This window comes from Nicotiana tabacum, chromosome 13 (genome assembly GCF_000715075.1).
Source record: "Nicotiana tabacum cultivar K326 chromosome 13, ASM71507v2, whole genome shotgun sequence".
Lineage (NCBI taxonomy): Eukaryota > Viridiplantae > Streptophyta > Magnoliopsida > Solanales > Solanaceae > Nicotiana > Nicotiana tabacum.
The window spans coordinates 105238919-105311007 of NC_134092.1; the positions used below are offsets into that span (position 1 = coordinate 105238919).

At 37.5% G+C, this 72089-nt stretch overlaps 3 protein-coding genes across 3 annotated transcripts; 1 reads left to right on the plus strand and 2 right to left on the minus strand.

Annotated features, from left to right (window-relative positions):
- Positions 1-2701: 2701 nt before the first annotated feature.
- On the plus strand, positions 2702-15877 carry LOC107800596 (low affinity sulfate transporter 3). The gene is made up of 12 exons (XM_016623788.2): positions 2702-3271; positions 3363-3411; positions 3514-3721; positions 3810-3981; positions 4089-4157; positions 4851-5081; positions 5208-5334; positions 9131-9417; positions 14625-14818; positions 14908-14996; positions 15288-15364; positions 15496-15877. Exons 1-12 carry the CDS (start codon positions 2798-2800, stop codon positions 15637-15639), a joined length of 2121 nt encoding a protein of 706 aa, XP_016479274.1. The 5' UTR covers positions 2702-2797; the 3' UTR covers positions 15640-15877.
- A 393-nt stretch (positions 15878-16270) lies between these two features.
- LOC107800595 (protein NEN4-like) lies at positions 16271-18228 on the minus strand. The gene is made up of 6 exons (XM_016623787.2): positions 17551-18228; positions 17413-17459; positions 17266-17329; positions 17085-17162; positions 16813-16986; positions 16271-16714 (listed from the first exon to the last, which is right to left on the minus strand). Exons 1-6 carry the CDS (start codon positions 18001-18003, stop codon positions 16625-16627), a joined length of 906 nt encoding a protein of 301 aa, XP_016479273.1. The 5' UTR covers positions 18004-18228; the 3' UTR covers positions 16271-16624.
- A 1176-nt stretch (positions 18229-19404) lies between these two features.
- LOC107800597 (bifunctional aspartate aminotransferase and glutamate/aspartate-prephenate aminotransferase) lies at positions 19405-27451 on the minus strand. Its single transcript, XM_075228267.1, has 10 exons — positions 27109-27451; positions 23233-23467; positions 23040-23133; positions 22858-22961; positions 22001-22249; positions 21778-21891; positions 21551-21634; positions 20461-20631; positions 20232-20345; positions 19405-19777 (listed from the first exon to the last, which is right to left on the minus strand). Exons 1-10 carry the CDS (start codon positions 27237-27239, stop codon positions 19637-19639), a joined length of 1437 nt encoding a protein of 478 aa, XP_075084368.1. The 5' UTR covers positions 27240-27451; the 3' UTR covers positions 19405-19636.
- Between the last annotated feature and the right edge of the window lie 44638 nt (positions 27452-72089).

Genomic DNA, 72089 nt, shown 5'->3' on the forward strand with positions numbered 1-72089 from the left:
TAATAAATTAGAATACAATTTAAATAAATGACGATAAAGTGAAAGCAAATCACACAAATTGGATAATTTCAACCTAGGGAGGTTGGCTGTCTTTGAGCTGAAACGTGCTTAGATTGGTATTGCGACACCAAAGAATAAGAATTTCAAGAATCAATAGTAATGTATTGCTTATGAGTGTATGTTACAATTTCCTTCATGAGTTGTGAGGCCCCCTTTATATATTAGAGTAACCTTTTTTTAAGGTATTATTCTATTATTCTGTAAAAAGTAAAAAGTCCTTGATTTGCTAACCGTTGGTCCCTTTTTTAGTATGTCCCGTGATTTTTGCCATAATATCCGGCCGGTCCTAAGAATTTCGGACCCCCGTCGGATAAGCTGGTCAATGTTTCCTCGAGGTCGTTTTAGCCGGGACCGATTCCGGAAGTTGCGGCCTCGGTGTTCTCGAAGACAAATGTTTTGGTACCGGTTATTAATTCGATGAGGCTCGGGATCGACCCTTGGTCCTTTACTGCCATATCTCGAGCCTGGCTTATCGTGTCGGATGTTGGGGTACACTGTGAGATCGATTTTACCCGTATACAACTAGTTAAAAATAGTACATATAGGATCTACAACCATATTAGACATGTGAGACCGAAATATTTGACTTGTGTGAGCAGGAGGTCACGAGTTTGAGCCGTGGAAATAATATCTTGCAGAAATACAGGGTAAGGCTGCATACAATAGACCCTTGTAGTCCGACCAGACCTCGCGCATAGTAAAAATTTAGTGCATTGGGCTACCCTTTAAATACTGAACAAGAAGCTGAATTTTGTAATTTCAAGATAAGTCAAAAATTATGCTCATATAATATAAATAGATAAAATCTAACTTTTTAAAAGGTGACTTGGATCAAGTCTCACTCGTGATATCACGCCAGAAATTACACTGGACGGACCTTTCTAAACCACCATTTATATTTTAACTCTGTTAAAAACAAAATTGAAAAAATAGCTAAGTGCCAGAATTTTAAGCATGCTCCTGACGATCGCCAGAATTTTGAAGAATTAGGAATCCTGATGATCACCAGATTTTTCAGCCACAATGTTGAAAAATTTGGGTGATCCATCAGGGTTTGTACCAAAAATTCTGCTCATCGTGCTTTAAAATGCTGGCATTGGGCCTTTATATAACTTTTGTTATCATGGTCAAAAAATTAACGAAAAAGGGCAAACAATACCCCTAAAGTATTGAAAATGGCTCAAAAATATCCCATGTTAACCTTTTGGTCTGCAAATGCCCATAACATTTGATTTTGGGCTCAAACTTATCCCTATATCTAACAGAACTAACTTGATCAATATTTTGACTTTAACTTCATCATGTGGCATTTTCTTAACCCGCCACGTGTATTATTTGTATTAAATAAATCCACCTGTATCTTTTAAAATACCCAACGACCCTGACCCGCTACTATATATTTGGACGGTCGGCTAAAAATAATTACATTCGCTAGTTAAATATAAAAAAAAATATATACATTGATTATAAATAAAAATATGAATATTATACATTAATATTTTAATATATATTTTACATGATATAATTAAAGGTTTTAAATAATTTTTTTTTCATATGTTTCTTTGCTTCTCCTTTAGAATTGTATAAATAGAAATTATACTGTGTAGTTTTGCCTTCAAATTTTGCAGATCTTAACAAGTTTAACAAATATAAATTTTAATTTGCAAACATAAAAATGATAGTGTTCTATTTATATGATTATAAAGGAGAAGCAAAGAAACAAATGGAAAGAAAATTATTTAAAACCTTTAATTATATACATATCCAACTTCTTAGCACATTAGTGGACTTCACATGATATTTTCAATGGGAACTAATAGTGTTTTAATATATAATGATAGAGCTAAAATATTAGCAAAAATTGTCGTTCCATTGTCAGATTTGCTTAATAAATTCGAGTTATAGATCATAATTAATAGGGAGAACTACACCATATAATTTCTCCTAAAAATAATATCATGTAAATATATATTAAAATATTAATTTATAATAATACATATTTTTATATATAATCGATATATATTTTTTTATATATTTAGCTGGCGAATATAATTATTTTTAGCCGACCATCCAAATATATAGGAGCGGGTCAGGGTCGTTGGATATTTTAAAAGATACAGGTGAGTTTTATTTAATACAAATAATACACGTGGTGGGTTAAGAAAATGCCACATGGCGAAGGTAAAGTCAAAAATTTGACCAGGTTAGTTCTGTTAGATATAGGGGTAAGTTTGAGCCCAAAAACAAATGTTAGGGGCATTTGCGGACCAAAAGGTTAATAAAGGTATTTTTGAACCATTTTCAATATGTTAGGGATATTGTGGCCCTTTCCAAAATATTAATAGTGGCACAGAATTCTCTTTTTTGTGCAAATAGCCCGATATCACGTGCATAAGGGAAGAGCAAAGGGATCTTTACACAAATAAGGGAACTATTTGGGTTAATTCTTCAAGAGCCAAATCCACCACTTTTGTCTTTTGGACCAGTTTTCATGTGCGCAAGCCCAATCTTTTTAACCAGTGAGGGACGACTTTCCCTTTTGAAATACTATTCAGTTTCTTTCCAACAACTTTTTTATTTATTTAAAAAAAATTGATTTTCCAAGTTAAAAAAGTTAATCATAAAGCCTTTTAAATAGTTGAAGATGTGCTTTTGAACTTCAGGTCTGTCAAGGGCTTTCAATTCACTTTGAGGCCTTAACTCCTAAACTTCACCTTCAAAATATTCCTTCAAGAAAATGGCTGTATCAAGAGAAGGTGAAACAGAGTCCTCACACGTTGCCCCTGAGGCATCAAACAACAAAGTTCTCCCCCAAACAGTTGAAGAAACAACTCTTCCAACTTTGGTTGAGAGTCAGAATAATACTTGTCATCAGTTCTCCCAAACACTTCAAGTAGAGAAACAACTTTCTTTGTTCTCCCAAACACTTCAAACACCTATGGCTTCTGAGAATGAGCGAACGCGTAATTGGGTACTAAATGTGCCGGAACCACCAGGCCTGTTTTCCAACCTGAAGAGTTCATTCAAGAAAACAATATTCTCTCCTCTTGAAAACAAGCTTCACTGCCTCGGAAAGCAGCCCGTTCCTGCACTCGTTTCGATTCTCAAAACCATATTTCCTCCACTTACTTGGTGTAAAGAATACAATGTGACAAAATTCAAAAGTGATATCTTGGCTGGTTTAACTCTTGCAAGCCTTTGCATCCCTCAGGTAAATTAACACCTAAGTCTAACCTGTCTCAACATTGATCTTTTCATCGTTAGAGGACATCGTTCATTCACTCCTATTATTACTTATGTAGAGCATTGGCTACGCGACTCTTGCTAAACTTGATCCTCAGTATGGCCTGTGTAAGTGATCAAAGCCTTTTACTACAAGATTGTGATTTTATTTTCCATTTTATGAAATTTAAGAAAACATACTAACAATTCTCTGTTAATTATTTCCACTAGACACAAGTGTTATCCCACCGCTAATTTACTCTATGATGGGGAGTTCAAGAGATATAGCAATTGGACCAGTTGCTGTTGTTTCACTACTCTTGTCCTCAATGATTCAGAAATTTGAAGATCCTACTGCTAATCCAGCTGCATATACAAAACTCGTGCTTACTGTAACCTTCTTCGCGGGTACTTTTCAAGCTGCCTTTGGATTACTTAGGTAAGTTAATTATTCTTAAAAGTTAACTAACATCAGTTAATTTTAATGAATGGATGTGCTGATTGTGTAGTGATATTATAAATTACAGGTTGGGATTTCTGGTTGATTTTCTATCACATGCTGCTATTGTTGGTTTCATGGCTGGTGCTGCCTGTGTGATTGGTCTACAACAGCTCAAATCATTGCTTGGGCTTTCAAAGTTTACAAACAATACTGATATCATCTCTGTCTTAAGTTCTATCTACAAATCAATGCATACAGTAAAATCTGCTCTTTTTGTTTTCTCCATCCCCTCTCAATTAATATATACAGCTTAATATTGGATACTCAATTAGACAGCTAATTATTCCAGTGTTTGTTTTGGCAGTGGAATCCTTTTAGCTTTATGATTGGGAGTTCATTCTTGATCTTCATCCTTTTTACCAAGTACTATCTGGTAAGTAGCTATATCCTTTATAAGTCTAGATTCACTGACTATACTTAACAAGATCGATCGAGGACAAAAAAACCTTGTGATATATTGTCACATACTCCCTCCGTTTCAATTTAGATGAGGTAGTAAAAAAAAAAAAACTTTTGAAGCTTGTTGTCTTAAAAGCTTAAGGGATAAAAGCTTTGTGGGGCCATGACATTTGTGTGGTTATAAAAGATTCTCATTAAGGGTAAAATAGTTAAAATGAAGATTTTAAAGTTGAATTATTTCCAAATTTAGAAATGTGTAATTTATTTTGGAACAAATTAAGGAGTAAAATACCTCATCTAATTTGAAACGGAGTAGTATAAGCTAAACCTGTAGAAAGGGATAACAAAAAATTATAATATCAGAGAGGAAATACTATTAAATGCACTTTCTTAGTTGAACAAGATTATTTTCTCCTATTTCTGCACTTTCTTAGGCACAAATTAAAAGACTATATTCTCATATTCTTAAATTATGATACAGCTTGTTTAAACTTTTATGATACTCCATAACTACTCCCTTTTTAACATGGTTTCTGTAATATGAGAGAGAGAGAGGGGGGGGAAAACGCAACAATAATTAGATTAGTCATAATGAATTAATTTGATGTTGGTTTGAAATAATCAAACTTGTAACAGCATTGTGCCAATATATACCATGATTTTTCAGGCAAGAAAGCACAAGAAACTCTTCTTGTTATCTGCAATGGCGCCATTGCTGTCTGTAATTCTGTCAACATTAATTGTTTTCTTGACAAGAGCTGATAAACATGGTGTTAAGATAGTGAAGCACATCACTGGAGGTTTGAATCCGACTTCCATCCATGACTTGCAGTTCAATAGTCCTCATACTGCTGAAGCTGCCAAAATTGGGCTCATAGTTGCACTTATCGCTCTCACAGTACGTCAATATATTCTTTATTTAGTTAGACAATCTATGGATGTTATTTTTCGTTTGCTTTAAAAAGCTTTTTATTAGATCTATCTATCAGTATATTTTAACGTGTTATAGTATTTAATTTACCAGGAAGCCATTGCTGTAGGCCGATCGTTTGCTACAATGAAAGGATACCGACTTGATGGAAACAAGGAAATGCTGGCTATGGGTGTTATGAACATTACTGGATCTTTAACTTCTTGTTATGTTGCAACTGGTTAGTCTTTTAATTACTTATTACTACTATTTCCAAATACGAAGGTTTTAATGCAAACTAATTCTCTCCTTGGATACTTTTTACTTGTTGAAGTTTTTTTTTACTAGAGTCGCTCAACGTGTTAATTATACCTTATAAAAGTTTGGCCCATGGCCAGCCAAACACAAGGAAACTATCAGTTATGTCCGTTTATAAGTAACTTATTATAAATATTAGTCAAATATTACCGATATTAATCAATTAGCTATTTGTAGCTAAAAAAAGGTCAAATTTTTACTTTCGTTTGAGTGAGTATTATTAAAATAGATTGGGTACATCTTAAGGGGCTTGAATCTCAGTTTTGGGGGTGATTTGATCTTGGTGGTGGTTTGATGTGGTTTGAATTGAAAATTCGAAGTAGAAGATGAACATAAAAAAAAAATTATGTGTATCACATATGTATCATATATGTCTCAAATGTGTATCACATGTATATCCATGTATACTTGTGTGTGAGATATATGCATGATACATGTGTTGCAGAAGAATTTTTTGAACTCGATTTAACTAAGAATTTTGATACCAAATCCCTCCAATCTTCCTCAAATTCATCACCTTATTTGCTACCACATCCATGAAATTTCCTTTCCATCTTGCATCTACTGTTGCTAATCACTCTTTAAAATATGGAAGAAGATTTTTGCGTGTGATTCTTGGAGAGAAAGAACCTTATTTATTTGAGTTTTTAATTTTTATATGTGTTTTGTTAGTTTTGATAAGTTTATGATTAATGGCTAGAGGTTGGTAAGTTGGACTCTAGACATTTTTATAAGATTCCCAATATAAAATTGAAAAACTGAAAGGAAGCCAGAAACAAAATAATGAGTAAATAGTTCTTTTAACCCTTCAATTACTATTTTCTCTCACTTAAGGAGTCAACGTTTAATTCGTCTCTACCGAGTGTCGGAACAAAAGCGGGAATAGGTGATTTCATCCATCGGCTTTAATTTTAGGACCGTTTGGATATAAATTTTTAAATATTTTTTGAAAAAACTTATTTATGTGAAGTTTGATGTGAAATTGAAAATGTGTTTGGACAAGAATTTTGGGGGAAGTTTGACATGTTAAAAAAAAAAAATCGGCTAAAAAGTCCCAAATGATCATGATTTTGCCCAAAAAGAGGTCTTAAGCCATATTTGGATTTGAAGTTTTGGTTTTCAAAATCTCCCAAAAAACTAAATTAATATTATAAACAAACACATTTGAATTGTTTTTTTTAAAAAGAACTTCCAAAACTTATGGCCAAACACGTACTTGGTGTGCTGAAAATTACTCGATATCTACATAGGCGGATCCAGGATTTAAACCCTATGAGTTCAACTTTTAAGGTTTTTAGCATTGAAGTCTTTATATTTTTAAAGTTATGGGTTCATATATATTATTTTTGTAATTTTTAATGAATATTTACATATAAATATTTACTCTGAGTCATAAGTTATGGGTTCAGTTGAACTCGTCATTAAAACACTACATCCGCCCCAGGTAGGGCTGCTTATCGGGCGGATTGAGCGGTTATTTGCTCTTAACGGTTTGGCTTATCGGTTATCGGCTTTTAAATGTATTAATTCGCTAGCCACCCGATAAGATATCGGGCGGATTGGTATCGGTTTAGCTCTTATCAGGCGGTTTATCGGATTGTTTGCTAACTGCTGTGACTCAAAATAAAATTTCTATTCTCAGCAGACTACATTCCAGTCTATAGAATATGGCACCTAAGAAGAGAGCTAAATAGAAGAAATATAGAGCTACATTCCAGCTTATTTCCCAGTAGAATCATCTCTGGGGATGAGCCTATTAACAACTTATAACTATTAGAAGAAATAGAAGAGAACACCGGGTATAACACATGACATCAAAATTATCTAATAGTAACTAACTGGAATAGTAAATTATAACTAAATGTCTAATAGTAAATTAGTAATAGATAGAGTACTAGAAGTGGAAGAAGGATTTTTGATTATATATATATATATATATATATATATATATATATATATTCTTAACGGGTTAACGGATTATCCGTTAAGAAAATTGAATAATCCGCCCCCAAACCGATAAGCCGTTAATAAAAAAATTTCAATCCGTTCCCCTTCCGTTAAACCGTTAAATCGATATCAATAAGCCATTAAGCTTCAATTTCGGTTCGGTTTTTCGGTTTTGGTTCGGTTTTGAACACCCCTAGCCCCAGGATATCTATAGTGATGAAAGTAAGAGATAAAATAAAAAATGTGTACAAGTTGATCTCAACAACATTGCTAGTATATAAATAAAAATTAAAGTAAGTTATTTTTCACAGTTATCCACCCCTCTTCACAGGGGCGGCCCAAGAAGATTGGGGACCTAAAGTCAATTTTTAATTTGGGGTCTTTCAGAAGGAAATTTTTTTATCATAAAATCGATTATTCATTCCGATGTTCCTACACATAGAACAACACAATTTAGCGCAATTGTCGTACAATAACTCACTTAAACCAACAAAATATAGGGCGAGTAATGTGCTAAAAGTATAAAATTTTGGCCTAACATCAGTTGTTAATAGTTTCTTTTATAAGTAATTTAGTCTCTCCTAAGATATTGTTGATCTTAGATAATAGAACCAAATTCATATAGATACCTCACTAATGATGTCACTCGTAAAATTTAAATAATAAAAAGTTTTATATTCGCGACAAGGGTTTAGGGGGAGTGATTCTCTTTCTGTATTTTTTGCTCAAACGGTTACATCACTACTAAATTAAAAGTTATCTTGAATTTTTATAAAATATTTTATTTTTTATTTTAACATACCCAATATATTTAGACCCTGCCTCTAAAGATTGTTGTGAGATGTATTTGATCCAACTTACCTTAATTAAATATATTGGGTTCGAGTCCTGTGGTTAAAACAAATCCTGTTAAAACGTGTTCTCTCTTTTACTAGGTCTTACGCAGTACGAATCTAGATTAATCGGGATCTTAATACAAATACAAGTAGAAAAACAAAAGAAAAATTTGGAGGCCTAAAGCCTTTTTGCTTTAGTGACTTTGACCCTTGGGCCGCCCTTCAACAAGCCAACCCATACTTCAAAATGTTTTATGAAGAAATTGAACATAAAAGAACTGCAAATCATGGCCCTCTGAGGTACAAATCGGAACTTTTACCTTGTGTTTTAGTATATATAGTTGGGATCAGTGCCGAAGCTACACAATTGTAATGACGATCAGATGATCTTTCACCAAAAAATTATAGGTTAAATATTATAAGAAATTTACGTAGAATACAACTTATTTTAAACTTATTTAAATATTTTACAATTGTTTTTAGAAAATGACATAAGGTACAATTTATTTTAAATTCTATAACTTTTAATATTACTTGTATATCTTTCTTGAGATTCTCAATATTTGAACTCTAATTAAATAGTAGTATTATTAATTCTTATCTTTTTTTCACTTTTATTTAACTGATCAGGTTTTTTTTTTACAATTAACTTTGGGGTATGATTTTATGTTATGTAGTTATTCTTCTAATCAAAGTACCTTACAATATAATGTTTTTACTAGTAGAATTTTTTATATATATTAGTTTTGATTTATACAATTGTTAGTTCTATTATTAGTGTTTCTATAATTTAGCTAAATACTATTATGTTTGGTGCGCCTATTTATTGAATTTCTTTTAAATCTTATTAAAGTTTGAACACCCTTAACTAGATTTCTAGCTACGCCGCTGCTTGGGATGCCATGAATCATATGCTTGAAAACTCACTGGATGCAGGTTCATTCTCAAGAACTGCAGTCAACTTCAGTGCTGGTTGTGAAACTACAGTGTCCAACATAGTGATGGCTGTAACAGTGCTAATATCACTAGAATTTTTCACAAGGCTATTGTACTTCACTCCAATAGCCATTCTTGCTTCCATTATACTTTCTGCTTTACCTGGACTTATCAACCTAAGTGAAGCTAAATACATTTGGAAAGTTGATAAAATGGACTTCCTTACTTGCATTGCTGCATTTCTTGGTGTCCTTTTTGTATCTGTGGAGATTGGCCTGCTACTCGCGGTAACTTCTTCCTTTTCTTTTCCAGCTTTATTTTACTTATAATATTATCTACTAGTAGTAATTTTTGTTGCGGAAGCCGAATATATAGAGAGAGATTAAATCACAACTACTATATCTAAATGTAGTTAATAAATAGTAAATGAGACAATAATAAAAAGAACACCAGAAATTAACGAGATTCGGCAAAATTTGATTTTTGCCTAGTCCTCGGACACAATCAACTCAAACTTTATTTCATTCCAAAAATATACAAGTGAAATACTACAAGAGAGAAAGAAGATTCAAATGCCTTAGGAGATAAGAAGGCAAGTGAGAGATGTTTACAAATGAACAAAACCCTTGCTATTTATAGAAGAGAAATGACCTTAATAATGTCATGCATGACATCATATTAAGTGTGATCATACAATGTAAATGCATGAAAAATGCATCTACCAATTTCTTCCAAAAAAAGAGGCTTCAAATGTTCACACTATTTCACATTAATCTTGTCAAATTCAACAAATCTCCACCTTGGCAAGATTCGACTTTTTCAATTTTCTCTCACTGTTAAATTTTGATTGTGTCTTCAACTTCAATCTTCAAAGTTCAACAATGTTGATCAAGTTCAAACAATGTTGAAACTTGATCGCAGTCACTACTTTTGTTAGCATATCGGCAGGGTTGTCTGTAGTCCTAATTTTCTGCACTATGACTCCACCTTCTTCTATAATATCTCGTACAAAGTGATATCGACCATCAATGTGCTTCGTCCTTGCATGATAAACTTGGTTCTTTGCTAATTGGATAGCACTCTGACTATCACAAAATAGTGTGATGCTTTCTTGACCAATACCAAGCTCTCTAAGCAACCCTTGAAACCAAATTGCCTCCTTTACAGCCTCCATAATTTTCATGTACTCTGCCTCAGTAGTAGACAAAGCAATCGTTGACTGCAAAGTAGACTTCCAACTAACTGGTATATTTGCAAAAGTAAAAACATAACCAGTAGTTGATCTACGTTTGTCCAAATCACCTGCATAATCTGAGTCACAATATCTAACCAGATACTGACTATCTTCCTGCTCCAAAACCAATCCAACATATACAGTATTACGAATATACCGTAGAATCCATTTCACAGCTTGCCAATGCTCATTTCCTGGATCATGCATATACCTGCTTACAACTCTGATAGCATGTAAAATATCAGGTCTTGTGCAAACCATTGTATACATCAAGCTACCAACGGTATTCGCATATGGCACTATTGACATATACTCTCGTTCAACTTCATTCTTCGGCGACATAGCAGCACTAAGCTTAAAGTGAGGAGCAAGAGGAGTGTTAACCGACTTCATATTCTCATTCATGCCAAATCGATCTATTACTCTCTTCAAGTATTCTTTCTGAGATTGATAGAGTTTCTTTGAATGTCTATCTCTTTTTATCTCCATGCCAAGAATTTTCTTCGCCCACCCAAATCCTTCACCTCAAACTCCTTTCTTAGTTGAATCTTCAACTTCTCAATTTCCTCTTGGCTTTTGGAATCTATCAACATATTATCAACGTATAGGAGAATATATATGAAGGATCCGTCTTCAAGCTTATGTAAATATACACAATGATCGTATTTGCGTCTTCTATACTTCTGCCGCAACATAAACTTGTCAAATTATTTGTACTATTGTCTAGAAGATTGTTTCAATCCGTACAATGATTTTTCAAGTTTGCACACCATATTTTCCTTTTCAACAACTTTGAATCCTTCTGGCTGACTCATATAGATTTTCTCTTCCAAGTCTCCATGTAAAAATGCAGTTTTTACATCTAACTGAACTAGTTCCAAATTCAACTGTGCTATCAAAGCCAATAAAACTCTAATGGATGAGTGTTTTACGACCAGAGAAAACACCTCATTGTAATCAATTCCCTCCTTTTGAGCGTACCCTTTGGCCACCAATCTTGCTTTGTAGCGAACATCTTCTTGGTTAGGAAATCCTTCTTTATTTGCAAATACCCATTTGCACCCAATTTCTTTCTTGCCCTTCGGGAGATTAGCCAATTTTCATGTGCAATTCTGATGAAGGGACTTCATTTCTTCATTCATGGAAATCCTCCACTTATCTTCTTCTAAACTTTGGACTGCGATAAGTGGTAGGAACACCATCAACTACAATTGAGGTTGCACAAGCCACCGTCTCTATGAGACGAATAAGTTTCTTTATTGTTCTTTTTGGCTTGCTGGTTGCTATTGATTCAAGTTGTTGTTGGCGTTCCTGAGTTGGAATCTCCCCTTCCACCGACTCTTCTTCCAGGAAAAATCTTCTATCGTTTCTTCGTTTTCTCCCTGTGTTGGAAAAATTAATTTTCCCTCAAACTCCACCTGCTTTGAAGCATCATCGGTTTGTTTAACATCTTCAACTGTCACCTTATTTATTATGGCAGATTCATCAAAGGTAACATCTCTACTGAACATAACTTTTCTTGTCTTTGGACACCATAATCGGTATTCTTTGACTCCAGAAGTAATCCCCATAAATATAGCTTTCTTTGCCCTCAGATCCAATTTTGACTCTTTCACATGATAGTATGTAATTGAGCCAAACACATGCAAAAAATTATAATCTTCAGCAGGTTTTCCATACCATTTTTCAAATGGTGTCTTGCCTCCAATAGTGGCAGATGGTATACGATTAATGAGGTGGCATGCATATGTTATTGCCTCAGTCCAAAATTCTTTGCCCAAGCCAGTATTGGACAACATACACCGAACCTTTTCCAGCAAAGTCCGGTTCATGCGTTCTGGCACTCCATTCTATTGTGGTGTATTTTTGACAGTGAAATATCTCAAAATGCCATCATCTTCACAAATCTTATTGTAAAGATAATTTTTGTATTCTCCACAGTTATCTGTGTGAAGACACTTTATCTTTCTGCATGTTTGAGTCTCTATCATCGCCTTCTATTTGAGAAAAATTCTCAGTACCTCATCTTTGATTTTCATAGTATACACCCACACTCTTTGGGAAAAGTCATCAATAAAGGTTACAAAATAGTATTTCCCACCTAATGAAGGTGTTTTGGAAGCACACCAAACATCAGAGTGAACATAATCCAAAATACTTTTAGTATTATGGATAGGTGTTCCAAATTTAACCCTTGTCTGTTTTTCCTTGACACAATGCTCACAAAACTCCAAATCGCAAGTCTTTACTCCTTTTAACAATCCTTGATTTGATAAACCTTTCAAGGATTTTCTCCAACATGTCCCAAGCGCATGTGCCATAGCTTGGTTGCTTCTGCCTTTTTGTCATCACTGGATGTCACTGTTGTTGTCCCAATAACTGTACTACCGCGATAGTGGTACATATTATTTCGCCGAATTCCCTTCATTACCACTAGTGCACCAGAGCATATTCTCATTACCCCATTTTCTGCAATGACTTTGAGCCCCTTTGACTCTAGGGCTCCTACAGAAATGAGATTTTTCTTCAATTCCGGTACGTATCGAATATTTGTTAATGTTTTGATCAATCCATCATGGTTCTTTAATCGGATTAAACCAATATCATATGCGGTAAGAGGATTGTTATTTGCGGTGTGAATAACTCCATATTCTCCTTCTTGAAAATCAATGAACCAGTCCCTGCTAGGACACATATGATAGCTACAAGCTAAATCCATCAGCCATATGTTAGATGGTTTGAATGGCTCAGTTGTAACTAGTGAAAAATCAGAGTCGTCACAATCAGCTACATTTGAATCCATGACAGCCTTCCCATTGTTAGGTTTGGCCTTGTTTTTTAACTTTGGACAGTCTTTCTTCCAGTGCCCTTTTTCTCGGCAAAAGGCGCATTCATCTTTACTAGGTCTGGATCTTGACTTGGATCTTCCTTTCTTCATTTTCATATGATTTTGAGAACGGCCTCTCAAGACTAGTGCTTCTCCTTCTCCACTCTTTTGTTTTTCTCTCTTTCTTTGTTCATAGTTATACAAGGCAGAACAAACTTCTTTGAGAGACACTTCATCATTCCCATGAAGTAGAGTAGTTTCGCGGTGCTCGTACTCATCGGGAAGTGAACTTAATAACATTAAGGCCATATCTCCATCACTAAAAGTCACATCCATATTCTGTAAATCTGTCGCCAACTTATTAAAGCTGGTGATATGATCATTCATTGTAGTACCAGGAACATAAATGAAGCGTAACAGTCTTTTTTTCATGTAAAGTTTCTTTTGAATGTTTTTCTTCAAGAATTTATCCTCCAACGCATTCCACAATTTACTTGCAGAAGTTTCTTTTGTGTATGGATACTTTTGTTCTCTTACGAGGTAAGATCGAATGGTACCACAAGCAACGTGGTTGATAATCTTCCAATCTCCTTCTCTGATATTGTCTGGTTTCTTTTCTTCTATGGCAATATCTAGCCCTTGTTGAAAAAGGACATCAAAAACCTCAGCTTTCCACATCCCGAAATATCCTGATCCGTCAAAAATTTCAACTGCAAATTTCGCATTTGACATAATTCTTGTTATAAGCGAAGTTGCCAACGACATATTACTGATACCCGATGTGGACTCTTCATTTTTATTATCTCCCATTTTGCTACATATACTATTGATTTGCTGACAGTACAGAACACCAAAGTAATTTTTTTCTGATGTGGAAGTTCAGACTATGCTGCAGCCACAGAGCATACTAAGATAAAATCTTGGCTCTGATACCAATTGTTGCGGAAGACGAATATATAGAGAGAGATTAAATCACAACTACTATATCTAAATGTAGTTAATAAATAGTAAATGAGACAATAATAAAAAGAACACCAGAAATTAACGAGATTCGGCAAAATTTGATTTTTGCCTAGTCCTCGGACACAATCAACTCAAACTTTATTTCATTCCAAAAATATACAAGTGAAATACTACAAGAGAGAAAGAAGATTCAAATGCCTTAGGAGATAAGAAGGCAAGTGAGAGATGTTTACAAATGAACAAAACCCTTGCTATTTATAGAAGAGAAATGACCTTAATAATGTCATGCATGACATCATATTAAGTGTGAACATGCAATGTAAATGCATGAAAAATGCATCTACCAATTTTTTTCAAAAAAGAGGTTTCAAATGTTCACACTATTTCACATTAATCTTGTCAAATTCAACATGACATCTCCAATGTTATTAACTTGCTAGGGGATATTCTATTAATGTACATGATTTCAGGTTGGTATATCATTTGCAAAGGTCATTCTAAACTCAATTCAACCCGGGACAGAAAAACTAGGAAGGCTTCCGGGAAGTGATTTGTTTGGAGATGTGAACCAATATCCCATGGCAATGAAGATACCTGGGGCTCTCATTGTCAGAGTCAAGTCTGCTTTGCTTTGTTTTGCAAATGCCAACTTCATTAGAGCAAAGTATGTCCTCAAACTACATACAAACTAAATCTGTTTTTCTTTGTTTCCTATTGATCTTAATGTCTTTTAATTTGTTCTTTATTATCCAGGATTTTGGACTTGGCACTGGAAGAACAAAATGAGGATGCCATAGAAAGTGCCGAAGATAGAGTGCAACTAGTTATTCTTGACATGTCAAGTAAGTGTCCAAGTTAAAGTTCAGTTTGTTATAGACCAAACAAACGGAGAACTCGACCAAAAAGAATAGTCTATTAAGTGCGACAACCTATTTAGCTATAAAATCATTAGGTGGGAGGGCCATTTAGCTATAAACTCATTAGCATTTCATTTTTTAATGAACGAGGGACAATTGGCACATAAATTTTGCTTGTTTAATTTAGTTTTATTTATCACGGCACATTTAGCTATATATAGTTTTTCGAAAAAACTATGACACTGTTATTAATTTATATTGAATTGATGGATGTAGATTTGCTCAACATTGACACAACCAGTATAGCTTCTCTAGAGGAACTGCACAGTGAGCTGGAATCAAATGGAATGAAGGTGAGTAATCCGCTTCAATTATGTCTAATTCTTAAAAAACAAACGACAAATAACAAATTATTTAGGACTCTCTTATTGAACCTAGTTGTTGAATGTACACATGAATCACTGTTTATGTTTGGTTTTTGCAGTTGGCACTAGCGAACCCAAGGTGGCATGTGATCCACAAATTGAGGTTAACCAAATTTGTGAAGAAAATTGAAGGGAGGGTCTTTTTGACCATTGGAGAAGCCATTGAAGCATGTTTTACTAGCAAGAACATGCTTCATCTTTGAATGTGGTTTAATGCTTGTTAATTTAATATAGTCCTAAACTTCTTCAGTATGTATATATTCAAGGGAACAATAATAAAAGGAGCTAATACTAGTATTGTTGCTCCCTATCACTGAAGCTTTAGGGGAAAAAACTTGAAGATGTGGCTTTCAATCTGGCTTGAATTAAACGTTATTACTATGTTGTAACATATATGTATGTTGCAGTATGAATGTAATATATGTGAGTAATTTTCGCATACATTGCCGGCTTTGGAGAAAGCAAATATAGACTTGGCGGAGCTACAACATTAGCTACGGGTTCGAACGAACCCAATAGATTTTTCTTAGATCTTGTATTTATATTAGAAAATTCATTAAATATGTATAAATATTAAATTACAAACTCAATAACTAAAACGCGCTATGGGTTCTGGCTCCAATCCGCCAATAAGACAGCCTTACCTCCTCTCGTTGGAGAGATTGGTTCCAAGATCCAAACTGATCGAAAGCTTTTATATATAACTACGTGCAACATGTTATAGAATTAACAATCTAGAAGAGGGACTATATTCTATGAATGATATCTTCCAGAAAAATGTAACTGAACTATTTCCATAACTGAGAAAAATAAAGGAAGAAACTATTAAGTGCATAGAATCAAAGAACATCAGCTGGAATTTATTTATTGGGATGTATAAATATTTACACAAGTCCACAACTGAAAGAATGAAAGAATCAGTAACTAAAGAATACAAATTGGTTAGATGATAAGGTCAGCAGCCTTGCAACTTAGAACTTGAACAAGAAACTGGAAATAAGCATCTGGACTTTAATTTGATGTAATCTTCTTAGCTTCCAAACTATTAATCAACTTCACAGAAACAGGCACATATGCTTGAATTTTGTGACTTGAATATTTTCAAACTTATCCAAAACAATTGAACATTTGATGATGTTGCTCCAATTATCAAAGCTCTTAAAAGTGAGCAGGATCTGTTCTTCTTGTTCATCGGAAAAGTGTCTGTGAATGCTTTAATAAATTGTTTAGAGGCTTGTTTTGAGCTTTACATAAGAAATTTCTCACACCTGCAGTCATCTAATAAATTCCAATTCCAATTCCAAATATTCCAAATGTCAGAAATGGATACAAATCATGCACATAAGTATTTAAATAAGAGTTAATTCAAGTTCAACCTTTCCCAAGCTTTGCCTAGCATAAGGAACAGCTCTTTGATATCCAAAAGTTGTCGATGGAGGAGATTTCCGGCTTGTTTCTTCTCTGCAGGGTAATTTCCCTCTGCTACTACTCCTAGTTGTAATTGAAGAAGAATTTTGCCACCTATCAATCGAAGAACTTGGAATATTTTGCTGAAAATAAAATATGATCAATAAACTGTAGTTCAAGAATTAGTCAAAATTGATCCAACATAAACTAGCTTATCTTATCAAAACACATGCATATATACCACTTGGCTTCTACTTCTTGTAGTAATGCTGGATGTGCCTTGCCAATTACCATTAGACAAATATGGTATACTTGATTCCTAACAGTAGAAAAGAATCACATTAAACCATAATATATAATCAAATAACTTGGAAGATCAAATTGCAAAGTTCTGCTAAAGATAATATAAGCTATGAACTTACAAGAAATAAAACTGTTGCACAATGTTTTAGGACTTCCAAATTCATCCGAACATCGTCTAAGCTCCTGCCATTCATGAGATACAATTCAAATTATTTCGATCCAATTTCATGAAAATAATAGTAGAATTTTAACCGTTTTAATCTAACCTGTGCTTTTGCTCCCCAAGACCAAAGTAAGTTGCCAGTGATGCCATCTACAAAAAAGATAATTTAAGAAGCAATGGTCAATATTGAACTTTGTATTGACTAAGAGATAAGCATATTATTCTGAATGTGCATATATACCTTCATATTTCCAGCTCTTTTGCCAAATTTCTCAGACAAAACACCTAAAGAATCAATAATTCCAGCAGGAACAGGAGCAGGGCGACCAATTTCAGCGAAAGCTGCTTTAATACGAACACAATCAAATCTTTGTATGTTATGACCTGCCCAAATTCTACCATCCAATATGCTGAAAATCTTGTCTGCTACTTCTTCAAATGAAGGTGCATTAGCAACTGCTTTTCGCGTAATTCCATCACTTCTCCCTGGCTTTAATGCCACAACAGACAAGTCCCCTGGCTTAATAAGGGTGCAGTAGCTCTCTATCTCCACAAGCTTTCGCGAACAAATTACCATTGCACCAAACTCTAACACCCAGAATTTTTGTCCAGCTTTTGATGGAACGTTCGTTTCCAAGTCGAAAAATACAATCTCTGGTGTTCTTTTGTTGCTTGAAATGGTAGGAATTGCCATTTTCTTTTTCTTTTTGATATTCAAGTTGTAAGATAGCTTGTTTGTTTGATGGAAGTGATGGAAATTAAATGATGGTTCCTTTGTTATATATATATGAAAGATGAATGCATGGGAAGGGAAAAAAGAATGTAAAGATTAAAGAATATTCTTGCATGTGTTGAGAGACATTAATTGGTAGATTGTCTTGTAATTCAAGTTAGACAGAGTTTTAATGTTTGGACAAAGTTGTCCTTAGCTTCTAGCTGATGATGTCCTTTGTTACGGAATTCCATTTAGATAGGAAACTTTTCCTTTCCTAGCCTCCTTAGTCCTTTGGTATTGTACATAATATTAGTTGATTGCGTTGTCATTTTATAATTATTTTACTTGCATATTCCAAAATTATATTTTTTTTACATACAATCGAATTGTTTTCAAAATCAATTTAACGTGAATCTATTCTTTTATTCGGATGTAAAATTGCATTCTCTAGTAATTGAATATTTTGCCAGTATGCTCTTCGTCTTAAGTAGAATATGCCTTTTTCTATTTTAAGGAAAAATTTGACCGCTTTAAAAATTAAGATGGAAAATGAATATTTAGAAAGCATAAAAAAGTTTATATAACTTTATAAAAGTAGTTCTGAAAAGGTTTAATACTTGGTAAAGCTAAAATAGTTCAGCTCTGTAAAAGTAAAACTTTACGTTGGACTCGAGATGAACATTATAATAAAAGGAAAAATAAAACATTACATGTTTGAATAGTAATATAAAAAATAAAAATAAAAAGATACGTCTTTTATTTAACTAAAGAAGAAGGTAGACGAGTGATTCGAAAAATAAATATGCAAACACTATTGCTTTTTTGAGAAGTTAAAAATATTAGTAGTATACCAATCCTAATAGTTAGCATTTTTATTTTGTAATTAGAGTTGAAGCAAAGGGGAAGTCCAACAAGATAAGTAATTCCCTGTTCTCTTCCGTTAGATAAAACGTTACCAGAAAAGTGGGGCAAGCATGCTCACATGGCACCATATCACACGTTAACTCTTTTTTTGACCATTATGTCTCGCTTTATTTCAAAAGAAAATAAAATCAAAAATAAATAAATTAAATTATAATCATAATCCACTTTCGGTAAGGAAAGTGAAACATAAATAAATTAAATTCAGCAATGTGGTGTCGTCGCATTAATATGAAATTAAACTTTCAGGTCGAGTTCCCCTCTTAATATTAACGGCGAGAGAATTTTTATTACCAACTTCCAACTCAGGCATATAGTTAAGCAAAAGTCTAGCAAATGGGCAATTTTTTGACAGACTTTTCTACATAACCATTCATTATTTCATTATGTAATAGGAAAAAAAATGTAGAAAGGGCTATACTCCGGATACAAAAACAAAGAAATTCTATGGACTCATAATTTTGGATATCTCACACTCATTTATTTGCATTTTTAATCATCAACCAAGAATTTGCACACAAATCAACAACTTCAGAGTATAGGAACTTTCTCAAAGATCCAGGAGAAATAATCGCCAGTAATGCACTTAAGAATACATGAAAACAGAACAGGGAAGGACAGACTACAAACTAGTATACAACCTTTTGTCTGTTGGTGCATTCAAATTAGCATGCAGTAATTGATGCATGTTCTAAACTGGGACAGTAGGTTTAAGAGTAACCAATGCTTTGTTGATTCTCTCCACAGCTGCCTGCAAGGTTGAGAGCGATGCTGCATAGGAGATACGGATACATGTGTCATCCCCGAATGCATCCCCCGGGACAAGCGCTACCTGTTTAACGTAAGAGAAAGCGCAGGCGTTAGCACATGGAGAAAAGAAATGGTAGGTAGGCAAGGCCGGTACTAGCATGCATCCTAATGTAATGCACATTCACTAAACCACGAGGAACTATAGGATTCTTTTAGGATTGTCTTTCTAAATTTTGACCAATTATTAATTATATCTGCCTAACATTCAAGAATTACATTGTTAAGGAGGAAATCTTTTCTGCAGAATTCCCAGATTATATGCTCTAGTAGATTACACATTCACATGGTCAAAGACTCAAAAGTATTGAGTTGTTTGAAAGTTGCAGCATTTGTATTTTCGGAAAATTTTGTCAACAGAGTGTGATCCTAGAGTCACTTTTAGTGCAAACAACTTGTGGCCTATAGTTAAGTAAACATATGCACATCTGTCCATGTGTAATTATGTTTTTCAAAGTTCAAAAAAACGTGAATCTTACTTGAGCTTTATCCAGCAAATATCGGCAAAGAGATTCTGAGTTGTTGATGGAGCCAAATCCATCAACCTCTGCTCCATAATAAGAGCTTAAATCAATAAATAGATAGAAAGCTCCCTGCAAAAGAAAACAGAAAGTGGGCTCACTATATCCTGTTTCTCTACTTTGTAAGTCCTTAGTTCAGAAATTTTACTCTTAAGTACACTCATAATTCATATGAATGGACTGTTACCCGAGGCTCTGAAATTTTGACACCATCTATTTCCCCAAAGCTCTTGACAAGGTAATCTCGCCGCTTACGGAATGCTTTTACCATAGTTGCAACTGCTTCTCCACCAGCATAGCCCAGTCCCAGAGCAGCCACAGCTGCTTTTTGGGAGATGCTACTGGCACCTGATGTGAACTGCAACATCAGAGACACAGATTTAGAAGTGAACTCTCACATAGGGGGAAAGAGACACCGGATAATATGAAGAACTATTTAGACAATGAACAGGTCATTTACTATTTTCACTGAGTCTATAATGAATAGGTTAATTATGGCCAAACAAAAGATCATATTCAAGGAAAGTACTTGAATGCATACATTAGTCACACTCCAATAAGTATGATCGGAAGAAAACTGGTTTTGTCAATGATCATTTGTGATCAAAAGCAACATGACACATTATTTAATTAATATGCTCTAGCTTCACAAGTTTTTAGATCTTTGATTATGCCTTTAGAAGTGAGCTATACATTGTTTATTGTATAAGTTTCTTCAGCAAATCCATAATTCTCACATTATCAATGTAAAGTAATTGTCTCGTTCTCAATCGCATGCCTTTGATAGCTTAATTTTCCTGGGGCCATCCAACATGTTTTGAACTTATTCACATATACTCAAAAAATAAGATGAAAATATTCAGGTAAGTTAAAACGGATTTAGACCTTTTCTAGAAACAAGAGACTAGTGCCAAACACCAATTATTTTGCCGGGGCATACATTACCAATATATAAGAGATGAACTGAACCAACTTAACAAGTGCCCTTTAAATCCAGAGTAAGACTTCAACTAACAGGTTAAAAGTTAAAACTATGTTCCACGCAACTATTGGCATACTATTTGAAATTCTTAAAAGTGGTTTCTGGTCAACTAAGGTGACAGCATAAGGGCTTGCTGCTCCAACACAGCACTAGCAGTTATATTAGGATTTCTGTCAATCATACTAAACTAAATCCAACTATGAAATTCAGTTTCCAGACCTCTTGTTAATAAGAGTTTGAATAAGAAAGACCATTCATTTAAGTCAATATAGTTGTTAAGAATATAAAATATTACCTGGCTCTGGATCTTATTGCATGCAGAAACAAAGTGTTTAGGACCAGCTATATAACCAAGTCTCCAACCAGTCATCGCAAATGCCTACAACAATGCATATATTACAAGGCGCACCTCCAGAAACATTTCCCCATATTTGTAAAAGAAATAGCCACCACCAAAGAATTCAAGGAACACAAGGAAAAAAGTAAGGAATTATAATTTTTATGCGATGAGAGCTACATTACCTTAGAGAAACCATTTACGGTGAGAGTCCGATCCCACATACCAGGCAAAGATGCAAAGCTGGTATGAGTTGCTGGTGCATAAATAATGTGTTCGTAAATTTCATCTGATATCACCTGGAAACCAGAAAAAATATTTTTTGGGGCAGGAAGCGGGTATTCAAAATTCGGAAAACAGACTGAGATCACATTCATATTCAAGACAAGTTAGATATGATGAACCTACAAGAAGCCTCGGATGCCTAGCAACAATCTCAGCAATCTCTTCAAGCAATTTCCGAGGGTAAACAGACCCTGTTGGGTTGGATGGAGAACAAAGAATCAGAAGTCTTGACTTCTCGCTAAGTTTAGATTCAAGAAGCTTTGGATGTAAGAGAAAATCTTCAGATATGCTGGTTGGAAGAATCACAGGCGTTGCATCTGCCATCCTTGCCATTTCAGGGTAACTCACCCAAAAGGGAGCTGGAATAAGAACCTGTCCCACGTATGTGGGTTAATAAGCTGACAAACTTCAGAAAGAAGTATTTCTTATATCTCACAACTAACAAACAATCTTCATTACAGTAACTGTGATTCTGTGTCAACACTGATTTTTGTCCGAAAAATCAAACCGCTTAGCATCCATATTTGATGGGGGGAAACTAAAAAGTATCCAACCATATCTTCTGCATCTGACATTCTTTAAGATGGAGAAAAGACAAATGGACTGCACTTCACCAAATAAAAGTTCTTTTTTTCAGGGGGAAATGCAAACTGATAGAAGTAATGGTACTTACATTATAATTCATGTCTCAATTAAACCAACTTTAGTATTTTTCCCAAGAGATTATTAAATAATAGAGAAAAGGAAAAATGTGCTGGCAGTTCCTTTTATGAAGAAAACAAAATAACTCCCGAGTTAAAATTTTGTATCCAAGCAATCAACATAGCAGTCAAAAGAAGAAGATGAGATGCTTAAATAATCAAATAGTTGTCAACTTTTTAAGGTATTCACCTCCATAAGGCAGACTGTGGGAAGACCCGTAATTACAATTTGACAAGGAAATGAGAATTATGTGGAAAGTTAGTAATGTGTAGAAATACCTCATCTCCTGGGGAACAAACTGCAAGCACTGCCTGTACAATACTTTGTTTTGCCCCATTGCTTACCAAAATCTGATCAGGCGTGTATGATAGCCCATTCTCCTCTAAATCAAGAAATTAGATCAGAAAAGCAAATATAAACAAAAATCTCTGTAAAAAAAATCAACTAGAGAAATTAGTACCTTTTAACTTATGACAAATCGCTGAACGAAGTTCCATAGTACCTGCATTTGGTGTATACCTGGTATGACCTTCGCGAATTGCATTTATCCCAGCCTGAAAAGTTAAGACTAATTTAGTATAGTACAGAAAAGAGTAGAGCATTGATTTCCACAGAATAGGAGTAGATCAGGTTCCGTGATTATGAAATACTACCTCTGCTATAGGAACTGGAGTGTCAAAATCAGGTTCACCAGCTGCTAATCGAATAACAGGTACACCAGCTTGCGCAAGAGCAGTTGCCTGGTCGGTTATAGCAACTGTTTTTGAAGGCTTTACTGAATTTACCCTAGGGCTGAGCGAGATATCAACCTCAACTCTGTCCATGCTCTGTGTTATGACAACTGCACCTGTTCTAGGTGAGTATAGCTGTCTCTTTGAGCCTGAAGATCTGCCAAAGACATATATGGAAAAATATCCTGATTCAGCAAAAACATCTAGGCGGAGTATTTCCTACTGAATGATTATCCTGGTCCGATGGCACACTCCATATGTCAAATTTTGTCTAAATCATTAGACAACTGCACATATAAGAAAGTTTATGTTTATATGTTTGACTTTGTCAGAGATAGGTTAAAAAGGTGAAAAGATATCTCTTCAAGCTTTCTTTCTTTCCTTTTCTCCCTTTCTTTTCTTGATTAGTAAAGTTGTGAAATTAAGTTCAAATAGTAAAAGTAGCATTTACATGTTCATTCAAACATTTCAATATCAAACTTTTGTCACTTATGGTTAGAGATTAACCTTCTTGGGATGGCCTAGAATGAAAATAAGGTACTGTACTGATGTTGACAGTGGAGATACTATTTTTACTAATTTTGCAATTGGAAACATAATATAGACAGAACCATGGGTAGCTGAAGACAAAATGTCAAAAAAAATAATGCCATGCTAGGTTAGAAAAACGATCGGGAGAGAACAAAAGGAAAGAGAAGGCCTATCGTCCCTGTTAAATGAGAAGAAACATGTAAGACTACAATTACGATTACTATCATTTAATAATGATTTTACTTAAGATTCTAGAACAGTGGCTTTTTCTGTAGCATTATCGTTTTTCTTAGCCACTAATTAATAATTAGAAAACTAATAACAGTTATGATAATACTTAGTTTCATGACCCAAGGCTTACATAGAGTTTCAATTACTATGATAAAGCTATAAGCACTGCTATCTTAGACAAAGTCAAAAGCATAATGGTTTCAATTATTTTACAGGCATGCAGTGGCCTAAACTAATTACTCCATTCAGAATCGTACTACTCCTACTTAATTTCTCTCTGCAGTTTAAGATGTTAGCCAAAGATATATGCATCCAAGAAAAAACTACATTAGCCAAAATGTACTCGTGTTTTTTAGCAAATTCAGAAACGAAGCAGTACCTATTAGGACCATCTAACGAGGTCTGTTAAATCGGTACTACATCACAAAGTAAACAATGTTTTCGCAAGATCGTCAAAATGTACTATAGGTTGGCCAAGCTTATTCAATAAAAATCGAAAAACTAAATTAGCTGGCATTAGCAACATTGAGAATATTAGTTTAAGTTAATTTCTCCTTTAATTAGAGTAAACTTTATTACCTTAAGTTACTTAAACTTGAACTTCAAACTTGAAAAATCTAAACATCTAGATAAAACCCAATCTGATTGTTCAACTCTTTCAACCAAAGTATTTTTCAGTGTTATTAAAAGCGAGCGCTTCTGCACTTTAAGCGAGAATCGAGGCGCAACCCTTGCGCTTTTCTGCCCTAACGCGAGGCATGGGTTAAAAAGCGCACGCTTCAGGCCCAGAAGCGAGAAAAGCTCGCTTAAGCTAGGTCGACGACTGTCTAGGGTTTTATTTTAAAATTTTGCAAATACATTCTTATTTCTCTTCCAAAACATCCGCTTCGAGTGGACTGCTGCAATCCTTGCCACATCTCTTCCTCTTCTCTTGACTGTTGCAACTTCTGTGGATGTGAGGCTTAAATCACAGGTCATCCCGAGTAGAGGTAGCTTCAAGTACCTTGGTTCGGTTATCCAGGGGGAGGGGAGATCGACGAGGATGTCACACACCGTATTGGGGTAGGATGGATGAAGTGGAGGTTAGCATCTGGAGTCCTGTGTGACAAGAGAGTGCCACCAATACTCAAAGGTAAGTTCTATAAAGCGGTGGTTAGACCGGCCATGTTGTATGGGGCTGAGTGTTGGCCCATTAAGAACTCACATATCCAGAAGATGAAAGTAGCAGAAATGAGGATGTTGAGGTGGATGTGCAGGCACACTAGGATAGATAAGATTAGGAATGATGTTATTCGGGAGAAGGTGCACGTGGCTCCCATTGATGACAAGATGCGGGAAGCGAAGCTTAGATGGTTCGGACATGTTCAAAGGAGAAGCCCAGATGCTCCGGTACGGAGGTGTGAGCGGCTGGTTGTGGAGGGCATGAGAAGAGGTAGAGGGCGGCCTAAGAAGTATTGGGGAGAGGTGATCAGACAGGATATGGCGAGGCTCCAGATTTCCGATGACATGACACTTGATAGGAAGATGTGGAGGTCGAGTATTAGAGTTGTAGGTTAGGATGTAGTTGAGTCTTGACTTACTTCGTACCATTGTGGGACTGGCCACGTAAGGTTTTTGTCTAGGATAGCTAGTGACAATGTTGTGTTTTACTACTTCGCTTTTCAGTGCATGTCCTATTTACTAGCTATCATTTTTGCTTTGCATCTTTCTTCTATATTTCATGGTGTTCCTATTTTTTCTATGATTTTTGTGGTGATACTAATATTGTCTCCTCTTGTCGTTTTATTTTTTTGTTTTCTTAAGCCGAGGGTCTTTCGGAAACAGCCTCTCTACTCTTTTGGGGTAGGGGTAAGGTCTGCGTACACACTACCCTCCCCAGACCCCATTAGTGGGATTCTACTGGGTTGTTGTTGTTGTTGTTGATCTTCTCTTCCTCTTCTTCTTTTCTCTGCTTTACCTGTGTCCTCTCGACTCCTCTTCTCTTTTCTCTTCTTCTCTTTTTTCTTTTCTTCTTTTCTATTTTTTTCGGTTCTTCGACTTGCATCAGTTATTTTCTATGTTCTGCTCTTCTTTTTTCTCTGTTCAACTTTGTTTTTTTCTCTTCTCAAATGTGATGACACTTCAAGAGTTTGGAGATCTTGTTGACGAAGAGGATGTTGCTCCCTTTGTGATATGGTTTTGCATTTGCTTAATATTTTATGACTTATGAGGATTATTGACTATCTAGTTCTTGTATCTATTATTTACTTCTTAATTTAAGAATTGAAAGATTTGCTTAATATGTTATTTTTATTGAGTTCTTGGTCATTTATCTATGCCTATTTAATTTTTTTTATTTTTGTATTAAATTGCGCTTCACATGAAAAAAGCGCGCTCGTCGCTTTTTTCCACTTCTCGCTCCCCAAAACGCTGGTATTTTTTAAAATCCGTGAGTACAAAAAATTCAAATCAATCATAAGATAATTTTACTCAATTACTTATCACATGATGGATCATCAGTTTAAAACAAAAGGCTCAACCATTAAGGAAAATGGCCACATCAATAAGACATCAAAAGAGACAAAGGTGATAGGGAAACTGTATCAAAGTGTTCTCTACAGACAGTAGTCTCCAACCCTCATATCTTACACCTCCATATTAGTGCTATTCTAGATAGCCGAATACTTTATCCTTATTCCTCTTTTTATCTAATGGAGTTATTAAGCAAAGAAAATGTGTACTAACGGAGCAATTCTAGCACAAGGGAAGATCAGAGACTTTCACATTCTCAAATCCAAGAACATAGAAAGATATTCTATCCTCATTTCTTTAGATATGTAATACGTAAACAAATAAATACTAACAGACCAATTCGGGAAGATCAGAGACCTAAAACAAATAGTAGATTCCTAACCACCCCCCCCCCTAAAAAAGGAACCTCTACTGCGTAAAAATCGAAACTTTCACCATTTCAAGAAAACGAGCTAGCGATTCAAAATTCTTTGAGGTAATAGCAACTAAAAACCAAGAAACGAAAAGGGTAGAGAGGAAAATTACTTGAGAGAAAGACTGTGAAGGTTAGAAGAGAAAGAGATTGAAGTGGGATTGAATGAATCAGAATGAAGTCCAGGAGGAATGGAGGGTCTTGAAGCAATTCTTGACGAAGATGCGGTAGTAGTAGCAGCCATTTGGTGGGATTTATATCCAATTTCAATGTTGGGTTTTGAATTGATGATTCCATTGCATTTTTATATATAGTGAAGGAGGGGTTGGTAAGGTTAGAGGAACAAGCGTAGTAGTTGTTGGAGGCTGTGGAAATTGATATACTCCTACTATTTTGCCTACTCTGCTCTCCTTGGTTGGTGAACTTGTTTCTCTTCTCTTTTCTCGTTTGCTTTGTGTTTTGTTAGAGTAAACCTATCATGATTTAACAACAAATATGAGCTTACTGTAAATAATTATTGTCTTAAAAAAATATTTTATCAATGATACAATTCCAAGTTGAGGATAATATTTGAGGTTGCATTCTTTACTTGGTCAAATGACACACACGCAAATATTTATTTACTTTTGGTGACAAATATATGACATTCTCTTTACATAAAATGTCTATCACTAAATTAGTACTCAATTAATATATATCTTCTTGCTTTAATTATTATTCAATCATGATAAACTAATATAATTTTGGTGTAATATTGTGAGGCCAATTATCTTTTACCATTGCCACACTTGTCGTCAACTTTCATTTACTTTTTTTCCCAACTTTTTGATTTGTGCTACTTTTCTTTCTTTTTTTTTTTTGGGTCAAGAGCATACTATATTATAATACTAGTTTAAATTATTCTTACATTGGGTTGTTGAGGAGTTAAGCCCATTGTACCAAACCGTGAATAGTCCAAAGCTACATTTATAATATTACAATTGTTACTGCTTCTTTCAAAAATAGTTTCTAGGGTATTTGCCCATAGTGCTTCATTGACAAACACTGGAGGAATTATCAAAAAGTTGATTCCTTCACCCAGTTGTTTCCCTGCTTCTGTTGCCAGCTTGTCTGCCACTCTATTTGCCTCTCTGAATGTGTGATTTACCGGTGGATGGCCCAACGCTACTAGGAGAGACTTGCATTCACAAACCAAGGGATCATATATCAGATGACCTTTGTTAATACATTGTATTACTTCTGTCGAGTCCACAGTGGCCTCCAAGGGCACTAAATTGTTTGATGATGCCATTTTTTCAGGCCTGCAAAAAATTTGTTAGCTCATAATGGAGGGTATTTGTACACTTGACTTTCCCCATGTACCTTGTTACCCAATCCCCATTACTGTTTCTAATTACTCCTCTTATTCTCCCATTTTTTATCTTTTTTATTGTAAGCACAATAGTGTTTAGCTTGTAACAACCCCTATCTGGGGGGTGCCATTTAACAGAGATAACATTACTATGTATGTGATCTTTTTCTCCTATTGCTATGTGCAAGAATTCAGCAGCCTTGTTAATGGCCATTTTAAAAAGGACATGATCATTCTTATGGTTGAAGCTATCGGTGTTCCTGGTTAACCAAATTTGCCAAAGACAGAAAGGGATTAGGTGAACCCACTTAAGAAAGTCATTGAAGGGTTGGTATTTAACCTTGTTAAAGGTGTACACCCAGTTAGCTTATTTGGTAACAAGGTTTGGGATATTAAGGTTGGAATGGCTTTGCTCAGCTATCTTCTGCCAGCATTGGGTAGCATTGTCACATTTGAAAAGTAGGTGTTCTATGGTTTCTTTCTCCTTGTTACAAAAGAAACACATTGGGGTTTAGGTTCATACCCCTTGAGTGGAGGTATTGAGTTGTAAGGAGCCTGGCATGGGTTACTAACCAAAAAAAATATTTAATCTTTTTGGGCAGCTTTTGGCCCCATGCCCAGTTGAAGTCTTTACCAGGATTATGGACCTAATGATGGTTCAGCCTTTGGTTGAGAAGAGGCTACTATTAGTCAGGTTCCAAACCATCTTATCCAGATTTGCCGAGTTGGAATTAACAAAGATAGACTTTATAGTAGACACTACCTCCTCAGGGAGGTCAAATGAGATATTAGTAATGTCCCAGTGACCCTCGTTGTAGTAAGTGTCTACTTTCAAACTCTCTCCCCCCTGGTTGAGTGTGCCATGATAAGGCTTCTAAGGGACTCCATGTCAAGGATCCATCTATCACCATAACAGTTAATTTTATCCCCCTTATATACTACCCACCTAGTGACCTTACTACAGACCCGCCATCCATTTTTGACATTTTGCCAAATCCTAGAGGCAATGTGCCTAGAAGGGTTTCTGCTAGTACAATACTTATGGAATAGCACACTAGCCCACATGACATTTGTATTGCTGTACATCCTCCCGACCAGGCCAAGCCAATGTGGGTGGCACTGTTTTTATTTTTCTACATAACCAACCCCCCTCTTCATTAGGTTTTGTCACAGTTGTGAGTACGTAATTTTTGCCAAAAATATGAAATTACTCCTAAAAATCTCAAAAAATAGTTTTTAATTATTTTATAGAATTTTAGGATTTTTTCTACATTTTACTTGATTTGTTTTGTGCGTATTTTTGTTTGGTGCATTTTTAGTAGCATTTTAAATCTTAAAAAATAACAAAAATATATTAATCTTTATAATTTCTAGATTTTAATTGCATTTGTAAAAAAATACTAAAATACCAAAAATACATTAGTAACTTTACATGCATTCGTTAGTTAAATAATTAGTTAATTGTTAGAAAAATAGATAATTAGGTTAATTTTGTAAAGCTAGTTTTAATTAGAATTAGATTGGTTAATTTAGAAAAAACAGGGAAAGAAAGAGGCTTTTTACTTTGTTTTCAGACTAGGCCAGTGATCAACGGCCCAAATCTTGCTCCAATTTCGCCCAGTCCAGACCCCATTAAACCCGGTCCAGCCCCAAAGACCCCCAAATGACCCCGTTTTGCCCTTTTGAATCTCAGCCGTCCATCAAGTCCCATCCAACGGCCCTAAAGCTAACCCCATTTTACATTTAACTGTCTGAATACCCCCCCCAAAACCCTTAGAGACCAGTTCATTTTCCCATTTTCATTCCCTCTTATCTCTCTCACTCAAACTCTAACCGCCCTAAAATCCCCAAATCCCTCACCGGCGGCCACCACTCTAAACAGCCCCAAACCTTTACCCTATAATCCCCGTCTCATCCTCACCCTATATGTAACGATCTGACTGGTCGTTTTGAGCTCCAGTACGATGTTCGGTGGTTTGAGGCCTTGAGTAGCTTCACTTCAGGTATTATGACTTGCACGCGTGGTCGGAATTTAATTTCGGGAAGTTGAGAGTTGATTTGGAAAGAAATCTCTAATTTCGGAAGCTTTAAGTTGGAAGAATTGACTAAGGTGTGATTTTTGAGCAAACGACCTTGGAATCGGGATTTGAAGGTTCCAACAGGTTCATATGATGATTTTGGACTTGGACGTATGTCCGGATCAATTTTTGAAAGACCCGGGAGCGTTTCGGCGCCTATTGTAAAAAGTTGGCATTTTGGAAGGATTTCATAAATTTGGGTTGAAGTGTATTTTAATGTTATCGATGTCCGTTTGGAATTTCGAGCCTGGGAATAGCTCCGTATAGTGATTCTAGTCTTAGGAGCACGTTCGGATATGGATTTGGAGGTCCGTAGGTCATTTCGGGTTCATTTGGCGAAAGTTGAAAATTTGAAAGTTTTTGGGAAGTTTGACCGGGAGTGGACTTTTTGATATCGGATTCGGATTCCGATTCCGGAAGTTGGAGTAGGTCCGTAATATCAAATGTGACTCGTGTGAAAAATTTGAGATCAATCGGACGTGATTTGATAGATTTCGGCATCGAATGTAGAAGTTTGAAGTTCTAAAGTTCATTAAGCTCGAATTGGGGTGCGATTCATGATTTTGATATTGTTTGATGTGATTTGAGGCCTCGAGCGAGTTCATGTCATATGTTGGGACAGGTTGATGTGATTGGACAGGGTCCCGGGGGCCTCAGGTGTGTTTCAGACCAAGTTGGGCTGCTTTGGAGCTGCTGTGCTGGTGTCTGGTTTCCTTCTTCGCGAACGCGAAGGATCTCATGCGTTCGCGAAGAGGAATTTTGGGGCTGCTGGAATTTGGCCTTCGCGAACACAAATCAGTGGACACGAACGCGAGGCAGAAGCTAGGAAAGCCTTCGCGAATGCGACATAGGGGCCACGACCGCGAAGAAGGAAGAGGACTGGGGGACCTGGAGCCATTAAGCCTTTGCGAATGCGGAGCTTCAACCGCGAACGCGAAGCAGTAGGGCTTGAAGGCATCGCGAACGCGGCCTAGCTGACGCGAACGCGAAGAGGAAATTGGAAGTAGTGCATTTTTGGCCTTCGCGATCGCGATGATCTTTCCGCGAACGCGAAGAAGGACGGACCTAGGCAGTGAAGTTTTAAAATAGGAATTTGACCATTTTCATCTCATTTCCTCCATGGGAGCCGACCTTGGAGCGTTTTGGAGCACCATTTTCAGCATTAATCACAAGATAAGTGATTCCCACCTATTTTAAGTTAAATACATGGTATATATATGGATTTAAATATGGAAATTTGTATAAATTTGGGATTTTGAAAAAAAAAACTTAGAAATTGGTATTTTTGGATTTTGACCACGAATTTGGACATGCAATTGGGAATAAATCATATATTTGAGTTAGTAATAGTATGGGTAATGTTATCTTCAAAAAATTCGGAATCGGGCACGTGGGACCGAGGGTTGAATTTATCGATTTTTTCGAGCGGAGTTGGAAATTTGTTATAATTTGATTTATAATAAGTATAAGAGTATATATTTATGGATTTTCATTTTGATTGACTAGTTTTGGAGCTACAAGCACCAGTTTGAGGTGTTAGAGCGGCTTGGAGTCAGTTATGGAACTTCGGAGCGAGGTAAGTCTCCTGTCTAACTCTGTGAGGGGGAAACTACCCCTAGGTGTTGTAATTTATATGTGTTACTTGTTGTGGGGGCTTACGTACGCACGAGGTAACGAGAGTCCGTACGTAGCTACATTCATGTTATTGTCCAGGTAGACTCAGGTTCACGCCATGCTATAACTGTACTGTTCGAGTTATCTCTTGCCTATTAAATACTTTTACTTCACATTACGACTTGAGACTAGACATGCGTAGAGTGATAGATTTGCTATTGTTGAGATTTGACGAGTTTCATGATTTGCCGCAGAATAATTGTGTTTCCTCTTTCGGATTTCTCCCGCGCTATGCATTTTCGACAAAAGGTTTTTCCTTAAAATTATAACTCACACGTTTATTCGTGAGTGGGGTCAAGGACCTGTTTAAGTTTCTTATTCTAATGGGATCGGGCCGCTCGCCTCGGCGGGCTTATATACCACACTCTCATGGGAGCGGGTAGTTCGCCTCGACAGTATAATAGATACATCTATGGTTTGTGTCGTTCGACCCTAGGCAGTGCACAGATTATGATGGGATCGGGCTGTACGCCTCGGCATTTCTATAAAATACTCTCATGGAATCGGGAGTAATATTTGACAAAAAGTCAGTGTATCTATGAGTCTTCCTAATTTGGATTATGAACCTATCTAGTGAGATCCATTATATATATGTATATATGCCCTATTGAGGAGGAAATTGCTAATTGAGAGCTTGAGTTTATCATAGAGAGGAGGATTGTACTACGTATTTATACTTGTTTATTTTGTTCGTTTACTCTGCCCCATATCTATTTTACTTCTTAATGTATTTGTCTTATTTGACCACTAGTAAGTGTCGATGTCGACCCCTCATCACTACTTCTCTAGAGTTAGGCTAGATACTTATTGGGTACGCATTGATTTACGCACTCATGCAACACTTGATGCACATTTTGTGCAGGTACATATATGTCAGGTGGTCTTTCGGACGCAGAGGCGCGACTATTGCGGGGACTTACCGTGAGCTGCATTTCATGTTACGATCCGTAGCCTGCAGAGTTTCTATCAGAGTTATTTATATTCTCCTATCTAATTTGTATGCCATACAGGGGTTGCATTTTATTATATTTCCTAGTTGATGCTCATGCACTTGTGACACCGGGTTTTGGGGGTGCTTATGGGTTGTTCTTTATTGTAATCGTGAAAACATTACCATTTACCCTGTAAATCCTATTTCTTACTATTTAATTGATGAAAATTATGATTTCAAAAATAATAAAATGAGTAATTAAGTTAATTATTCACTATTGGATTGCCTGACGACGGTGTTAGGTGCCATCACGACCTTTAGTGAATTTTGGGTCGTGACACTATATCACCCTTTTGTTTCTTCAAAAACCATTTAGATTTCCACTAATTCCAGATCTAACCCCCCTCCCCCCCCAGAAACCCTAGGTTCTTTCCTTTTTGATTCTTCAAGCTTCAAGGTTCGATTCAAGCTGAAAATCACATTAATCGATTGTTCTCAAGATGTTAATTTCAGTTCGTGTCGAAGACATCGGAATTCGGCCGAATCTCGTTGAAGTCGCTTCAATTGAACCATTTTTCTTTTCATTAGGTACATCCTCACCTTGTTCTATCTCATTTTGGTTTTCATTTGTTTTAAGAAAAAAAAAGATCAGAGGAACTGTCCTTTAGGCTTAATTGAAATTGCTTGTTTGAGTATTAAAATTAGCCTAATTAGATTAGCTTCAGCACATAGGTTAGTTAATTAACCCGTAGATTAATATCTAGTTTAACACATTTGTGTGTTTGAATTCCTTAATTGCATGTTAACTAGTTTTAATTGTAAGCTACAGGTTTTATCAACTTTTGAGTTTAATTAGATGTTGGGACATTTTGTTTATTAAAATTATTTGCTAGGATAAATTGCATCACTGTTTTCCTCGTTTGATTTTTGTATTTGTTTGATAACCTTGTTTTGTAAATATTAGGAACTTAATATAGTTAATTGAAATAAATAAATTTATGAGAATCTTTTAGATGTTTCTAGAAAAAGAGCAGCTGGAAAAAGGGACAACTGTCCTAATTCGTTAAGAAAAGACGCTGAAAATGAGATAAATATCTGGAAATAGGGATAGCTGTCCAAATATTGTTAGAAAAAGATGTCATTCCCCTGAAATTTAGGAGCTGACAGATTCCTTTTAAACTCTCTCTCATTCCCTATCCTCTTGCACATCATTCTCTGTATAAAACCTTCCCATTCTCTCACTGAGACACACGTCAATTCTCTGAATTTATCTCAAAGAAAAGAACACTCTGAAACATTCAGTCTAAATACGAAACAAACAAAAAATATAGAAAAAACAATTCCAAACTTTTCTTTGTTCTGTCCTCATGCTTCATTTCTTTTGGGTTTTACAAGTGTGATTGACTGCTGAAACCTTGGTTTTACTGCTGATTTTTCTCCTGGAATTTTAACTTGAACCAGATTCTACTCTTATTTGGATTATCCTTTAGTGTTTTCCTATTCAGCTAGGTCAGTACTAAGTTCCCTATGTTGTTATATTTTTATCGAATGATCAAATATTGTTATTCTTGATTGATTTATGAGTATTTGTTCTCTGCTCTCTTAATGTGTTAGCTTAAATATGTTTTTCACTCGTATGGGTCAATTTGATATTTATGGTCATTCAAGCATGTGGCATCAGTTGTTAAACCTTTTCTTTAGTCTTGAACAAGGTTGAAGTTTTGTTTAAATCATGCAGATTTGGTAGTAGTTCAAACAGAAGCTTTACTATAGTGTTGTGTGTGAAATATGTGGATTTGTGTTAATTTTGGAATGCAAGAGAGTTGTTATTACTGACTATATGGCTGTGATATGCAAATATGACCACTAGTTGGTCAGATCAGTGAACTCTAAGGCTAAGAGATAGATTCAGAGTCATTGGTGGATGGAAGTTAAGCTGAAGATTAATCATATCCTGTTTAAGTTAGCCATTATTGCGAACAACTCATGTATATATTCAAAACAATTTATGCCCATTACCATTATTAAGAATCATTATTGAAATGGCCAGAATTGTAAGTGTTAGAGTTCAATCAGCTTTTTCTTTTGAAGTTGAATGCCAATTTAAAACTAACAATGATGATTTTCTTTGGCTTTGTCATTGATCCCCTACTGTTGCTCGCTATTAAGCAGCAACAACCTTGTGAATTTACAGAAGTGGCTATTTGGTGAAGAGCTTGCAATTTTCTTTGCTTCTTCTTTTATCATGTATTTGATAGTTTGTAAAATTCAGTGGATAGGATAAGCATTGCATTCACGTTCTTTTAGAATTTGAACATTTGTTTATGAGCCAACAAGGCCGGATATGAGATTAGAATTAATAGAATGTTAAAGTTAAATTTGGAGCTTCGGGTTCATCATAAACCCAGTGCTATTTACCTTGGACTCACCCTGGGTTTAAACATAATCCAAAACGATTTTATTCCCTTTAGTTTCGCCATCAAATTAGTTAAACTAAGTTCTGTTAGAGGAACAATTTCTTTTAAATATTCACGTATTCTTTTAGACTCTTATCAATTCGCGTACACTTTGTCCAAAATGAGATTCCATAATCCTTGCCCTTTCACAATCATCTTAAATTAGTTCAAATAATTTATAAATATCGTAATGTGCTTTAGGCGTGATTAATAAATCATCGTGACTATGGGTATGGTTCTCGTAGCATAGTCATGATACATAATCCCCAATTCGAGTGCGCGTTCACGCGACTTGACCACAACTTTAAATAATTAAAACTGATATGTTGTAAATCACGGGTACGTTTCACGTAGCGTGATTTGCGATGTGTACAAAAATAACAAGTGCGCGACACCGCGACTTGTTTAAATAAATTTCATAATTATTGTAAAATAATTAAAAGCGGTTAAAAGATAAAATGCATAATAGGTTTTAAACATATAATAAATCAGATAATTATGCCAATTATTAATAGTTGAGCGACCGTGCTAAAACCACGGAACTCGGGAGTGCCTCACACCTTCTCCCGGGTTAACATAATTTCTTACCCGGTTTTCTATGTTCGCAGACCATAAATAAGAGTCAATTTCCTCGATTTGGGATTTAAAATAAACCGGTGACTTGGGACACCATAAATTATTCCAAGTGGCGACTGTGAAATAAATAAATAATCCCATTTCGATTAATGTCACTTTAATCGAAAAAACTCCCTTATCCCATCCGTTCGGAAAAAAGGAGGTGTGACAAGAATTTGATTCCGGGCATACGTCCAAGTTCCAAATCACGATACGGACCTACCAGAACTGTCAAAACACTGATCCGAGTCCGTTTGCTTGTGATTGTCTGATATTACATGCTTGGGCCTAATGTGCTAATTGCCGCTCTTTACCGCTTTGATATTACCGCTTCTCTCTGAGTCTTCTAAATCTTCTGGGAAGCGCATGCTGGCGTGGCTTCTTTTTTCTGTTAGAATACCCTAATTTAGAATGAGGATCGGATCAGTTACAAAGGCGGATGTCCTTTTGGTTACCGATACGTTGCCCCCTCTCGGTTCGAGTTGTCCGCTCGGGTAAGCCAGGTCTAGAACAATACACCCACGTTTTAAACCTAGAATAACATAGCCTCATGTCGGATCCCTAGTAGGAACGTTTGTTTGCATCACGTGCATTTGACTTTGGGGACTCAACACAGTGGTTGGGTCCGTCTAGGACAGGTGTACCCGAAACTAAAAAGACCATCATAATACATTTTACGTGCTACTTGTGCATTTGTTTGTTTCGGATTGTATGTTGACCGGCTTCTAGAGTAGGGAAAGAAAATCAAAAAAAGTCAAGAGTGAAGTAGGAGAGAGAAATTCACCCGATTTTGAAAACTGCGGTATTCCAAATATCCCAAAACTCTGCCAAAATTTTGAAAAAAAAAAGAGAAAGAAAAAGTCATTGTGTCCAAAAGTCATATTTTCCTGTTGTGTCAAAACTTGCCGAACTACGCGGGTTTGATTCTTACCGGATGTGAGATACATAGGCAACCTGCATCAGGTTCAGCCCCGTTTTTGCAAAAATAACTAAAAATATGAAATGTTGTCATTTTGTCATAAATAAAGTGAGGTGATGCCATTTTTTTCCAAATAGCCATAAATGTTTCGACGGGATACCGAAAGGCTGTTTTTGCAAGAATAGCCGCCTATGGTTCTTTTTTCTAATTTTTAGGCCACTTAGCAAGCACAACCCTAAAACCTTCCCTTCTGAAGTGCTGAAGGGTCGTATTTTCAAAAATAGCCGTCATTTGTTGGATTTAAAAAATTAATCTCTTCATGGTCAGTTCTTAAACAAAATTCACATGTTTTAACCCAGTCACCCTAATTTAAAAATGTGCACTGTTCATAATTTACCCGTGAGGGTTATAGATCAAATTTCATTGTCACTCCATATGTGGTGGGAAGATTTGGGAAAATAAGGACTAGACAGGGTCAATCAATACTTGGGGGCGCTCACCGAACTATTAAAGATTCAGCCCAGAAGTGATCTGATAGAGGTACTAGTGTCATTTTGGGACCCAACCCACAATGCTTTTCATTTCTCAGATTTCGAGCTTACACCCACTCTGGAAGAAATGGCAGGCTATGCTGGGAGTACGGAAGGATTGAGACACAAGTACCTGGTGTCTCCAAGGACCGTCACTCCCCACAAGTTTCTAGACTTACTGAAAATAAGTAGATAGATCAAAACAGAAAGTTTGGCATGTGGAGATTCCACTTTTCACTTCCTATACCAGCAGCACAGGCATTTAAGAGGATTCGAAGACCCAGAAAATGGACTCTATAGTAAAGGCAACCGGTCAAAGTGGGAAATGCATAGATGTTTCGCCTTCGTGGTAGCATTTTTAGGCCTTTTGGTGTTTTCGAGGGAGGACGGGCACATTGATTTACGTGTAACTGGAGTTGTCCATTTTTTGACTATTGAGGACAAGAGTGCCCTCACACCCATGATCATATCAGATATATTCCGAGACCTCACATCATGTAAGGCGGAGTTAGGTTTTTCGAGGGGTGCAATCTGTTATTACAAATGTGGATGATCGAACACCTTTGTCACCGTCCCCGATACATGAATTACGGTTCTACCGGGAAAAGCTGTATCGAAGAATTTGGTACGCGGGTGACAAGATTCGTAATGCCAAAGGGAGTCAAAAATTGGATCACCCGCCTTCAGACTTTGACCGCAGATAAGATAGAATGGATAATAGGTTGGCTCCCTGTCGATGAGATTGTTCATATGCCGGCCACGGGTCCTTACTTCCTTCTGATGGGTCTCCATAGCATCCAACTATATCAGACAACTTGGAAGATGTTAGAGAGTTCCCAAGGATATGGACCTCAGTACTTATGTGGTTATAATTCGCTATGCTGCTCAATTCCCCGAAGACATGGTCCGTCAAAATTGGAGCGAGAGACAGTATTTGGGGGCAAATACCTGAGTACATAATTTGTCCAAAGGCAAGGTTCTACCTGGGTACATCTCTTGGTACAGAGAGAGAGTCACAACAAATGATGAATCTAAAAGGCCCCATGTCCAGGAATTTATTGATACAACACAAGAACAGTGGGCTTGGTTGGCAAAAGAGAAGGAGCATCGGACCACCGTTAGCAAACTAAAACATCAAGCCAGAACCATCAAATTTGAAAGTGGGTTGCAAGCCACTGAAGATGAGGGGGAAAATAAAAGGTTAGCCCAGGAAAATGAAACCCTCCGAGCTTAGCTTCAGGAAATAAAGATAGCCGCCGAGACGCCGGTAAGAAGTGAGAGGGACTAAAAAATCATAAGCAACTTGAGGCAAAAAGTGCATGATTATGCGGCCGATCTGAAAAAGGCCGAGAAAGATTTGGCAAAAGCTCGAGCAAAGTTGGCAAATGATGCAGAAGAACAAACAAGGCTAGCCCGCTAGGTGAAGCAAAGCTATGATAGAGATGTCGCGATCTTAATGAAAGAGTCGGTCGTTGTTGAAAACAAGATAGGTCAACAAATGAAAGACTTCAGGGCCGAGAGAGAACATTTCTATGCACTGATTAACCAATTGGAAGAAAGGGCGATGCAGTTGCAAAACCAAAACAATGAGGCCATGCAAATAGTAGAAGTTTGGGAGCAACAGTTTGGGCGATTGCTCCAGGAGAAAGGCGCCATCAAGCTTAGAATCAAGGAAATAACCGACTACGCGGCAATGAAATGCCATGAATGTGAAAATATGACTCGAGCTATGTTCTTCCACTCGGTACTATCTTTCGCTCACCAGATCATGGCCGACCTCGAGATTCTTCAGGAAGAGCTTACAAGAAGGCCTGCGCCGAGACCAACTGAAGCCACTCGGGCTCCCGGAATAACATTTAAGCATCATCTTTGTTCTTGATTTTTCAGTTTTTGAGTCTGTATTTTACCCTTATCGAGTCTGTTTGTCTTGTTATCCATGTCAAGTCTGTTTGTTGTTTTGTTTTGAGTCTGTATGTTTTCCTTTTCAGTTATTAGTGTCTTCGAGTTTATGTAATAGCAAAAACCAGAAATATTTTTTCTTAATGAAATATTGAAAAACCCCAAAATTTTTCTTTTCTTTCATTTTTGCATTTATCTCCCTGAACTACATAATGATCTGATTCATGCGGCGTTATGATACAAAGGCAATCCCCATCGGATTCAATCATAGCCATTAAATAAATTGAGTAAAAAAAAGAGAGAAAAAAAGAAAGAAAGAGTGACAAAAATAACAAAGAAAAACAAAGAGTGAAAAACAACAAAAAGAGAAAGAAAAAGAAACCAATATATGAAGTAAAATGAAAGAAAAGAGCTACAGAAGAGGTAGTGAAAGCCGGGATGAAAGACACAGACATTGCAAAAATATTTAGAAATGTTTAACTGTTCCGGTGCATTGTATCCCCAATGTGCGATTCCCTATCTGTTAAATGTCTCAAAATTGACAAGTGTGTTGTGTGTGAAAAATTATTAGGTCTTGTTCAGGTGGTTGGTTTTGACGGTACTCTAGCTTCTCACCCCTACTTTACAAGATCAAAAGGAAGAGTCCCAATGGCTTTAGAAAGAAATCTCCGCCTTGTTAACACTGAGGATAGCCTTGAGCTTCCTATTTCACAACCCGAGTCGGCAACTGCCAAAGAGAACAAGATGCTATGTCTCCACATGTTGGAAATGTGGGACGCCTGGTCCAACGGTAGGGAAATGCCAAGCGTAATTTACGGATTCCCCGAGCTGGTCCCGAGGACAGTTGGAACCACCAACATCCCCATGACTAACCCATTTGTTCCATTTGGGTACCCTTCTACATCATCCTTCATCGGTGTGCCTTCTATGGTCTGCCCCCAGGCACTGTTCTCCAGAGTACCATCAATGTTATTCTCTGCACCACCGGTTTTCACCATGGCACAACCAACTGGGCCCAGGCCATGCTTTGAGCCTTCAACATTCACCTTCCAGGGCGTGCCATTTTAGCCGGACATAACTCATGTTACTTTAGACTCATACGCTCAACAACCACAATATGAGTCCCCAATTGAACAGGAAAGAGCGATAGGAACCCCGAGCAGGAAGAAATGGTTCGGAAAATGAGAAGCTTGGAACAAAGCTTGAAAAACATACAAGGCCTGAGTGGCCAAAAAAGTGTTTCCTATTCAGGTTTATGCATGTTCCCAAATGTTCATCTACCTGTCGGTTTCAAAATGCCAAAGTTTGAGAAGTATGATGGGCACGGAGACCTAATTGCTCACCTTAAGAGATATTGCAATCAACTTCGAGGGTCTGGTGGGAAGGAAGAGTTATTGATGGCCTATTTCGGAGAAAGCCTGACAGGAATCGCCTCGGAATGGTATATGGATCAAGAAATCTCCCACTGGCACATATGGTATGATTTAGCCAAGATTTTGTTAGAAAATTCCAGTACAGTGTTGACATAACTCTGGACAGAAACTCCCTGTCTAACTTAAAGAAGAAAATCGCGTAAAGTTTTCGCGAGTATGCTATCAAATGGCGCGAGTAGGCCGCCAGAGTAAAACCACCCATGGAAGAGGCCGGAATGGTTACAGTCTTCCTGCAGGCCCAAGAGGCTGATTATTTTCAGAATAAGATGTCCGCTTTGGGCAAACCATTTGATAAGACAATCAAAATCGGGGAAAGGAAGGCTACGTTGAATGTGCCAAGATTGTATGTGCTAAAGGGGACCTATGTGGCACGGGGGCCTGTAATTTCACCAAGGCTGACTGAGCCCGTGGTTATCAACCGCGCACTACAGAGTCCTATGAAAGATCCCACCATAGTCCCCTGGAACTGCAACACAATCGTGGTCACATACAAGAGGAAATATGTCATGAGAGAAGTGAATGAAATGAATCAGTCTGGGAAGTACCATAGCCTAGAAGAGATAAAGAAGTCCAAACTGATAAACAGTTGCCATCCAAGAAGCCTATAAGCAATGGGGAAGCAGAAGACTTCTTTAGAAAGATGAAAACTTCAGAATATGCAATAGTTGACCAACTCCGGAAGACTCCTTCCCAGTTCTCACTCTTATCTCTGCTGCTGAGTTCGGATGAACACCAGAAAGTTCTCCTGAAAACACTAAATGAATCATATGTGCCGGTTGATACTTATGTTGAATAATTGGAGAGAATGGCTGAAAGATTCTTTGAGGTCAATAGGATTTTCTTTCAGCCACGATGATTTGCCCCCAGAGGGAGCCGCCAACAACAAAGCCCTCTACTTGACTGTCAAATACGAGGGCTATTATGTGAAGAGAGTGATGTTAGATGGTGGTTCTGGGGTCGATATTTACCCTCTCTCAACACTCTAGAGAATGGAGATTGGAACAGAAAGAATTCGGGCTAACAATGTCTGTGTGCGAGCTTTTGATGGGGTCAAAAGAGACACCACATGAGAAATTGATCTAATTCTAACTATTGGCCCCGTGGATTTTGAGGTGACTTTTCAGGTTTTGGACATGGAAACCTCATATAATTTCCTCCTGGGTAGACCATGAATTCATGTTGCCGGAGCTGTTCCCTCCGCTCTCCACCAAATGATCAAGTTTGAATATGAAAATCAAAAAATTATTGTCTATAGAGAGGACAAGCAATCCATCTACCGGGACCCTTCAGTCCCATATCTCGAAGCTAGGGAAGGCAGTGAGCATATTGTATACCAAGCCTTCGAAATTGTGGTCGTCGACCAATATGAAGAAGGGCCCCCACTACCTCAACCTTGTTTGTCTAATGCTTCGGTCATAGTCGCCACTCAAATGATTAGACATGGGTACAAGTGCGAAAATGGGCTTGGGGTGTCTCTGCAGGGCATCATAGAGCCTATTACTTCAATCACCAGTGAGAAGTTTTTCGGTGTGGGTTTTCGAGCTACAGAGGCCGACAGAAAATGGGCTGATAAGCGCAAAGAAAAAGGGTGGGTCCTAGCCCAGCCTATTCCACATCTCGACCAATCATTTGTCAAGCCAAAATATGTGGAAGAAGAAGAAGAGGCCTTCACGGCCGAAGAAATCGATGATATTTGTGAAGCCTTGAAACAAATTCTATATGAGTCCTATATGGTCCAGCCAGGAGAAGGCACGAGCAATGCCGAGGTGCAGTATATGGGGCCAGATTTCAATCTCTAGAATTGGAAAGCTACCCCATTCCCTGTAAGACGGGAGTCCCGGTAGTCCAGTCTTGCCATCTCTTCTACATTACGAGTTATTTCAGAGTGTAACTCGAATGTTTTATTTTACTGTCTTTTGATTTTGATGTAAACCCTCATATCTTTAATTCAATGAAATGGAATCAATATTTTATCGTCCATAGATATCTCTTTTTCTTTATTTTAATTTTGCTATTTTCTTATCTTTTTCTTTTCACTTCTAATAATGCGAACTTAAATAACATGACATGCTTGCGGACCTCATGCCCAGATCAATGATGTCTAACCTTGAAATAATGAATCAAGAGACAGAATATAATGAAGACGAGGCTTTTAGGGAAATAGATCGAGAATTAGAATAATTTGAGAATAAGCCTAAGCCAAAATTAAATGAAACTGATCCAGTTAATTTGGGCAGTTCAGAAGAGGCCCGAGAAACCATGATAAGCATTCACCCTAATGAAAGAACCAGAGATGACTTGATCCAACTTTTGTTTGAATTCAAAGACGTGTTTGCATGTTCTTATGGTGATATGCCAGGGCTGAGTGTTGATCTGGTGGTACATAAATTGCCTACCTATCCCGGTTATCTACCAGTCTAACAGAAGCAAAGGAAGTGCAAAACTTACATCAGTGATAAGATCAAGAAAGAAGTCACCAAGTAACTGAAAGCTGGTGTGATCCGAGTGGTTTGATACACTATATGGTTGTCTAATGTGGTGCCGGTGCCAAATAAAGATGGAAAAACCCGAGTTTGTGTTGATTACCGGGATCTGAACAAGGTAAGTCCCAAGGACTACTTTCCACTGCCAAACATCCATATCCTTGTTGTCAATTATGCTAAATATGAGATACAGTCTTTCGTGGATTGTTATACTGGGTATCACCAGGTTCTGATGGATGAAGAAGATACAGAAAAGACTGCTTTCACCACGCCTTGGGGCACTTACTGTTACAGGGTCATGCCATTTGGTCCGAAAAACACCGGGGCAACCTATATGAGAGCTATGACTGCCATTTTCCATGACATGATGCATCAGGAAATTAAGGTATATGTGGATGATGTGATCATTAAATCCAGAACGCAAGAAGAGAGATCTGAGGAAGTTCTTTGAGCGCCTGCGCAAGTATGACTTGAAATTGAACCCAATTAAATGTGCATTTGGAGTTTTGTCTGGGAAGCTCTTGGGATTTATAGTCAGTCGGAGGGGTATCAAATTAGATCCAACAAAGATAAAGTCTATTCGGGATTTGCCACCTCCGAAGACCAAGAAAGAGGTCATGAGTCTGCTAGGGAGATTGAATTACATCAGCAGATTCATTGCTCAGCTACTACCACTTGTGAGCCCATATTCAAGCTATTTAAGAAAGACGCGGCAATCAAATGGACAGATGAGTGCCAAGAAGCTTTTGATAAAATCAAAGAATATCTGTCAAATTCGCCAGTTTTGGTTCCACCCGAGCCAGGAAGACCTTTGTTCTTGTACCTGACAGTCTTGGAAAATTATTTTGGTTGTGTCCTGGGGAAACACGATGTGATCGGGAAGAGAGAGCAAGCCATATACTATCTGAGCAATAAGTTCACCAGTTATGAAGCCAAGTACACTTCGTTGAAAAGAACTTGTTGCGCCCTAACTTGGGTCGCCCAGAAGCTAAGACATTATCTGCTGGCTTACACCACATATCTCATAACCAAGATGGATCCTTTGAAATATATATTCCAGAAGCCGATGCCTATAGGAAGGTTAGCAAAATGGCAGATCTTGCTCATCGAGTTTGACATAGTCTATGTCACCCGCACGGCAATGAAAGCCCAAGCCTTGGCGGATCATCTATCTGAGAACCCGGTCGATAATGAATATTAACCCCTAAGCACTTACTTTGCGGATGAGGAGGTAAATTTAGTTGAAGTAGTTCTAGAGAACACTAATGCTTGGAAAATGTTCTTTGATGGGGCGTAAATGTAAAAGGTGTCGAGATCAAAGCAATTCTGATTTCGCCCACAGGTCAGCACTATCCGACCATAGTTCGGCTTTGGTTCTTCTGTATAAACAACACCGCCAAGTATGAAGCCTGCATCATGGGCATGAATGTGGCAGTTGATTTGGATGTGGAGGAATTATTAATCATGGGGGATTCTGATTTGATCATTCGGCAAGCCCAAGGTGAGTGGGAAACTCGAGACATCAAACTCATCCCGTACAGGCAATATTTGGAATATCTTAGCAAACGGTTCAAGTCCATCGAGTTTAGGTATATTCCTCAAATTCCACAATGATCTAGCTAATGCACTAGCTACTTTGGCCTCAATGCTTCCGTACTCGGGTAATGTTCATATAGACCCGCTAGAAATCCAAGTTCAAGAAAGGCATGGTTATTGTAACGCAATTTAAATGGAGCCAGATGTTCAGCCATGGTATCATGATATCAAAAGGTTTTTGAAAATAAAAGAATATCCCGAGCAGGCCAGTAGAGATCAAAAGAGAACTATCAGAAGGCTTGCAAGCAGTTTCTTTCTGAGTGGAGAGGTCCTAGACAAACGAACTCCAAATCTGAATCTTTTGAGGTCTGTAGATTCCCAAGAAGATGAAAAGATCATGAATGAAGTGCATTTGGGAGTATGTGGGCCTCACATGAACAGGTATGTCCTTGCAAAGAAAATCCTCCGAGCGAGTTATTACTGGATGACTATGGAAAAAGATTGTTTCAGTTTTGTCCGGAAATGCCATCAGTGCCAGATACATGGTGACCTTACACGGTGACCTGATTCATGCACCACCTTTAGAGCTACATCCTATGTCAGTGTCTTGGCCGTTCATTGCTTGGGGCATGGATGTTATTAGGCCAATCGAGCCAAAAGCTTCAAATGGACACAGATTTATCTTGGTTGCCATTGATTATTTCACAAAGTGGGTCGAAGCAGTCACTTTCAAAGCTATCATCAATAAAGCAGTGGTGGACTTCGTGCATTCTAACATTATTTGTCATTTTGGTATTCCTAAAACTATCATTACAGACAATGCTGCAAATCTAAACATCCATTTGATGAGGGGGGTATGTGAACAATTTAAAATTACACATCGTAATTCTACCTCTTATCGACCCAAAGCTAATGGTGCTGTTGAAGCTGCCAACAAGAATATAAAGAAGATCCTGAGGAAAATGATTCAGGGTTCAAGACAATGGCATGAAAAGCTGCCTTTTACACTATTGGGATATCGCACAATCGTGCGCACATCGTTAGGGCCACACCTACTTATTGGTTTATGGCACTGAAGCTGTACCTGCAGAAATTGAGATTCCCTCTCTTTGAATCATTGTTGAAGCTGGGATAGAGGATGATGAATGGGTCAAATCCCGATTGAAACAATTGACTATGATTGATAAAAAAATGGGTGGCCGCAGTTTGCCACGAGCAGTTGTACCAACAAAGAACGGCCCGTGCTTACAACAAGAAGGTGCGGCCCAGAAAATTCAAAGTGGGAAAACTCGTTCTGAGACGTATTCTCCCGTATCATGAAGAAGCCAAAGGAAATTTTGCTCCAAATTGGAAAGGTCCGTATATTATAAGAAAAATGTTGCCAAAGGGAGCACTGTATTTGGAAGACATTGAAGGAAATGACCCCGAGACAGCTGTCAATGCAGACGCGGTCAAAAGGTATTATGTTTGACCATTTTCACAGCTTTAACATGCTCCAATTGGGATGACGAAGGCTTTCTTTCTCGCTATCTAAACACTACCAACCCTTTTCATATCCGTTGAGCCGGTTCCCTTTCTTTGATTACCCTCTTTGGAACCTGAAATTTACTATGTTTGACAAAAAACAAAATCAGAAACGAAGCTTAATTGAACTATATTCAACTTGATTCTGAAAGGATACGTAGGCAGCCTCTCTCTAGGATTCAGTCACACCAAAATAAAAATCCACATTCCCCCAAAAGTTAAAACTGGGGCAGATGTTACAATGGTTCGGCGATGGTTTCCCCTTAAAGGTTTCAAAGTTGTAATTCAATCCAAATCATTTTAACCCAAATCCTCTTCAAGTCCTTCCGATCAATCAAGAAGAATGTTCAAGAATTGGAGGATACAGTCACTTGGATCTGATGCAACCAAAATGAGAGAGTCTTATTGGTGAAAACCCTCACGGGCACCGTAGGGCGATAGCGAGAAGAGAAAATGAAAATGAGAGTCTTGTTAGTGAAAACCCATAAAGGGCACTATACGATGGTGAGAAGAGAAATGAGAGAGGTCAGCTGGTAAAAACCCGCAAAGGGCACTACTGATCGAAATGAGGATCTTTATAGCCATTGGCATTGACATAATCCTGGGCAAGGTTTTTTAGTTTTGAGGCAAACATTGTGATGAATTGCTGAGAGTCGGATGGTTTACACAGATCAGGCATCCAGTCCAAAAGGCATGTCATGTTCATTGAAGTACGCATGTACTCCAGATAAGTCCTTCTTTCCTTTCCCCGAAAGGGACATCTCTTGTTTAAACTCATTTTCCATTCCATTGTTTGTTTTTGTTTGAATCCTTTTCGGTCTAAGTTTGTTCCAAAAACTAAGGCAAAGAAGGGATAGCAATACTGATTTACAGGGCTTTTGTTTGATACAAGCTAATATTCAAGAGGAACCCAGCCTCGGCAGGGGCATCAAGTCGACCCCACTGGCCATGTTGGTTAATGTTTCGAAATCAAAAACTCTCAAAAGGAGGCAATCAAATTGAAAGTGCCTACAAGGGAAAAATGAAGTTGAAAAGGTTAAGTCCTAAGTGGCTAACAGTTTTGGCAAAGTTTGAAAAGCCAAAGGTTCCCCAATGCTCTGAAATTAAAAGTTTTGGAGGAAAGAAGTCGAAAGTGAAATACCACAAAGGCAAAATAAAGTTGAAAAGGTTAAATCTCACGTGGCCAACCATCATATAAAAGTTTGAAAGGTCAAAGGCTCTCCAGGCACAGAAATGCAAGTGGTATCCAGGAAACAACTAGTGGCAGGTTGAAATCATCATCAAAAGAATATGGGCCAAGATCAAATGACTGAAACACACAAGGCCGCAAAACCTACCACCCTTTCAAACTAACAATTGTCCTTTGTTTGAAAAAATAGGAAATAGGTGCAACCCAAAAGTAACCTTGCAAGAAGTAGGTGAAGCCAAAAAATAAAAAAGAAAAGAAGAAGAAGAATAAGAAGAAGAAGAAACCGCACGGGAGCTAGAAACAACTCTGCAGCAACAACTCCAAAAGGGAAGTCTTCTTCAAATTCTTTCCTACATTTACTCATTCTCTAAAACATAATTTTAAAAAAAATGAAAATGAAAAAAAAACATTAAAATGATGAAAATGAAAGAAAAGAAAGAAAGTTCAAAATCATAGTAGTATAGGGTACACCAATCCCTAGCTGCGTTTCCAACATAGGGTCTCCACTCCCTAGTTGATTTTTATTTTTAGACATAAGGTCTCCACTCCATAGTCTTTTTTCCAACATAGGGTCTCCACTCCCTAGTTGATGTTATTTTAGACATAGGGTCTCCACTCCCTAGTCTCTTTTACAACATAGGGTCTCCACTCCCTAGTTGATTTTTATTTTAGACATAGGGTCTCCACTCCCTAGTCGCCATTTCCAATATAGGGTCTCCACTCCCTAGTTGATTTTATTTTAGACATAAAGTCTCCACTCCCTAGTCTATTTTCAAACATAGGGCCTCCACTCCCTAGTTAGTTTTATTTTAGACATAGGGTATCCACTCCCTAGTATCTTTTCCAACACAGGAACTACACTCCCTAGTTGATTTTTATTTTAGACATAGGGTCTCCACTCCCAAGTCTCTTTTCCAACATAGGGTCTCCACTCCCTAGTTGATTTTATTTTAGACATAGGGTCTCCACTCCCTAGTATCTTTTCCAACATAGGGTCTTCACTCCCTAGTATATTTTCCAACATAGGGTCTCCAGTCCCTATTTGATTTTTATTTTTAGACATAGGGTATGCACTCCCTAGTCTCTTTTCCAACATAAGGTCTCCACTCCCTAGTTGATATTATTTTAGACATAGGGTCTCCACTTCCTAGTCTCTTTTCCAACATAGAGTCTCCACTCCGTAGTTAATTTTTATTTTATACATCGGGTCTCCACTCCCTAGTCACCCTTTCCAACACAAGGTCTCCACTCCCTAGTTGATTTTATTTTAGACATAGGGTATCCACTTCCTAGTCTCTTTTCCAACATAGGGTCTCCACTCCCTAGTCATTTTTCCAACATAGGTTCTCCACTCCCTAGTCGTTTTTATGACATAGGGTCTCCACTCCCTAGTTGATTTTATTTTAGACGTAGGGTCTCCACTCCCTAGTCGCTTTTCAAATATAGGGTCTCCACTCCCTAGTTGATTATATTTTAGACATAGGGTCTCCACTCCCTAGTCGCTTTTCCAATATAGGGTCTCCACTCCCTAGTTAATTTTATTTTGGACATAGGGTTTTCACTCAATAGTCAGTTTTCCAATATAGGGTCTCCACTCCCTAGTCTCGTTTCCAACATAGGGTCTCCACTCCCTAGTTGACGTTATTTTGAGATATAGAGTCTCCACTCCCTAGTCTCATTTTCCAATATAGGGTTTTCACTCCCTAGTTGGGGAACCATTTTGACAATTAGGGTACACCATTCCTAAAGAATCATGTTTTCTCCGGGTACACCATTCCTGACCCTTTTATCGCTTTCAATAATGAAGTAGCATAGAGTTTTGTTACAAATAACTCATGAAATTTTTATAGTAAAAATTGGGGCAGAAAAATTTCGTTTGCTTGTTTGTTTTGATGTCTAAGTAGGTTTTCCCTCGAGGCACAGGGTTCGAGGTGACCAAAAGAAGAAGTATCAATCCAAAATAAGAAAATAAAAATAAAAAGAAGTGAATCCAAAATGCAGAAGCGGATGAAGGGACGTGGACTGCTCAAGACATGACTGAGGTCACGAGCATTGCATTTCCCGTTTTGATAAAAAAAAAGTCGTGGAATAATGAACTAGCACCTGCAGCTAGCAAGCATCAAGGTTCAGATCAGAGTCTGCATGAAGAACCAACCAAGACTCAAAATCTAGTTTCAGAAGACTTAGAGATAGGAACCTTGTAACTCATAACTGATAGGCTTGTTTAGTTTAATTTCATTTTAATTTTGGTGTAATAAGGAGTTCAGCAAGCAGTAACAGTAGTAACAACAGTGAAATCACTGCTTTTCGGTAGTCCCTGCTACCAAAACTTCCAGAACTACACTAACCTAATTCCTTTATAGCCAAGGATATGTAGGCAACCTCGGAAGAAAGGTTCGGTCAAACATTTTCAAAATGCTTCCCATGGAGTGTCAAGAGGGCAAAATATTATTCATAATTGCTCACTTTATCTTTGCCCGAAAACTTTTCATATTCTCGAGCAAAGAGGGGCAGCTGTGAGCATGTAAATTTTGCCCAAAATATGAAATTACTCCTAAAAATCTCAAAAAATAGTTTTTAATTATTTTATAGAATTTTAGGAATTTTTCTATATTTTACTTGATTTGTTTTGTGCGTATTTTTGTTTGGTGCATTTTTAGTAGCATTTTAAATATTAAAAAATAACAAAAATATTTTAATCTTTATATTTTTAGATTTTAATTGCATTTGTAAAAAAAATACTAAAATACCAAAAATACATTAGTAACTTTACATGCATTCGTTAGTTAAATGATTAGTTAATTATTAGAAAAATAGATAATTAGGTTAATTTTGCAAAGTTAGTTTTAATTAGAATTAGATTGGTTAATTTAGAAAAACATTTAGACAAGAAAGAGGATTTTTACTTTATTATTTTCAAACTGGGCCAGTGATAAACGACCCAAATCTTGCTCCAATTTTGCCTAGCCTAGACCCCATTAAAGTCGGTCCAGCCCCAAAGACCCCCAAACGACCCTGTTTCGCCCTTTTGAATCTCAGTTGTCCATCAAACCCCATCCAACGGCCCTAAAGCTAACCCCATTTTACATTTAACTATCCGAATACCCCCTCCCCCAAACCCTTAGAGACCGGTTCATTTCCCCATTTTTATTCCCTCTCATCTCTCTCACTCAAACCCAGCCGCCCTAAAATCCCCAAATCCCTCACCAACGGCCACCACTCTAAACAGCCCCAAACCTTTACCCTACAATCCTCGTCTCATCCTCACCCTATATCACCCTTTTGTTTTTTCAAAAACCATTTAGATTTCCACTAATTCCAGATCTAAAAAATCCCAAAAACCCTAGGTTCTTTCCTTTTTGATTCTTCAAGTTTCAAGGTTTGATTCGAGCAGAAAATCACATTAATCGATTGTTCTCGATGTTAATTTCAGTTCATGTCGAAGACATCGGAATCCGGCCGAATCTCGTTGAAGTCGCTTCAATTGAACCATTTTTCTTTTCATTAGGTACATCCTCACCTTGTTCTATCTCATTTTGGTTTTCATTTGTTTTAAGAAAAAAAGAGAGCAGAGGAACAGTCCTTTAGGCATAATTGAAATTGCTTGTTTGAGTATTAAAATTAGCCTAATTAGATTAGCTTTAGCACATAGGTTAGTTAATTAACCCGTATATTAACACCTAGTTTAACACATTTGTGTGTTTGGATTCCTTAATTGCATGTTAACTAGTTTTAAATGCAAATTGCAGGTTTAATCAAGTTTTGAATTTAATTAGATGTTGGGACATTTTGTTTGTTAAAATTGTTTGCTAGGATAAATTGCTTCACTGTTTGCCTCGTTTGATTTTTGTATTTTTTTGATAACCTTGTTTTGTAAATATTACGAACTTAATAGAGTTAATTGAAATAAACAAATTTAGGAGAATCTTTTAGATGTTACTAGAAAAAGAGCAGCTAGAAAAAAAGGATAGTTGTCCTAATTTATTAAGCAAAGATGCTGAAAAAAAGATAAATATCTGGAAACAAGGACAGTTGTCCAAAAAGTTGTTAAAAAAAGATGTCATTCCCCTGAAATTTAGGAGTTGACAGATTCCTCTTAGACTCTTTCTTATTCAATATCCTCTTACACATCATTCTCTATATAAGACCCCCATTCCTTCACTCAGACAAACGTCAATTCTCTGAATTTCTCTCAAAGAAAAGAACACTTTGAAACATTCAGTCTAAATACAGATAAACAAAAAATATAGAAAAATAAATTCCAAACTTTTCTCTGTTTTGTCCTCATGCTTCATTTCTTTTGGGTTTTACAAGTGTGATTAATTGTTGAAACCTTGGTTTTACTGCTGATTTTGCTGCTAGAATTTTAACTTGAACCAGATTCTACTCTTCTTTGGATTATCCTTTAGTGTTTTCCTATTTAGCTAGGTTAGTACCAAGTTCCCTATGTTGTTATATTTTTATCGAATGATCAAATGTTATTATTCTTGATTGATTTATGAGTATTTGTTCGTTGCTCTCTTAATGTGTTAGTTTAAATATGTTTTTCACTTTAATCTGGGCGAAAATAATGAAGTAGATCACTCGTATGGGTCAATCTGATATCTATGGTCATTCAAGCATGTGGCATCAGTTGTTAAACCTTTTCTTTAGTCTTGAACAAGGTTGAAGTTTTGTTTAAATCATGTAGACTTGGCAGTAGTTTAAATAGAGGCTTTACTTTAGTGTTGTGTGTGAAATATGTGGATTTGTGTTAATTTTGGAATGCAAGAGAGTTGTTATTACTGAATATATGGCTGTGATTTGCAGATTTAACCACTAGTTGGTCAGATCAGTGAACTCTAAGGCTAAGAGGTGGATTTGGAGTCATTGGTGAATGGAAGTTAAGCCGAAGATCGATCATATCCTGTTTAAGTTAGCCATTATTGTGAACAACTCATGTATATATTCAGAACAATTTATGCCCATTACCATTATTGAGAATCATTATTGAAATGGCCAGAACTGTAAATGTGAGAGTTCAGTCAAATTTTTCTTTTGAAGTTGAATGCCGATTTAGAACTAACCATGATGATTTTCTTTGGCTTTGTCATTGATCCCTACCGTTGCTCACTATTAAGCAACAACAACCTTGTGAATTCACAGAAGTGGCTATTTGGTGAAGAGCTTGCAATTTTCTTTGCTTCTTCTTTTATCATGTATTTGATAGTCTGTAAAATTCAGTGGATAGGATAAGCATTGCATTCACGTTCTTTTAGAATTTGAACATTTATTTATGAGCCAACAAGGCCGGATATGAGATTAGAATTAATAGAATGCTAAAGTTAAATTTGGAGCTTCGGGTTCATCATAAACCTAGTGTTATTCACCTTGGACTCACCCTGGGTTTAAACATAATCCAAAACGATTTTATCCCCTTTAGTTTCGCCATCAATTTAGTTAAACTAAGTTATGTTAGAGGAACAATTTCTTTTAAATATTCACATATTCTTTTAGACTTTTATCAATTCGCATACACTTTGTCCAAAATGAGATTCATAATCCTTGCCCTTTCACGATCATCTCAAATTAGTTCAAATAATTTATAAACATCGTAGTTTGCTTTAGGCGCAATTAATAAATTATTATGACTATAGGTACGGTTCCCGTGGCATAGTCATGATACATAATCCCCAATTCGAGTGCGCGTTCACGCGACTTGACCACAACTTTCAATAATAAAAATAGACATGTTGTAAATAACGGGTACGTTTCATGTGACGTGATTTGTAATGTGTACAAAAATAACAAGTGCGCAAAACCGCGACTTGTTTAAATAAATTGCGTAATTGTTGTAAAATAATTAAAAGTGGTAAAAAGATAAAATGCACAATAGATTTTAAACATGTAATAAATCAGATAATTAGGCCAATTATTAATAGTTGAGCGACCGTGCTAAAACACGGAACTCGGAAGTGCCTCACACCTTCTCCCGGGTTAACCAAATTTCTTACCCGATATTCTGTGTTCGCGGACCATAATTAGAGTCAATTTCTCCGATTTGGGATTTTAAAATAAATCGGTGACTTGGGACATCATAATAATTATTCTAAGTGGTGATTCTAATTAAATAAATAATCTTATTTCGATTAATATCACTTTAATTGAAAAAACTCCCTATCCCTCAGGAAAAGGAGGTGTGACAACAATTTTCCACCCAACTAGGTGCATTTTCCTTTTAGCTACAGTGATACCCCATATGATGTTTCTCTGAATTCTGTCAATTTGGTTGTACACCTGGCTGAGAGCTTTATGTATTGCATATCATGGCCAGGGATGCACCCAAGGGAGGATTTATGTCACGACCCAAATTCTCCTATAGGCCATGATGGCGCCCAACGTCACCGCTAGGCAAGCCGACCATGAACTAACTCTGTGATCCTCACTTTTAAAGATTTGAAATAGTTGATTTTTAGTTTATGCATAAATAAGAAGTAAGAGTTTAATGAAAATGAGAGATCACATTTTTAAAGCAAGTGAGATGAGTAAAATAACCCAAAACCATGAAGTGTCTACTAGCATAAATCTCCAAGACCTGGTGTCACAAGTGTATGAGCTACTAGTAGAATATACAAAAGAGTACTACCCTACTGTCCGTGATGAAATAGACAGAAAATAAAGCAAAAGAAAGACTTCAGCTGCTGCAGAACGACTCGAAAGGCAGCTCACTACAAAGTCTCGTAGTAGTCAAGGATGCGCGCCAGACTGATATCCAGATGCACCTGCCTCAGATACTGCACATTTAGTGCAGAAGTGTAGCGTGAGTACATAAATAACATATACCCAATAAGTATCTAGTCTAACTTCAAAAAAATAGTGACGAGGGGTCAACTTCGACACTTACTATGGGCCAACAATAAAAGATATAAAATTCTAATTAAACATGGGATATGTAAATGGCAATAGAACTCGGAATCAAGAGATAAATAAATAATCCTTTCACTGATGGTTAGTACCAAATCAATTTCCCTCATTTAACCATTTAACCTCTTAAACCAATGAAACAATATCAATTATAATTGGGCTCCCAGTATTATTACGCACGAATTATGCCGAGGACGTATGGCCCGATCCAAAATACATATACATATACTGTGTGCACTGCCGAGGGTCGAACGAAATAAACCATAGATGCATCTATTAACCTGCCGAAGCGAACGGCCTGCTCCCATGAGAGTAGTGGAAATTTATCCCGCTCGCGGAATATACTTGCGACGCGGTTGAACATAGATTTCTCAAGTTATGATAATATCCCTCAACTGTTTCCAAAACAAGAAATTCAACTGGAAGCTTTTAAAATATTGAAATCCTCAACCTCAGCTCTATCCAAGACAATTAATAAGCATAATCAATTAACGGTGTCAACAAAGTATGGTGTAAACCGGAAAACTACCCGGACACAAGCGTAATTAGTAGCTACGTGTGGACTCTCGTCAACTCGTGCGTACGTAGCCCCCACAAATAGAAGCATATATTAATTAAATTCATTTATGGGATTAATTCCCTCTTACAAGATTAGAAAAGAGACTTACCTCGTCTCAAAGCCTACTTTCCGATCCAAGATTGTGCTTAAACCCTCAATTCGGTGCCAAACGACTTGAAACTAATCAAATATTATATAATACAGTCAATACATGCTCAAAAGTTCATATCATAATTATTAAAGTGATTACCCAACCCCAATTGAAGAATTTCTAAAATTCACCCCCGGGCCCACATTCCCGAATTCCGAAAATATTTGAAGAAAGTTATTACCCATAACCTCATGAACTCATATATATGTTTTTCACTAAATCCCATAACTATTTTCGTGATTAAATCCCATTTTTATCAAAACCTAGGTTTTTTATCTAAACCCATATTTTTCACACATTTACATGTTAAAATCTACCCATAATCTATGTATTAAACTCACATTAGGTAGAAATTACTTTCCCTCAACAACTAGGTTGAAATCCCCCTTTTTGAAGCTCCAAAATCGTCCAAGAGTGCAATAAATAAACCCAAGCAAATGGCTAAGTCCTGATTTTAAAACTCTCTGCCCAGCTGCCCTCTTCTTCGCGAATGCGGAACATGCCTCATGGTCGCGAAGGCAAATGGTCCAGGCCCAGGAAAACTTGGCTTACGCGAACGCGACAGGGGACTCGCGAATGCGAAGGCTTAATAGCCCTGCCCTACGCGAACACGAGGGCACCTTCGCGAACGCTAAGAGCAATGACACTGACCTCCCTAGGTCCCTTCCTTCTACGCGAATGCGTGGGGGACTTCGTGAATGCGAAGGGCTAATTGCCCCATTGCCAAAATCCATCTTCGCGAACGTGAGAGGGTGTACGCGAACGCGAACGCGAACGCAAAGAAGGAAAGCAGAATTGGAAAAATCTGTTTCTTTAACTTGGCTCCGGGTGGTCTGAAACACACCCGAGCCCCTTAGAACCCCGTCCAACCACACCAACAAGTCTACAAACATAATACGGACCTGCTCGAACTCTCGGATCACGTAAAACAACAACAAAACCAAGAATCACACCCCAAAACCAAATTGAATCAAGTTTTTGAACTCTAAGATTCCAAATCGCCCCGAACGCGCCGAATCATACTTAGACTAATCGGAATGACACAAAATTTTGCATGTAAGTCTTAAATCACCATATGGAACTATTCCCGGGCTAGGAGTCCCAAACGGACCTCGATTACTCCAAAATCTACTCCAAACCAAATTTAAAGAACTTTAAAACCTTCCAAGAGCCAACTTTCACTATTGGGTGCTGAAATGCTCCCGGGTCATCCAAAACCCAATACGAACATACCCCTAAGTATGAAATCATCATACAGACCTATTGGAACCGACAAATCCTGATTCCAAGGTCGTTTACTCAAAATGTTGACCGAAGTCAAACTTAGCCTTTTTAGCCAACCTTAAGGAACCAAGTATTTCGATTTCAACCCGAACTCTTCCAAATCCCAAACTGACCATCCTCGCAAGTCATAAAATAGTAAAAGCATATACAGGGAGCCTTATTTAGGGGAACGGGGTTCTAGAAAGTAAAATGACCGGTCGGGTCGTTACATTCTCCACCTCTTAAATAAACTTTCATCATCGAACGGGTCTAGAATTGTACTTGGAGTGCTGAATAAGTATGGATATCTGCTCAGCATGTCCTCCTTGGACTCCCAAGTCGCCTCCTTGACTGGTTGGCCCCTCCACTGAACCTTTACCGTGGAAATCCTCTTGGACCTCAACTGGCGAACCTGCTTATCAACAATGGCAACAAGCTCCTCCTCATATCCCAGGCTCTCATCTAACTGAATCGTGTTGAAGTCTAACACATGTGACCTGTCGGCATGATACCTTCGGAGCATAGACACGTGGAAAATCGGATGAACTCCCGATAGGTTGGGAGACAAAGCAAGCTCATAAGCAACCTCCCCAACTCATCTCAACACCTCGAATGGACCTATAAACCTTGGGCTCAACTTTCCCTTCTTCCCCAAACTCATGATCCCCTTCATTGGCAAGCCTTTCAAGAGAACATTCTCGCCCACCATGAATGATAAATCATGCGCCTTCTAATCTACGTAACTCTTCTGTCTGGACTGTGCTGTGCGAAGTCGCTCATGAATCAATGTTACCTTTTCCAAGGCATCCTTCTACAAATCAGTATCATATAACTTAGCCTCACCGGGCTCAAACCATCCGATGGGAGAACGACATCGCCGACTACACAGAGCCTCAAATAGAGCCATCTCAATGCTGGACTGATAACTGTTGTTGTAAGCAAACTAGGCCAAAGGCAAGAATCGATCCCACTACCCTCCAAAGTCAATCACACATGCCCTGAGCATGTCCTCTAAGATCTGAACTCTCCGCTCTAACTGCCCGTCGGTCTGTGGATGAAATATTATGCTGAGCTCTACCGCGGTCCCCAACTCACTCTGTACCGCTCTCCAGAAATGAGAAGTAAACTGAGGGCCTCTATCTGATATGACGGAAACAAGCACACCGTGCAACCGAACTATCTCCTGAATATAAATTTGGGCCAACCTCTCCGAAGTATACGTGGTCACCACCGGAATGAAGTGTGCCGACTTGGTCAAACTGTTGACAATGATCCAAACTGCATCAAACTTTAAGCAAGGTCCGCGATAACCCAACTTCGAAGTCCATAGTAATGAGCTCCCATTTCCACTTAGGTATGGTCATCTGTTGGAGTAGGCCACCTGGCCTCTGGTGCTCATACTTAACCCGCTGGCAATTTAGATACCTTGCAACTACTCAACTATGTCTTTCTTCATCCGCTGCCACCAATAATGCTGCCTCAGATCACGATACATCTTCGTAGCACCTAGATGAATAGAATATCGTGAACTGTGCACCTCCTCTAGAATCCCCTCCCTCAAGCCATCAACGTTAGTGTGATGACCTAATATGTCATCTTTAATTTTAAATATTTTTTCTGTGTTCTGAGACCTGGAAAAGCACTATTCAACATTACTCGACTTGCGTGCATATTCCATAAATTTTTTCGGAAAGTTTTTATATGAAAAATTGATTAAAATGTGAAATAGAGCTTTAAAACTCAACTGAGTTGACTTTGGTCAACGTTTTGAGCCAACAGACCCGGATCAATGTTTCGACATTTTTAGTAGGTCCATATCGTGATTTAGGACTTGGGCCTATGCCCAGAATCGAATTCGAAGGTCCCTAGCTCAAATTATCGGCATTTAACATAAACTAGAAATTTAAAGGTTTAAGAATTTCTAAATTTGGTCATAATTGGGGTTTTGTTGATACCAGGTCCCGATTTAGATTCCGAGAGTTCGATCAGCTTCATAACAATATTTATGACTTATGTACAAAATTTAAAGTTATTCCGAGGTATGTAGGCACGTTTTTCGTTAGTTTTTGAAAAAAATAAAAGGTTTGATTTTATAAAGCTTGAATTTCTAAAGTTTGACTGGAGATTTGACTTTTGAGCAATCGACCCCAGAATAGAATTTTGATGATTCCAATAGTTTCGTATGGTGATTTTGAACTTAGGCGCATGTTCGGATTTGGATTTGGAAGTCTGTAGGACAATTCAACGCATTTTTGCGAAAGTTGAAAAATAGAAGATTTTTGGAAAGTTTGACCGGGAGTTGAATTTATTGATATCGGGGTTGGAGTTCAATTCTGAAAATTGGAACAGCTCCATTATGCCATTTATTACTTGCATGCTAAATTTGAGTTCATATATGGTTGTGCCTCGTGATTCTTTGAGTGCGTTTGTTTATGTGTCCATGTCAGTGGGAGATTCTGTTGTGGTAGATCATCTCTATCATTCGTGCGTGGTTACTATTCGGAGTTTTGAGACTAGTGTGGATCTTCTACTTCTCGACATGGTAGATTTTGACGTCATACTGGGTATTGATTGGCTATCACCTTATCATGCTGTATTAGATTGTCATGCCAAGACGGTGACCTTAGCTATGCCGGGGTTACCTCTATTAGAGTGGAAAGGAACTCCTGGTCATTTTACCATTAAGGTTATTTCTTATATGAAGGCTAGGTGTATGGTCGAGAAGGGGTGTCTAGCCTATTTGGTTTATATTCGCTATCCTAGTGCGGATATTCCTTCTATGGACTCAGTACCAGTTGTTTGTGAATTTACAGAAGTATTTCCTGCAGATTTAACAGGGATGCCACTCGGTAGAGATATTGACTTCTGTATCGATTTGGCTCCGGGCGCTCAACCCATTTCTATTCCACCATATCGTATGGCCCCGCCAGAGTTGAAAGAATTGAAGGAGCAGTTATAAGACTTGCTTGATCTGGGATTCATTAGACCTAGTGTCTCGCCCTGGGGTGAACCAGCATTGTTTGTGAAGAAGAAAGATGGTTTAATGCGGATATGTATATATTATCGGCAGTTGAACAAGGCTACTATCAAGAATAAGTATCCATTGCCAAGAATTGATGACTTATTCGATCAGCTTCAGGGTGCCAAGGTATTTTCGAAGATTGACTTGAGGTCTGGCTATCATTAGTTGAAGATTAGGGCATATGATGTCCCTAAGACAACTTTTTGAACTCGGTATGGGCATTATGAAATTCTAGTGATGTCATTTGGGCTGACAAATGCCCCAACAGCATTTATGGATTTGATGAACCGGGTGTTCAAGCCATATCTGGATTTCTTTGTGGTTGTATTCATTGATGACATCTTGATTTACTCCAGCAGTCGAGAGGAGCATGAGCAACATCTTCGGATTGTGCTTTAGACTTTGAGGGATAATCAATTATATGCCAAATTTTCAAAATGCGAGTTTTGGTTAGACTCAGTTGCCTTTTTGGGGCATGTTGTATCGCCAGAAGGCATAAAAGTGGACCCTAAGAAGATTGAGGCAGTTCAAAACTGGCCTAGACCTACTTCAGCTACAGAGATTAGGAGTTTTCTGGGTCTGGCAGGTTATTATCGCCGGTTTGTGGAAGGGTTTTCATCTATATCAAACCCATAGACCAGACTGACCCAGAAGGGTGCTCCATTCAGATGGTCAGACGAGTGTGAGTTAAGCTTTTAGAAGCTCAAGACTACTTTGACTACGGTGCTAGTGTTGGTGTTTCCCACAGGTTCAGATCGTAAACGGTGTATTGTGATGCATCTCGTATTGGACTCGATGCAGTATTGATGCAAGATTGCAGGGTGATTGCATATGCGTCGCGGCAGCTAAAAGTTCACGAGAAGAATTATCCTGTTCATGACTTAGAATTGGCAACCACTGTTCATGCGCTGAAGATTTGGAGGCACCACCTTTACGGCGTGTCATGTGAAGTATTCATAGATCATCGTAGTCTACAGTATCTATTCAAACAAAAAATCTCTATTTGAGGCAGAGAAAATGGCTGGAGCTGTTGAAAGACTATGATATCACCATTTTGTATCACCGGAAAAGGCCAAAATGGTTGGAGCTGTTGAGTAGAAAGGCTGTGAGTATGGGCAGCCTTGCATATATTCCAGTTGATAAGAGGTCGCTAGCTGCAGATGTTCAGACTTTGGCCAATCAGTTTGTGAGGTTAGATATTTCAGAGCCCAGTCAGGTTCTAGCTTGCACAATCGCTCGATTTTCTTTATATGAGCGCATCAGAGAGCGACAACATGATGATCCTCATTTGTTTGTCCTTAAGGACATGGTGCGACACGGTGGCGCCAAGTAGGTTGCTGTGGGAGACGATGGAGTTCTGAAGATGGAGGGTCGTATTTGTGTTCCTAATGTGGATGGCTTCGTGAATTAATTCTTGAAGAGGCCCACAGTTCCCGATATTCTATTCATCCGGGTGCCGCCAAAATGTATCAAGATTTGCTGCAACATTATTGGTGGAGAAGAATAAAAAAGGATATAGTTGCATATGTAGCTCGGTGTTTGAATTGTCAGCAAGTTAAGTACGCGCATCAGAGACCTGGTGGTTTGCTTCAGAAGTTAGACATTCCTGAGTGGAAGTGGGAGCGTATCACTATGGATTTTGTTGTTGGACTCCCATGGACTCAGAAGAAGTTTGACGCAGTATGGGTCATTGTGGACAGGTTGACCAAGTCAACACATTTCATTCCAGTGGCAATTACCTATTCTTCATAGCGGTTTGCTAAAATTTACACTCGTGAGATTGTCCGCCTTCACGGTGTGCCCGTGTCTATTATTGCAGATCGAGGTATGCAGTTCACCTCGCACTTTTGGAGGGCTCTACAATGTGAGTTAGGAACGCGGGTTGAGTTGAGTACAACATTTCATCCACAGACAGACAGACAATCAGAGCGCACTATTCAGATATTGGAAGATATGCTTCGTGCTTGTATTATAGATTTTGGAGGTTCTTGGGATCAGTTCTTGCCACTTGCAGAGTTTTCTTATAATAACAGCTACCAGTCAAGCATTCAGATGGCTTCATATGAAGCATTATACGGGAGGCGATGCCGTTCGCTAGTTGGCTGGTTTGAACTGGAAGAGGCTCCATTGTTGAGTACTGATTTGGTACAGGATGCCTTGGATAAGGTCAAGGTTATTCAGGATCGACTTCGCACAGCTCAGTCTAAGCAAAAGAGTTATGCCGACCGTAAGGTTCATGATGTTGAATTCATGACTGGAGAAAGGTTTCACCTATGAAAGGTGTAATGAGATTCGGAAAGAAGGGCGAGTTAAGCCCTAGGTATATCAGACCCTTTGAAATTCTTGAAAGGGTTGGTGAAGTAGCCTACAAGCTTGCACTACCATTAACAGTTCATCCGGTGTTCCATGTATCTATGCTCCGAAAATATCATGGTGATCCGTCCCATGTGTTAGATTTTAACTCAGTCCAATTGGACAAATATTTGACTTATGGGGAGGAGCCGGTAACTATCCTAGCCCAGCAGGTCCGACAGTTGAGGTCTAAAAGTTATCCCTCCGTTCAGGTGCAATGGAGAGGTCAGCCAATTGAGGCAGCTACCTGAGAGTCCGAGGCGTACATGCGGAGTAAATATTCCCACCTTTTCACCAGCTCAGGTATTTTTCTAACTTCGTTAGAGGACGAACATTTGTTTTAGAGGTGGAGAATGTGAAGACCCAATATGTCATCTTTAATTTTAAATATTCATTTTTGTGTTTTGAGACCTCGAAAAGCACTATTCAGCATTCCTCGACTTACGTCCGCAGTCCGTAAATTTTTCCAAAAAGTTTTTTGCATGAAAAATTGATTAAAATATGAAATAGAGCTTTAAAACTCAACTAAGTTGATTTCGGTCAACATTTTGACTAAAAGACCCGGATCAGTATTTTGACAGTTTTGGTAGGTCTGTATCGTGATTTGAGACTGGGGCGTATGCCCGAAATCGAATTAGAAGGTCGCTAGCTCAATTTATCGGCATTTAACGGAAACTAGAAATTTAAAGGTTTAAGAATTCCTAAATTTGGTCATAATTGGGTTTTTGTTGATACCGTGTCTCGATTTAGATTCCAAGAGTTCGATCAGCTTCGTAACAATATTTATGACTTATGTACAAAATTTAAAGTTATTCCGAGGTACGTAGGTACGTTTTCCGTTTGTTTTTGAAATAGGTTTTATTTTATAAAGCTTGAATTTTTAAAGTTTGACCGGAGATTTGACTTTTGAGAAAACGACCCCGGAATGGAATTTTGATGATTCCAATAGCTTCGTATGGTAATTTCGAACTTAGGCGCATGTTCGGATTTGGATTTGGAAGCTTGTAGGACAATCAACGCATTTTGGCAAAAGTTGAAAATAGAAGATTTTTTGGAAAGTTTGACAGGGAGTTGACTTTATTGATATCGGGGTCGGAATTCAATTCTGGAAATTGGAACAGCTCCATTATATCATTTATGACTTGCATGCTAAATTTGAGTTCATTCCAAATTGATTTGGCATGTTTCGGCGCGAGTTATAGAATTAAAAATTTCATAAACTCATAAGTCTGAATCGACGCACGTTTTGTAGTTTCACCATTGTTATGTGTGATTTGATACCTCTAGCAGGTCCATAATATGTTTTGATACTTGTTGGTGTGTTCAGATGGGATCCCGAGTGGCTCGGGTGAGTTTCGGAGTGGTTTCGGACCATTTTAAGGTCAATTTTAACTGCTGGTTTTTGACAGCAGTGTGCGAAATTTCTGATGCGCAGAGATGACTTTGGAAGCTTATATCTCACAATCTATAAGGAATCTGTAAATTATCAAAACATGAAAGTTGTAGATCTTTGATTATAGTATCCAGAAATATAAACCATTCATCATTTGGATATTTGTACAGAAAGTTAGGATCAATTGACTGAAGGCTAGTAATGCAGTTTTTGTTTGCCTGGCAGTGTGAATCGCCAGAAATTTCTGATGCACCGGGCTGACTTTGAAAACTTATATCTCGCAATCTATAAGGAATATGGAAATTATCAAAATATGAAAGTTGTAGCCCTTTGATTTGAATTTCCATAAAGATACACCATCCATTATTTGGACATTTGTACAGAAAGTTATGATCAATTGACTGAATGGTGGTACAACAATTTTTGGCTTGAAAATTTTGAGACAAGTCGCATCTCACAGATGCGACTTGCCTCGACAGAATATATATGTCCGGAGTCCAACATTTTTGTTCATTTTTAGAGTTTTAGACCTCATTTTTCGGCGATTTTAGAGGCAATTTTCACGAGTTTGAGTTGGGTAAGTATTCTTTATCCGAAATTAGTTATATTTCATTATTCCATACTCATTATATCATGAATCCCTGAATTTATGGAAGAAAAAATAGATTTTTGTAAGATCTTCCAAAAATGAATACGTAAGATTTGAAAGTCAATCCGATGTCGGAATTCGATAATTTTTGTATGATTGAACTCGTATCGGAATGGGTGTTCGGATTTCGTGACTTTTTTCGGGATTTCAGACGTGGGTCCCACTATCGGTTTTTAAAATAAATTTCAAAATTTAATCCTAAAATTAGTAATTTCATATGGAATTAATTCTACAATTCTTGTTGAGAATATTGAATTGTTTGTGACTAGATTTGAAGCCTTCGGACATCAATTCTCGAGGCAAAGGTTTAGTGGAATCTTGAATTTGGTTACGAAGCGAGGTAAGTGTCGTGGTTAACCTTGAGTTGAGGGAATAGAACCCTTGAATTATTGTTACGTGAATTTAATGTGTAACAACGTATAGGCGAGGTGACAAGTACCTATACGTCGTCAAATTGATTGTTTTCACATTTATTTGGAAATCATAAATTATTTTAAATCATGAATTAATTATTATATTAATTATTTCTCTCATATTCCTTGCTCAATATTATGTCTGGAATCCATGCTATATTTGCTACATGCTTATTTGATTTATGTGACTTAATTGTTACTTGACATTTAGCATACTAAATATTAAATTGCATATTTCCTCCTTAATTTACACAATTAATTGCTACTTGTCATCACTTGTTTCTAAATAAATCATAATTATTAGATGCATGTTGTCTTACAATTTCATATTAATTGTTGCATTTATTGGAATAATTTCTTTTATAAGAATTTGTAAATTATATTATTGAGGAGCAGGTTGCACGCCGCAACAGAAATGAAAGTGAATATATTGGAGGAGCGGGTTGCACGCCGCAACAGAATTGATTGAAAGTGAATATATTGGAGGAGCGGGTTTCACGCCGCAACAGAATTGATTGAAAAGATACATTGAGGATGGGGTTGCACGCCGCAACGAAATTGAATGAAAATAAATATATTGTGGGATCGGGTTGCACGCAGCAACGGAATTGAATATGAATATATTGTGGGATTGGGTTGCACGCCGCAACGGAATGTGATTTAAGTAATAATTGGGTATGACTGCTGAGTTGTCTTGATTGTTGATATGATTTATCGGTTTAATTTCTATTCCAATTCTCCTATATTGTTGTTATTATTATTATTATTATTATTATTATTATTATTATTATTATTATTATTATTATTATTATTATTATTATTATTATTATTATTATTATTATTATTATTATTATTATTATTATTATTATTATTATTATTATTATTATTATTATTATTATTATTATTATTATTATTATTATTATTATTATTATTATTATTATTATTATTATTATTATTATTATTATTATTATTATTATTATTATTATTATTATTATTATTATTATTATTATTATTATTATTATTATTATTATTATTATTATTGCGTACAGGTTAATGTAAGCGACCTGCCTTAGCCTCGTGACTACTTCGTCGAGGTTAGGCTCGGCACTTACAGAGTATATGGGGTCGGTTGTACTCATACTACACTCTGCACTTCTTGTGCAGATACCGGAGTTGGTCTCAGCGGCGTACTGTAGATTTGCTCGGATTCAGCTATCAGAGGAGACTTGAGGTATAATTTCATGACGTTCGCAGCTCTAAAGTCCCCTTCTACTTTATCTTAGTTGTGTATTTTTGTTAGACAGCTTTATTTTCATTCAAACCCTTATTTGTACTATTCTAGTAGCTCGTGCACTTGTGACACCAGTTCTGGGATGGTATTTAGACATCGTTATTATTATGTTTTACTCACTTTATTTCAGATTTTATTCCAGTTATTAGTTTCTTTATTATTAATTAAATTAAATTGCAAAAAAAATGGTTAAAATTATTCTAACATTGGCTTGTCTAGCAAGTGAAATGTTAGGCGCCATCACGGTCCCGAAGGTGGGAGTTTCGGGTCGTGACAAGTTGGTATCAGAGCACTAGGTTGCATAGGTCTTACGAGTCACAAGCAAGCTTAGTAGAGACTGAAGGATCGGTACGAAGATGTTTGTACTTATCTTCTAGAAGCTATGGAGTTTAGGAATAATTTCACTTCTATTTTACTCTGTCGTGCGATTTTATTCTATCATTGACGATTGAACTCTTCTATTCTTGTCCTCTCACAGATGGAGAGAACACGTACAGTGTCTACAGCCAGATAGGAGCCAGAGCCCCAGTGACAGCTACGACTAGGGGCAGAGGCCGAGGTCGCGCCAGAGACCGAGATAGAGGTAGAGGCAGAGCTTAATCTAGAGCTCGAGAAGCAGCACCTGTTGTAGAACCTTAGGTGGATTTAGAAGCGGACGTTCCAACTCAGACGGTACCTGTTGGACCATTTCAGGTTCCGGAAGGATTCATAGCTACTCCAATACTTGAGGCTCTAGTCTATTTGGTGAGTCTTATGGAGGGTGTGGCCCAAAATGGTACATTTCCAGTAGAACCAGCCGTCTCACAAGCTGGGGGAGGAGCACAAACTCCCACTACTCCCGCTCCGGGGCAGACAACTCCATAGTATCAGGCTGTAGTAGCCTATCCAGTTAGGGTAGTTCAACCAGTTGCTGCAGCACAGGCCGGTGATAGGCCTGCTTTGTCTTCTGAGGCTTTTTTGAGGTTGGACAAGTTTACCAAGCTATTTCCAATCCATTTCAGTGGTACGCCTTCTGAGGACCCACAGGATTTTCTTGACCGCTGCTATGAAGTATTGCCGAACATGGGGATAGTCGAAAGCAATGGGGTTGATTTTGCTGTGTTTTAGATGACTGGTTCCGCCAAGATGACTGGGTGATTCTATTATGGTAGATCATGTCTATCGTTCATGCGTGGTTACTATTGGGAATTTTGAGACTAGTGTGGTTCTTCTACTTCTCGACATGGTAGATTTTGACGTCATAGTGGGTATGGATTGGCTGTCACCTTATCATGCTATACTAGATTGTCATTCCAAGACGGTGACCTTATCCATGCCGGGGTTACCTCTATTAGAGTGGAAAAGAACTCCTGGTCATTCTACTATTAGGGTTATTTCTTATATGAAGGCTCGGCATATGGTCGAGAAGGGGTGTCTAGCCTATTTAGTTTATATTTGCGATCCCAGTGCGGATGTTCCTTCTATGGACTAAGTTCCAGTTGTTTGTGAATATCCAAAAGTATTTCCTGCAGATTTGACGAGGATGCCACCCGACAAAGATATTGACTTCTATATCGATTTGGCTCCGGGCACTCAACCCATTTCTATTTCACCATACCTTATGGACCCGCCAGAGTTGAAAGAATTGAAGGAGCAGTTACAAGACTTACTTGATCAGGGATTCATTAGACCTAGTGTCTCACCCTGGGGTGCACCAGTGTTGTTTGTAAATAAGAAAGATGGTTTAATGCAGATGTGTATAGATTATCGGCAGTTGAACAAGGCCATTTTCAAGAACAGGTATCCGTTGCCAAGAATTGATGATTTATGCGATCATCTTCAGGGTGCCAAGGTATTTTCGAAAATTGACTTGAGGTCTGGCTATCATCAGTTGAAGATTAGGGCATCTGATGTCCCTAAGACAGCTTTTCGAACTCGGTATGGGCATTATGAATTTCTAGTTATGTCATTTGGGCTGACAAATGCCCCAGCAACATTTATGGATTTGATGAACCGGGTATTCAAGCCCTATCTGGATTCCTTTATGGTTGTATTCATTGATGACATCTTGATTTACTCCAGCAGTCAAGAGAAGAATGAGCAACATCTTCGGATTGTGCTTCAGACTTTGAGGGATAATCAATTATATGACAAATTTTCAAAATGCGAGTTTTGGTTAGACTCAGTTTCCGTTTTGGGGGCATGTTATATCGCCAGAAGGCTTAAAAGTGGACCCTAAGAAGATTAAGGCAGTTCAGAACTGGCCTAGACCTATTTCAGCTATAGAGATTCAGAGTTTTCTGAGTCAGGCAGGTTATTATCGCCGGTTCGTGGAAGGGTTTTCATCTATAACAAGCCCATTGACCAGACTGACCCAGAAGGGTGCTCCATTCAGATGATCAGACGAGCATGAGTTGATCTTTTATAAGCTCAAGATTACTTTGACTATGATGCCAGTGTTGGTGTTGCCCACAGGTTCAGGATCGTACACGGTGTATTGTGATGCATCTCGTATTGGACTCGGTACAGTATTGATGCAAGATGGCAAGGTGATTACATATGCGTCGCGGCAGTTGAAAGTTCACGAAAAGAATTATCTTGTTCATGACTAAGAATTGGTAGCCATTGTTTATGCGCTGAAGATTTGGAGGCACCACCTTTACGGCGTGTCTTGTGAAGTATTCACAGATCATCGTAGTCTACAGTATCTATTCAAACAAAAAAAATCTCAATTTGAGGCAGAGAAGATGGTTGGAGCTGTTGAAAGACTATGATATCACCATTTTGTATCACCCAGGAAAGGCCAATGTGGTGGCCGATGCTTTGAGTAGAAAGGCTGTGAGTATGGGCAGCCTTGCGTATATTCCAGTTGGTGAGAGGCCGCTAGCTGCAGATGTTCAGACTTTGGCCAATCAGTTTGTGAGGTTAGATGTTTCGGAGGCCAGTCGGGTTCTAGCTTGCACAATCGCTCGGTCTTCTTTATATGAGCACATCAGAGAGTGACAGTATGATGATCCTCATTTCCTTGTCCTTAAGGATACGGTGCGGAACGATGGCGCCAAGCAGGTTGCTGTGGGAGATGATGGAGTTCTGCCGATGCAGGGTCATATTTGTGTTCCTAATGTGGATGAGCTTCATGAATTAATTCTTGAAAAGGCCCACAATTCCTGGTATTCTATTCATCCGGGTGCCACCAAAATATATCAAGATTTGCGGCAACATTATTGGTGGAGAAGAATGAAAAAGGATATAGTTGTATATGTAGCTTAGTGTTTGAAATGTCAGCAAGTTACGTACGAGCATCAGAGACCTGGTGGTTTGCATATACAGTTAGAAATTCTTGAGTGGTAGTGGGAGCGTATCACTATGGATTTTGTTGTTGTACTTCCACAGACTCAGAAGAAGTTCGATGCAGTATGGTTCATTATGGATAGGTTGACCAAGTTAGCACATTTCATTCCAGTGGCAATTACCTATTCTTCAGAGCAGTTAGCTGAAATTTGCATTCGTGAGATTGTCTGCCTTCACGGTGTACCCGTGTCTATTATCTCAGATCGAGGTACGCAATTCGCCTCGTACTTCTGGAGGGTTGTACAACGTGAGTTAGGCATGCGGGTTGAGTTGAATACAACATTTCATCCATAGACAGACTGACAATTAGAGCGCACTATTCAGATATTGGAAGATATGCTTCGTGCTTGTATTATAGATTTTGGAGGTTCTTGGGATTAGTTCTTGCCACTTGCAGAGTTTGCCTATAATAACAACTACCAGTTGAGCATTCAGATGGCTCCGTATGAAGCATTATACGGGAGGCGATGTCGCTAGCCAGTTGGCTAGTTTGAACTGGGAGAGGCTTGGTTGTTGGGTACTGATTTGGTACAGGATGCTTTGGATAAGTTCAAGGTTATTCAGGATCGACTTCACACAACTCAGTCTTGGGACTTGGGCGTATGCTCGAAATCGAATTCGAAGGTCCCTAGCTCAAATTATCGGCATTTAACGGAAACTAGAAATTTAAAGGTTTAAGAATTCCTAAATTTGGTCATAATTGGGTTTTTGTTGATACCAGGTTCCGATTTAGATTCCAAGAGTTCCATCAGCTTCGTAACAATATTTATGACTTATGTACAAAATTTGAAGTTATTCTAAGGTATGTAGGCATGTTTTCCATTAGTTTTTGAAAAAAATAAAAGGTTTGATTTTATAAAGCTTGAATTTCTAAAGTTTGATCGGAGATTTGACTTTTGAGCAAACAACCCCAGAATAAAATTTTGATGATTCCAATAGCTTCGTATGGTGATTTCGGACTTCGGCGCATGTTCGGATTTGGATTTGGAAGTCTATAGGACAATTCAGCACATTTTGGCGAAAGTTAGAAAATAGAATATTTTGGAAAATTTGACCGGGTGTTGACTTTATTGATATCGGGGTCAAAATTTGATTCTGGAAATTGAAATAGCTCTATTATGTCATTTATGACTGGCATGCTAAATTTGAGTTCATTCCGAATTGATTTGGCATGTTTCGGTGCGAGTTATAGAATTAAAAATTTCATAAACTCATAAGTCCGAATCGACGCGCGATTTGTAGTCTGGCCATTGTTATATGTGATTTGAAACCTCTAGTAGGTCCATAATATATTTTGAGACTTGTTGGTGTGTTCGTACGGGGTGCGGAGGGGTTTAGGTGAGTTTCGGAGTGGTTTCAGACCATTTTTAGGTCATTTTTAACTGTTGGTTTTTGACAGTAGTGTGCGAAACTTTTGATGACAAAGCTGATTTGGAAGCTTATATCTCACAATCAATAAGGAATCTGGAAATTATCGAAATATGAAAGTTGTAGCCCTTTGATTATAGTATCCAGAAATATAAACCATTCATTATTTGGACATTTGTACGGAAAGTTAGGATCGGTTGACTGAAGGTTGGTAATGCAGTTTTTGTTTTCCTAGCAGTGTGCATCGCCAGAAATTTCTGATGCACAAGGCTGACTTTGGAAGTTTATATCTCGCAATCTATAAGGAATCTGGAAATTATCAAACATAAAAGTTGTAGCCCTTTGACTTTAGTTTCCAGAAAGATAAACCATTCATCATTTGGATATTTGTACAGAAAGTCGTGATTGATTGACTAAAGACTGGTACCGCAATTTTTGTCATGAAAGTTTTGAGACAAGTCGCATCTCACATATGTGACTTGCCTGGACAAAATATATATGTCCGGAGTCCGACATTTTTGTTCATTTTTAGAGTTTTAGATCTCAATTTTAGGCGATTTCAAAGGCATTTTTCATGAGTTTGAGTTGGGTAAGTATTCTTTATCCGAAATAAGTTATATTTTAGGATTCTATACTCATTTACATCATGAATCCGTAAATTTATGGAAGAAAAATCAGATTTTTGTAAGATCTTCCAAAAACGAAAATGTAAGATTTGAAAGCCAATCCGATGTCAAAATTCGATAATTTTTGAATGGTTGAACTCGTATCGGAATGGATGTTCGGATTTCGTTAGTTTTTTCGGGATTCGAGACGTGGGTTCCACTGTCGATTTTTGAAATGAATTTCGGATTTTAATCCGAAAGTTAGTAATTTCATATGGAATTAATTCCTACGATTCGTGTTGAGAATATTAAATTCTTTGTGACTAGATTTGAAGCTTTCAGACATCAATTCGCGAGGCAAAGGTTTATTGGAATCTTGAATTTGGTTGTGAAGCGAGGTAATTGTCGTGGTTAACCTTGAGTTGAGGGAATAGAACCCTTGAATTATTGTTACGTGAATTTAATGTGTAACAACGTATAGGCGAGGTGACAAGTACCTATACGTCGTCAAATTGATTGTTTTCACATTTATTTGGAAATCATAAATTATTTTAAATCATGAATTAATTATTATATTAATTATTTCTCTCATATTCCTTGCTCAATATTATGCCTAGAATCCATGCTATATTTGCTACATGCTTATTTGATTTATGTGACTTAATTGTTACTTGACATTTAGCATACTAAATATTAAATTGCCTATTTCCTCCTTAATTTTCACAATTAATTGCTACTTGTCATCAATTATTTCTAAATAAATCATAATTATTATATGCATGTTGTCTTACAATTTCATATTAATTATTGCATTTATTGGAATAATTTATTTTATAAGAATTTGTAAATTATATTATTGAGGAGCGGGTTGCACGCTGCAACCGAAATGAAAGTGAATATATTGGAGGAGCGGGTTGCACACCGCAATAAAATTGATTGAAAGTGAATATATTGGAGGAGCGGGTTGCACGCCACAACAAAATTGATTGAAAAGATATATTGAGGATCGAGTCGCACGCAACGGAATTAAATGAAAATGAATATATTGTGGGATCGGGTTGCACGCAGCAACAGAATTAAATATGAATATATTGTGGGATCGGGTTGCACGCCGCAACGGAAAGCGATTTAAGTAATAATTGGCTATGACTATCGAGTTGGCTTTATTGTTAATATG

Coding starts and splice junctions, on each gene's coding strand:
- LOC107800596 (XM_016623788.2), top strand. CDS start 2,798: ATGGCTGTATCAAGAGAAGGTGAAACAGAGTCCTCACACGTTGCCCCT. Junction 3,272..3,362: donor CAAGCCTTTGCATCCCTCAG/GTAAATTAACAC, acceptor TTACTTATGTAG/AGCATTGGCTACGCGACTCT. Junction 14,819..14,907: donor GCCAACTTCATTAGAGCAAA/GTATGTCCTCAA, acceptor TTTATTATCCAG/GATTTTGGACTTGGCACTGG.
- LOC107800597 (XM_075228267.1), bottom strand. CDS start 27,239: ATGGCTGCTACTACTACCGCATCTTCGTCAAGAATTGCTTCAAGACCC. Junction 22,962..23,039: donor GATTTGTCATAAGTTAAAAG/GTACTAATTTCT, acceptor TTCTTGATTTAG/AGGAGAATGGGCTATCATAC. Junction 21,892..22,000: donor CTAGGCATCCGAGGCTTCTT/GTAGGTTCATCA, acceptor TCTGGTTTCCAG/GTGATATCAGATGAAATTTA.
- LOC107800595 (XM_016623787.2), bottom strand. CDS start 18,003: ATGGCAATTCCTACCATTTCAAGCAACAAAAGAACACCAGAGATTGTA. Junction 17,163..17,265: donor GTGCAACAGTTTTATTTCTT/GTAAGTTCATAG, acceptor TTCTACTGTTAG/GAATCAAGTATACCATATTT. Junction 16,987..17,084: donor CAAGAAGTAGAAGCCAAGTG/GTATATATGCAT, acceptor TTTTATTTTCAG/CAAAATATTCCAAGTTCTTC.